General features: G+C 40.0%; 2 protein-coding genes and 1 long non-coding RNA gene across 4 annotated transcripts in view; 1 reads left to right on the top strand and 2 right to left on the bottom strand.

Moving 5' to 3' along the window:
• Positions 1-3242: 3242 nt before the first annotated feature.
• Positions 3243-42327, bottom strand: LOC308700923 (uncharacterized protein). Of its 2 annotated transcripts, XM_081382832.1 has the most exons (8): positions 42227-42327; positions 41815-41924; positions 41181-41332; positions 22148-22218; positions 7833-7980; positions 7487-7735; positions 4196-4460; positions 3243-3867 (listed from the first exon to the last, which is right to left on the bottom strand). In XM_081382832.1, exons 5-8 carry the CDS (start codon positions 7865-7867, stop codon positions 3664-3666), a joined length of 753 nt encoding a protein of 250 aa, XP_081238958.1. In that variant the 5' UTR covers positions 7868-7980; positions 22148-22218; positions 41181-41332; positions 41815-41924; positions 42227-42327; the 3' UTR covers positions 3243-3663. The 2 variants fall into 2 exon arrangements, with proteins under 2 accessions (XP_081238958.1, XP_081238959.1); XM_081382833.1 differs by lacking the exon at positions 22148-22218 and having other exon boundaries at positions 3526-3867.
• A 454-nt stretch (positions 42328-42781) lies between these two features.
• LOC308700361 lies at positions 42782-45408 on the top strand. The gene is made up of 3 exons (XR_014031300.1): positions 42782-42943; positions 44562-44723; positions 44884-45408. It is a non-coding gene; the product is annotated as an uncharacterized lncRNA (long non-coding RNA).
• Positions 45409-71547: 26139 nt separating this feature from the next.
• The window catches only part of commd5 (COMM domain containing 5), an 11425-nt gene continuing 10883 nt past the window's right edge, over positions 71548-72089 (bottom strand). Inside the window, exon 7 of the mRNA XM_081381931.1 lies at positions 71548-71974. Coding sequence (XP_081238057.1) covers positions 71873-71974 — 102 coding nt within the window. The 3' untranslated portion in view covers positions 71548-71872. The remainder of the gene's footprint in view (positions 71975-72089) is intronic.

Below are 72089 nucleotides of genomic sequence, written 5' to 3' on the forward strand. Positions count from 1 at the left end.
TCCAGAGGATCAACACGTTCCAAAAAATTAGAGTCAATACCCTGTCCAGATGATGGGTATTCCCCTGAGTACCTCTTAAGTGAGTCTGTCATGGTTGGGCAGGCTCTCATATATATCCGGCCACTCCAGAAAGATATAGATCTGCAGGTAGGTAGGAAAAGGTTAAAATCTCTGGTTAGTAATAATACTGTGGTTGTTTAGACAGTTTAAACCACTAAAATTAAGTAATACACTAGTTTTAAATAAAGTGATTTAGGAAATTCCTAAATTAATATTTCTTTGTATAAGCTAACCCTACTATCTATCTGCTAATGTGACTTTTTATGTTCTTACAATGATTCAGACTCTTGAGAGTGACCAGCCTACATCCTCTGGACCACTGACAGAATGCTTGTACTGCAACGAGAAGTATAGCCTGTCAGAAATACAAGACCATGTCGCCAAAATTCTCGGCATTTGTACATTATTTGCACCAGGGAGCCACTGTTTATTTTTTTTGGGAGACTTCCGCAACTTCTGTGAGAGGTGGGGTATCTGTGTGGGACTCTAAATCTCTTCATACAGATTTAACATTTTTTGCTTGACCTTTTTTTCATAAATTGCGGTGACGCCTGTCTGCAATAATTCATTAATTTACATGTTTCGTAACTTAAGTCAGGTACAAAACATTTGATGGTACTGTGGGAGGGTTTAATACAGCTGCAAAGAGAGTGATGTTGAATTTGATATCTTTCACTAATCTAGCTGCTGTACTGTCGTTATGGTTATATCAGGTTTCATGAGTCAGGCGAAGTGATATCAGATAGAACTGGCAATACAAGACAGGAAGAAATGGCAGCAACCATGTCAGAGGATTATGCTGAAAGGGAGGAAAGGGCCTCAACATCACTCAATACTGTTTTCTCAGCCAGTGCCAGCACATCTGCAGAGCCTGCCCCTGAAGGTGTCCCTATCATATTGACCATACCACTCAGCACACCTTTCTCTGTATTACCTTTTTTTAGCATACAAATAATTTTTCTCATACTACAAAACAACAGGACATCAATCAGGGATGTTAATTATCAGTTAATCATATTTTTTATATCAAGAATTGTTATCAGTAATCTGTGTTTTCATAGAGTGGAAGATTGAACCGGATCTTGAATCAGCTGCCCGGATGTATCGAAGACAGATCTTAAAGAATGCAGATGACAAACCAGACCTAGTTGTTACACTAGATCTGCACAGCTGTGAAAAGGATCGTGAACGAGAAATGTTAGCTTTTTATAAACGTCCAAATGTTGATTGGACAAGTCCATTAACGGTAAAACTTAAAGGTATGTATTTATTAGTGCAAAGTAGCTCTGCTTGTTTGCATTAGTACTTAGAGATTACATACAATTTAATAATCCTCAATTAAACAGGTGATGCTGCATTAGGGGACGGAGTTAAACGGCACTTTTTCACATTGATAATGGAAAAGCTCCACCATGGATTTGAACTTGACATTGGTGAGTTATAATTGTTAACATTTTGAAATGTTGTGCAGACTTTCCTTCGCCTCCACTTTTAGTCACTATTAGAAATACAGACATACTGGATATAATACATTTAAACTTTTTTTTTGTAGATTTAATAGTTATGTGCATATTATAGGAAGAGATGATTAAGTATGTTCATCTGAGTGCATTATACCTGTTATACATTTTTCAGATAACTCTGGCAAAACACTGTTCTTCAATGGCGAAGATGATCACAAGGTTCCTTCAACATCTAGAGCACTCTTGGATGGTGATCTGTTCAGAGTTGTGGGACGAATGATAGGACATACATTTATTAATGAAGGTCCACTCTACTCAGGACTTAGTCCAGCTTTCTTCCCCCTTTTAAGTGGCGTTAAGGATGGTACTCCAGTTTTGGAATTGAAGGACTGTCCTGATATGGATGTGATTGAAGTTGTGTCCCTTGTATGTATATATTTATTTTATATATATATATATGAGTATACATTTAAAGTATTACCTTTTTCACACTTTGTGTAAATCTTAGCTGGAAAGCCAGAATGAACTGAATCAGAATGAAATAGACAATATGAACAACCTGGCCATCAACTGGGACTTGCCAGCAATGAACAACAGCAACAGGTGGTGGTTGGCAGAAACCATTCTCCACCACGGGGTATGTATGTTTTATCATATAAAGGTGAAAGTATGTTAATTGCAGTTGGGTATGTAGTTTATCTTTTTAGTTTAACTCTACATAAGCCTCTTTACATAACCATTAAGTTAGGATAAAAGCTTAGATCTTTCGTCAAGGCTTGCATACCACTGGTTGCACAGACATGGCTTAACCCTAGTACTAGACTAAATGTAAATCTGAGCTGTTTCAACTGAAAGAAACTTGCACTGACTGACCTTTAAACATGTCAGTGCCTTTGTTTTGTCTTAAGATGCACACAAGTAATGTTTTTTTTTTTCTAAGGCAAGTTTATAAAAATTACTTAAGTGTCCTTTTTAAACCATGTCTATGAAACTGGGCCATAGTGTTTATAATTTTTTATGGTTTGTGGATAATTTCTAGGTTAGGATCTCTCAGCTGCGGAGAGGACTCAAAGATACGGGTGTTTTGAGAATGATAAAAGAACGACCCAGTTTAACTGCAGTACTGTTTCCTAGATCTTCAACACTGCTGATGGAACCAGAAGTAATTGGTCTATTTTACTTAGAAGAACAGACTGTATGGAAGCCGTTGCACTAAATCAATTATTAAATTTTCTGTACCTAATCATACAGTGGGTTGTTTCTAATAAAACACTAAGTCAGTGGATGAAATACATTGTTGCAACTCCATATTAAGGCTTGTATTCAGTGCTGCTATCTTTGTATTAGATGATACTTAGGAGAGTCATCTGGCCAGAACCTGACAGTGATGAAGATGAAGCCCCTTCGAACCTGGAGCAATCTTGTGTTGTTACAGCTTTCTTGCGTGAATATATTCAAACAGGTAAAATGTGCTATTGTAAATGTTAGATTTTAAAAACATAAAATTTATGTGCATTTGAAATTTAGTTGCAGATGTAGGAATTATGCTATAAAATATTATTTTACCCAAACTGATGCAGGATCACCTGCTGAACGGTGCGAGTTGCTGAAATTTTGGACTGGCTGGGCTGTTCTCCCTCAACACCTGTATGTCGAAGTATCACCTGACCTATCACTCCCAGTGGCTTCAACCTGCCTCACAACACTGAAACTTCCTTTAAGATGCAAAACCTTTATTGCATTTACACAAGCAATGAGAGCAGCGGTTTCATCCACAAGATTTGGCTTTGGCCTTATCTGAGTTGTAATATTTAAGTGTTCATGTGGAGAACTGCATTTTCAAGAAAAAATTTAAATGACATGTTCATTGTCTTTAGTATTTTTCGCATTTCTTGCTTAAAAAAAAAGCATGTTCTTGACAGGAAGTTTTAAAGAGCTCTTATTGCAGTGATGGAAAGTTAACCTTATGAGTTAAGTGAAAAACAAATTAATTACAAATGTTAAAACTACTTGTTTCACTCACTTTTTTTTATTTTGTTTATCGTCATACATTGTCATGCATGTTCTTAAGAAATTTTGTAGTTCAGGTATTTGTTAAAATAAAATAAAAGGAAAGGCTGCTTGTGGTGTCCATGCATGTTCAATGTCTAAAAATCTCTGTCAATTGGGCTACTGTGCTCATGTAGGCATCGATTGCCTCGTTTAGTGGCATTTCCCGGTTCGGAAGACCTGCCAACTCCTCTGCAGTGAGATCTCGTGGTAACTCTACATCTGGGACTGAAATGCTGTCTGCGTCCTCCACGGCATGTGGTCCATCCCAGTCAACACCATAGTCATCATCAACCTTGCAAAATACAATGACAGATGCTTTTAAATTATCTACCAAAACACCCAGTAAATATTACAAGCATTTGTCGCATATACTTTTTGTTCTGATGTAGGTATGAGTGAGGATATTTTATAACTTTTGTTAACAATTCTTTAAAATATCCTGAACAGTTCTGGGGCACCACTGACTTCCATAATGTTTGTTTCCATTACGTCAGTGGTGCCCCAGAGCTTTTTGATCACACACATTCTTTAACGTATCTTCCTTTTGAGTTCAGTAGAACAAAGAAATAACTTGAGAGTGAGTAAATGATGAAAGAATCATTTAAAATGTGCAAACATACAACTTCCAGATCATCAGCAGCCTCTCTGTTTTGCAGCCAGAGTTGGTATGGAGAGCAACCATTCTCCGTTCTCAGCCTGTGCAAGTTCCATGCTTCTTTAAAAGTGTTAAGCTGACGTTGTAACTGGGGCAAAAATGCCCAATGCAGAGCAAAGAGGTGGATCTCATCATCAGGATTCAACAGTCCAGTCACTTCCAAATGGAAAAACAACATGTGGAACAAATCGAGAACTTGTGTGTAAACATCTCGCCAGAGACGTTCAATTCTAAAAAAACAAATAGAACAGAACAAGTATCAACATCAAATATTAAGGCTAAAAATAATAAAAAATAAAAAGGTGAGAATGAAGGGTGGGCGATATGACTATATATATATATATATATCACATTATAGTTATTTTAACTTTAAAGGTGCAGTGTGTGATTTTTAGCGGCATCTAGTGGTGAGATTTGCGAATTGCAATCGGTCAATAATTCGCGGCCTTTCCTTGAAATTTCAAACTCGAATGAGAGGCTACGGTGGCCGACGTAGGAAGCCGCGTCTTTTTCTGCTGCTTCTCATTCAAGTTAGTGATGAAACGCGTCTGTCTGTTCGCTGTCGGCTATGGTAGAAACATGACGTCACGATATGGCGACCTTCATAGAAGGGGTGGCCGCGGTTATGTACATATAAATGACTCATTCTAAGGTAATAAAAACATAATGGTTCATTAACCCTCAGAGGTCGGAGATCACGCCGGCGTGATCTGCTCGCTTTTTTCCTTATGAGTTGAATTGAGACCCAAAATACTCTTTTGACTTTGATTTTACAAAACAAGTTTCATACATCAATCGATTCTGTTAAATGTGTATTATTTTTGTGTATACTCACAATAAAAACAAAGTGTTGTGCTTTTTGCCAAATAAAGAAAAATAAACGTGATGCGAGTTCTGCCTTCTATCTGCCAGTGTCGTCCATTCTGAAACGCGTCCGAAAATGAACAATAACTCAGCGAATTCTCAGTCAAACAGGCAAACAGACATACAGGCATGAAGCTTGAATTCTCTTCTCTTAAATGAAGTAATTTATATAAAAAACAAATATTCTCATGTTGTGAAATCTGTATTAAAAGAGAGCGATTCCAGTCGACCTCATTAGAGCTAATTCAAATGTAATGTGACTCCGCCTACGGAGAGCGCGCACTATTCAAACGCAAATGAATGAGGCAATCCAAGCAAACCTGTGAACGCCCACATATCAGTTTATTCAGATCATTACTTTAACACCGTCTCAGCAGCGCTGTGAGCAATAACAATAATGAAAAAAGTACCTCAAGTGCGGGTATATCAGGGAGCGAGCTGAGGAATACTGTAAGTTTTTTTTTCTTCTCACGTGAATCGGGTTTCTGTTTTTGATGAATGAACGGCAGAGATGCGCGCTGTTTACCACAGCTCGCAAAAAGACAGTTTAAATTTAAATCGCGTGTGTGAATGAATGAGGATGTTTTAGCAAACTGTATTACTATGAGTAAAAATCGACTGAAATATGTTGAAATAAAATGTAGGCTATTTGTACGTAGCAATACGTATTAAGCTGCAATTTTATATGCCCTAATATTTCATAAAAACAACGTTACAGTCAGGCGAAATATGAAAGACAACATTTTGTTGACTAGATTTGAGTACAGTTTTTACTGTAGAATATACTGCCACATAAGCTTTGATGAAAAAAGTACCTCAGAAGTGCGGGTATATCGAGGAGCGAGCTGAGGGATACTGTAAGTTTTTTTTTCTTCTCACGTGAATCGGGTTTCTGTTTTTGATGAATGAACGGCAGAGATGCGCGCTGTTTACCACAGCTCGCAAAAAGACAGTTTAAATTTAAATCGCGTGTGTGAATGAATGAGGATGTTTTAGCAAACTGTATTACTATGAGTAAAAATCGACTGAAATATGTTGAAATAAAATGTAGGCTATTTGTATAAGCAATACGTATTAAACTGCAAATTAACATTTATATGCCCTAATATTTCATAAAAACAACGTTACAGTCAGGCGAAATATGAAAGACAACATTTTGTTGACTAGATTTGAGTACAGTTTTTACTGTAGAATATACTGAATATATATATCAAATAAGCTTTTGTTTAGCAATTTTTATATATATATATATATAAAATAAAGTCATCAACTAAGATGTTAGCTGTTCCAATTTTGGCTATATTCAAACTAATGAATACATAGATAGGCCTAAAATGTAGGCCTATAATCTTTTTTTTTTTTACAAAGAAAGAGTACACTTCAAATATTGTTGAAATTTTAATTATTGTTGTAATTGTAACCTTTTTAATAAAATAGCAAAACCTATTTACAAGATAGATGTAAGCAAAATCTTAAATGGTCAATATAAGTCTTCTTCTAATTTTTTGTCCTTGCATTGTGGCTCAGTCAGTCAGAGTCACACCTGAATGAATGGCTAATTATGCAGAGTCATTATGCATAATGGGTGGGACATTTTGTATTCCAAGGTGTAAACCACTCCTCGTTCACGCCCACTCGCATAATGGCTTTCCAAGCAAAACCTGTTTTACATCAATTTAAATCAATGTATTGTTTTATCTGAACGACAAAGCAAGACTATTTTCACATAATTTTGAAGCCAGAACTCGAAGGAAGAACATCCATTTCTCAAAAGTCTTATTCATGCATATTTATTATGAGTTTTGAGGTCTTCTTTCAGCAACTTTTCATTTTTAATTTTTTCAATAACCACGCATAAGCATTATTCTCTTAAAAATAAAAAAATATACATGCATGGTGATCACATATTTTGGTAGCCCTGTTTGTGCTATATAGAGTGAATTTACACCTTTGCCATTAACATGTTTATAAATAACTGAAAAAAGCACAGATGTCAGAGCATGTCAGAACACCTCCAGTGCCCAGAAAACACCTCAGACTCCAGAGGGTTAAGTAAGGTCTTTATACACCACTGAAAACATAGTTATGGATCTTATATTGCATTTCTGTCAATAGATCCTCAGAAATATCACACATTGCACCTTTAAGTAAGGTTTTTGTAATAGCAAAATTTTAATGCCATAGAAATTCCAGAGTTCTTGTCACAAATTTATCTATATTTATACTTTTCTTCAGATTCTAGTTCTTATTTAATGGATACTAGTAATTATTAGATACCACTGAGCTGCATTGACATGGGTCATTCATCATATCTCAGCAAACATGTCAAGTCACCATAAATATAGAAATGCATGAGTATTATTTCAAACCATAAAAGTAATTTTTCATTTACCTCTGATTATGCACGCTTCTTCCAGTGATGTGAGAGTTGTGGTTTTCTCCACGGTGCTGTATCATAACATGGGCCACCTCAATGTTTTCTCCACCTTTATCTGAACGAACACGAGAGGGCAAGCCAAACTGGCTAACAGCACGAAGGAAGGCATCAAGCACAGTGGTCGCATTATTGTTAGTAGCAGCATTCAGATACACTATAAGACGACTAAATCCATCAATACCTCCATGAATCACAAATCGCCAGCTAGTTTGAAAAAAAAATTACAAGAAAGGTACATCAGAGTTTGACCACATTTTGACTAGCAAACTTCCATGCCTTTATCCCCCCCCATCAACATTACCGTATTAATTTATGATTTCCATCAATATGCCACATGCAGTTCGGAGCAGGAACTGAGTACTGTCTGCGATGAAGTGTCCGGTTAGCCAGCGCTCGGAGTCGAGTTCCCTCTGGATCCACTCTTTGTAGTGAATCACGAACCCTAACAACTTCAGATAATGAGATGCTATTACACTTCTTGTAATGTTACATTACGTTAACATTAATGCAACATTACATTACATTCTCTAAGATCATTATTCATGTCGGCACTAATGATGTTCGACTCTGCCAGTCGGAGATCACCAAAATTAATATTAAAGAGGTGTGTGAACTTGCAAGTACGATGTTAAGGACTGTAATTTGCTCTGGCCCCCTTCCTGTTCGCAGGAGTGATGAGATAGTTAGTAGATTGTGTTCACTTAACGGTTGGCTGTCTCGGTGGTGTCCGCTTAATAATATAGAATTCATAGACAATTGGAAAAGTTTTTGGGGCAAACCTGACCTGTTGAAAAGAGATGGTATTCATCCCTCCTGGGATGGTGCTGCTCTTCTCTCTAGTAATATAGTTCATAGTCTTAGAGCTCAAACATGACAATCTGGGGCTCAGGTCAGGAAGCAGACAGACTGGCTTAACCGACTGTCTGCTAGCGACCTCGCGTCACCAAGGTCAGATAAATCCTATCACATAGAGCCTCTTTCACCTAGCTATCATCAAATAGAGACTGTGTCTGTTCCCCGAATTTGGAAACCCAAAAAAAAACGTTTAAACCCAACTAAGGTTAAAAATTTAATTGATGTTCAACAAATAAAAAACAGCTATAACACAGATGAGCAAATGCTAAAGCTTGGGTTGCTGAATATTCGATCGCTTACTTCAAAAGCACTCATTGTTAACGATATGATTTCAGATAATAACCTAGATGTGCTGTGTTTGACAGAAACCTGGCTAAAACCAAACGATTACATTACTTTAAATGAATCAACCCCGCAAGATTACTGTTATAAACATGAGCCTCGTCTGAAACACAAAGGGGGAGGTGTTGCTGTAATCTATAGTAATAGTTTCAAAACCACTAAGAAATCAAGTTTTAAATATAATTCTTTTGAAGCATTGGTGCTTAATGTAAAAATATATAGTATAAATGATAAATCACGTTTGAGATTTGTGCTGGCTACTGTATACAGGCCACCAGGGCACCATACAGACTTTATCAAAGAATTTGCGGACTTTCTATCAGAATTAATATTGACTGCAGATAAAGTACTAATTGTTGGTGATTTTAATATACTCATCGATAATGAAAAAGATGCATTGGGATTGGCATTTAAAGACATTGTAAACTCTATTGGAGTTAGACAACACGTGTCAGGACCTACTCATCGTCGTAATCATACTCTAGATCTAATATTATCACACGGAATAGATGTGGATGCCGTTGAAATTCTGCAGCAGAGCGATGACATCTCAGATCATTATCTGGTCTCGTGTAATTTGCATTTAGCCAAGGCTGCAAAGCCGACTCCGTGTTTCAAATATGTGAGACCTATCACTTCTGCTACTAAAGATTGCTTTATTAATAATCTTCCTGATCAGTTTCATCATCTCAGCATCTCAGATAGCTTAGAAGAACTAGATATTACAACAGAAACGTTTAACTCTCTCTTTTCCAGCACTTTAGACACAGTTGCTCCGTTGCGCTTAAAGAAGATTAAAGAAAATAGTCCAACGCCGTGGTACAACGAGCACACTCGGGCCCTTAAGAGAGCAGCCAGAAAAATGGAGCGCAACTGGAAGAAAACAAAACTAGAGGTATTTCGCATTTCATGGAAAGAGAGCTCAATTACTTACAGAGAGGCTTTAAAAGCTGCTAGATCTGCTTATTTTTCAACCCTATTAGAAGAAAATAAACATAATCCTAGGTATTTATTTGAAACGGTGGCTAAACTAACGAAAAATAAAGCTTCAAGCACCGAAGTTTCCAAGCAACACAGCAGTAATGACTTTATGAACTTCTTCACTTATAAGATTGATAATATCAGGGACAAAATTATAACTATGCAACCGTCCACTACAGTATCGCATCAGACAAATTTGATTCATTCGTTGCTATAGGAGAGGAAGAATTTACTAAACTCGTTAAATCATCTAAATCTACAACATGTATGTTAGACCCTATACCGACTAAGCTACTGAAAGAAATACTTCCAGAGATCATAGATCCTCTTCTTAATATCATTAATTCATCTTTGTCTCTAGGATACGTACCAAAAACCTTTAAGCTGGCTATGATTAAACCGCTTGTTAAAAAAGCGCAACTTGATCCTTCAAAATTAGTCAATTACAGGCCGATCTCGAATCTACCTTTTCTGTCAAAGATATTAGAAAAGGCAGTATCCTCACAACTGTGTTCCTTTCTTGAAAGAAATGATATCTGTGAGGATTTTCAGTCCGGATTTAGACCGTACCATAGTACCGAAACAGCTCTCGTTAGAGTCACAAATGATTTGCTCTTATCATCCGATCGTGGTTGTATCTCTCTATTAGTGTTACTCGATCTTAGTGCTGCATTTGACACTATTGACCACAACATTCTTTTAAATAGATTAGAACATTATGTTGGCATTACGGGAAATGCACTAGCATGGTTTAAATCATACTTATCTGACCGTTATCAGTTTGTAGCAGTAAATGATGAGATGTCTCATCGATCACAAGTTCAGTATGGTGTACCACAAGGCTCAGTACTAGGACCGCTGCTGTTCACTCTGTACATGCTACCCTTAGGAGATATCATTAGGAAACATGGCATTAGCTTTCACTGTTATGCCGATGATACTCAGCTCTATATTTCTTCAAAACCTAACGAAACTTATCAATTCACAAAATTAACGGAATGCATAGCGGATATAAAAAATTGGATGACTTGTAATTTCCTACTTCTAAATTCTGAAAAAACAGAGTTTCTAATTATTGGACAAAAAACTTCCTCACGTAATAACCTAGAATACTGTCTAACACTTGATGGCTGCTCTGTTAAGTCTTCGTCGTCGGTTATGAACCTGGGTGTGCTCTTTGATACCAATCTTTCATTTGAAAGTCACGTGTCTAGTATCTGTAAAACCGCATTTTTCCATCTTAAAAATATATCTAAATTACGCCATATGCTCTCATTGACAAATGCGGAACAGTTAGTTCATGCGTTCATGACCTCAAGGCTAGATTATTGTAATGCTCTACTGGGTGGTTGCCCTGCACGCTTAATAAACAAACTACAGCTGGTCCAAAACGCAGCAGCTCGAGTTCTTACCAGAACCAGGAAGTATGACCATATTAACCCAGTTCTGTCAAAACTGCATTGGCTCCCTATTAAACATCGCATCAATTTTAAAATATTGCTGATTACTTACAAAGCACTGAATGGTTTAGCTCCGCAGTGCTTGAGCGAGCTCTTAACGCAATATAGTCCGTCACGTCTATTGCGATCTCAAAATTCCGGCCAGTTGATAATACCTAGAATATCAAAATCCACTGCTGGCGGTAGATCCTTTTCCTATTTAGCACCAAAACTCTGGAACGGTCTTCCTACCATTGTCCGGGAAGCAGACACACTCTGTCAGTTCAAAGCCAGATTAAAGACACATCTCTTTGACCTAGCTTTCACATAATACATTATAGACTTCTATAATTTAATGTTATGCTGCATAGATTAGGTCAGCCGGAACCGGGAACACTTCCCATAAATCCTGATGTACTCGTTACATCATGAGAAGAATGGCATCTACGCTAATTTTAGTGTCTGTGTTTATCCCGAGGTTTTTCCTGCAGCCTGCCGGATCCAGGCCGTATCCAGATCTGACGAAGGACCTTCACCTGGACCGATGACAACGCAGTGCTGAAGTGCCAACTAGTCTCTCCCTATGGAGGATCCCACTACCACTCTACAGATAAGGCGATTGCTTTGGGGTAATTTGTTACCCCAAAGCAACAAATAAAATAAAGTTCCTTATCAAAATTTATAAGGAAAGACAAGTATTTTGTTTAGGCTTGGCTTGTAGGGAATTCCAAACCTGCGTATATTCTAACGCACATAACTATAGAACCCATTCTAAATGCGCATGTGACCGCCATCAGCGTTTCTCACAGGTTCGCGTTGAAAGTCTGTGTAGAGAGAATGGTGTCGTCTTTGCGGCCCCTAATTTAATAACAAATGATCATTGCGACAGAAGCAAATCAATTAAAACTAACTTTAGATGGAAATAACTTAACTCTGCTTAAAGCCGAAACAATCTCTGTTACCTTAAATTATACGCTTATCTCTGTAAAGCTGCTTTGAGACAATCTACATTGTTAAAAGCGCTATATAAATGAAGATGACTTGACTTGACACCCCCTGCTGGTGAGGTTCACTAACAGCAGATGGAGAGTTTGCTCGGTAATCTATTGCTTTTCCTGCAGTTCTGTTAAATTTTGAACTAGATGTGAACCACTGTGCGAATTTGAACCACTGAATTTGAGGAAGCGAATTTGAAAAGCGAAATAAAATGGACCGAAAATTGCCTGTTGAATATTATAGGTTGTATTTTTAAACAGTTTGAATATTTTGGAAGAGAAATATGAAAGGTGAATATGGATTATTGAATTTTTAATAATGAAAATGTGTTTGAAATGTTTTTAATTGAAATATTCACAGCTTAAATATTCAACCATGTTGAATTTCAGCCCATAAAAAATGCAAGCCCTAAAAATACAATGCATTAAAATGCAAGCATGGTTAATGCAGTGCCTATTGTTTTTCAAGTAGTGCAATTCAACAGGCTTTTTGTTTCAAAAACATTTGACATTATTTTACTTCCATAGAGAAGTCTCACATAATACAGTTTACTTATTAAAAGCATTTCCCTGTTGTGAAGTAATAACTTCTTCAGATCAATATCTCCTCTGAATATCTGATGTGAGACGCAGCCGTATTGTTTCCTGAAGAGTTTCAAGAGTCTGAATGTTAAATGTAAAACTCAGATCTGATAAACTCCATCAGCTGCTCATTTAATCATCTCTGATTTATTAACACTGATTTCCATCAGCAGAACATTAGTGACTTTAACAGACGAACTGAAGCTGTTCAGAACAACAACAGATCAACACTTACTCAATACTCAATATCTACTGTTCACAAACACATCATAGTCCTACATTAAAGCAGAAGTTGCTAGAAGTTCAGTCATTCACACAACATGTAAAATCACATTATTATTTGTGAGTTGATAATGAATGACATTCAGTGAATTAAACTGAGAGAATGTCACTTGTTTAAAATAGAAATGAAGGCATTGTAAATAAATGTGTATGAGTGTGTGTTTTCTATTCCTCCTAACACACAGAATATCATCTGCAGTTTTCATCTTTGTCCACTAGATGTCAGAAGTAGATTTGAGGTGAAACTCAAAGGCCTTTAGTTTCAGGATCAGAGACAGTGAAGAGAAATCAGAGAATCTGATCTGAAGCTCAAGGAGGATCATCATGTGTCTCATATGAAGCAGAAAGAGACTCTCATCTGATCAGATTATATTACAGGATCATCATGTGTCCAGTGCTGGAGAGAGAACTGAGAAATATACTCGAGGAAAAGTACCATTACACTCCAGAAAATGTGAGTGTGAGTGAGTAAAAAGTACTTGTCCACAACACTACTTGAGAAAGAGTAAAAAGTAGCTTATTTTTAAGTACTCATGAGTAGTGAGCTGCGGATCCTTATAATAAACACTGTACACTACAATTAAAAAACAATTAGAAAACATTGTACACTGTAATTTACATGAGCAATAGTTGTTTGTCAGAAAGATTGAAGAATACAGTATCTATCATTCATCTTTTTTAAAATGCATTAAAACAACAGTGAAGGACAGTCCAGAGATGGGAAGATGAAAGAGTTATTCTCGGTACACTCATCACCAATTAAAGCTTATTGTTTGAATAAAAAAAAATCTATATTCAGAACAGTGCAAATAATTAAAAAACCTTTAGAAACTCATGCGATAGTTCAGCATCACTCACACCATGAGATGGAGAGATTAAAAAGAGACATTTTCTCTCCAAAACGGTTCAGTTTTAGAGTTTTGATAAAGAAATGAGAATCACTAATATTATCAGATTACCTCACCTAATGCACTGGAAAGGTTAAGATAGTGAGCTAACACTAATTACACTGTAATTCCATGCCATTAAATATGTTAACATTTAAAAGGTAAACATTGTTCTACACATTTACTTATAAGAACATTTTGTTTTTTGGGATTTACGTAAATGTGAGTGATCTATATTGAAAAAGGTGTTTACTGCTGAATATTTCTGCATCTGCTCTGAGAAATAAAAAAATCACATACAGCAAAACGAGATCAGACTGAAAGTGAAATGGATTTTGTTTCAAGGATTAATCATTGTTATAGAAAGAGCACTATATGCTATCTAGAGGAACATCTATCTAATGCCTTTAGGAATGAGGACCAATGCAACTAAGATCAGCACAGAGGAGCTGAAACTGAAGCTCAATACAGCTAAACATCAATACAGGGAATCCATAGAAAAGGACTTTTGTGTGAATAATACTATAAAACTCTGGGCCACCATGAAATCCAGTACAAATATGACTTCCACCAGGAAACCACTGCACACAATAGACGAAAAAACTATGGCAAATGATTTGAATAACTTTTTCATTATTGATTTAGATGATTTCTCCTGGAATTAACACCATAACCATTGATGATGGTGTTCCACAGATAGACGTTAGTCCCAGGGAAGTGTCAAGACTTTTTAAAGGAACAAACACTAATAAAGCAACAGGCCCTGATGGGTCTCGGCTTTCCTTCTGAAGACGTGCAGAGGGACTTACACCAGCCGGGGTTCCTGTTTTTCAAAGGTCTGCTGATTCACATACAGTTCTCTCTGGAAAACGCCAATCATTTCTCCTGTTTCTCAAGAAAATAATGAATAGAGACCAGTAGCCTTGACTTCTATTACAGTTTTTCTCGATTGTTTACACACATTTTCTGGTACTTGAGACACAATAACCACAACATGTAACTCATTCACCAACCCCCTGAGCCAATTCTGCTAAACTACAAGCACAATTCCTGCTTTACACTCAAACTGCAGATCTAAAACACACTTTTTTCAAAACACTACACACAATTCTCTGCTTTTGGCACAATTTTCATGCAGAAAATCTCTTGTTTTCACAAGGAACACACTGCCATTCAAATATGCACACTGACTCTTCACATGGGCAAACACCCGTCACACAGTTTTACAATTAGCAATCAGAGCTTTAGCATAAAAGGTCCACAGGTGAGCTCTTCAACAGGTGAGCTCTTCAACAGGTGAGCTCTTCAACAGGTGAGCTCTTCGACAGGTGAGCTCTTCAACAGGTGAGCTCTTCAACAGGTCAGCTCTTCAACAGGTGAGCTCTTCAACAGGTGAGCTCTTCGACAGGTGAGCTCTTCAACAGGTGAGCTCTTCAACAGGTCAGCTCTTCAACAGGTGAGCTCTTCGACAGGTGAGCTCTTCAACAGGTCAGCTCTTCAACAGGTGAGCTCTTCAACAGGTGAACTCTTCAACAGGTGAACTCTTCAACAGGTGAGCTCTTCAACAGGTGAGCTCTTCAACAGGTCAGCTCTTCGACAGGTGAGCTCTTCGACAGGTGAGCTCTTCAACAGGTCAGCTCTTCAACAGGTGAGCTCTTCAACAGGTGAGCTCTTCGACAGGTGAGCTCTTCAACAGGTGAGCTCTTCAACAGGTCAGCTCTTCAACAGGTGAGCTCTTCGACAGGTGAGCTCTTCAACAGGTCAGCTCTTCAACAGGTGAGCTCTTCAACAGGTGAACTCTTCAACAGGTGAGCTCTTCAACAGGTCAGCTCTTCAACAGGTCAGCTCTTCAACAGGTCAGCTCTTCAACAGGTCAGCTCTTCGACAGGTCAGCTCTTCGACAGGTGAGCTCTTCAACAGGTCAGCTCTTCAACAGGTGAGCTCTTCAACAGGTGAACTCTTCAACAGGTGAACTCTTCAACAGGTGAGCTCTTCAACAGGTGAGCTCTTCAACAGGTCAGCTCTTCGACAGGTGAGCTCTTCGACAGGTGAGCTCTTCAACAGGTCAGCTCTTCAACAGGTGAGCTCTTCAACAGGTGAACTCTTCAACAGGTCAGCTCTTCAACAGGTCAGCTCTTCAACAGGTGAGCTCTTCAACAGGTGAGCTCTTCAACAGGTGAGCTCTTCAACAGGTGAGCTCTTCAACAGGGCAGCTCTTCAACAGGTCAGCTCTTTAACCTGTTAAGCTTCACCAGTGCGTCGGCGCACTGAAGCGTTTTTTATTTATTTAATTCAAAATTACTATCAGATTTAATGTTATACCTTGACAAACTATACATCATTAAAAAGATATAAGACTCAAGTTTCAGTATTTGACCACTATTGTATTCTGAGAAACTCATAGTGACAGTTATGTCTTAATTTGTGTCAGGAGTTATGAAATGAAAAAATGAGTCGATACCTTTAATATGAATTATGCGCGTCAGCCGCTCCCATTCATAAAAAACTCTGTGCTGTCGTCATGACAGCGATACACAAAACAACGTCCCTCAGGGCTTTAGCTCAAAAATGTGCAGATTTGGAGAAATATTGATAGATTCTTTTAGATTCACATCATATTTCTATAGACAGGAATAATATTTATTGAATTTATACCCAAATGCGTCAATGTAATCTTTATGAGCGTTTGGTATTCTAATTCACAGTGTTTTCAATTCATACCAATAGGCTGAGGGCGCTATATGCACAGTAATATAGTCCATATATGGCACATGAAGAAGAGCCATGATCATGTGACATTCCAGGAAGCCTCGAACACACACACAGCTAACAGAGATCGGCTGTAATCATGCAGATAAAAGATGTTTTGAAGACAATAAACATGATTGCAATGATATCTGATTTGCCTGTGTTCTTCAAGCCATGCCAGGTATTTTTATAATAATAGGTTATATTTATAATGTAATGCTAATCTATATAGACTTCATCATTGTGCATAATACTATCAAATAATATATTTTCTGTCTGATTTTTTTATCTGAAGCTAAATTAGATCACAGAAGATTATTTAAAACATTCGGCTTGAGTTATAAAGTACGTTTTGAACATAAATATGGTTTTAATCTCATATATTGTCGTGTATTGATGGTGTGCTAAGCTAACATGCTAGCTAGCCCTAACTGTTAGTCACATGACATGGTCTTGAAAAACATTTAACTAAATACAGAGTTTTGGGCTTATTATCTTCAGATTTTAAACATAAAATGTTTAGACATGTGGCTTTAGCTGTAGTGCATTTCTAGATTGCTCCAGTGCCAATTTCAATTTTATTTTCATGAGGATGTTTCATAAAAAATAATTTCTAATAACTTTACAAAACTTTGAAGCTATTTATAACAATTTTTGTCATTACGACAATAATTAATTCTACATTTACAATAAACTGCCAGGTGTCAGCTTTCAAACGAGATCATACTTGTGCTTTTAGTACAAAGGGTTCATGAACTGTATCTGTTTTAGTTTGGGTATGTCATTTCTGGGGATTTTTCAAAAGTGGCGTTGCAGCTTAACAGGTTAACAGGTGAGCTCTTCAACAGGTGAGCTCTTCAACAGGTGACTCTTCAACAGGTCAGTCCTTCAAAGTCGCTCTTCAACAGGGTCAGCTCTTCAACAGGTCCAGCCCTCCCATTCAACAGGTCAGCTCTTCAACAGGTCAGCTCTTCAACAGGTCAGCTCTTCAACAGGTCAGCTCTTCAACAGGTAGCTCTTCAACAGGTCAGCTCTTCAACAGGTCAGCTCTTCAACAGGTCAGCTCTTCAACAGGTCAGCTCTTCAACAGGTGAGCTCTTCAACAGGTCAGCTCTTCAACAGGTCAGCTCTTCAACAGGTGAGCTCTTCAACAGGTGAGCTCTTCAACAGGTCAGCTCTTCAACAGGTGAGCTCTTCAACAGGTCAGCTCTTCAACAGGTCAGCTCTTCAACAGGTGAGCTCTTCAACAGGGCAGCTCTTCAACAGGTCAGCTTTCACAGGTCAGCTCTTCACAGGTTACAGCTCTTCAACAGGTCAGCTCTTCAACAGGTGCAGCTCTTCAACAGTTCATTCTGAGCTCTTCAACAGGTCAGCTCTTCAACAGGTCAGCTCTTCAACAGGTCAGCAAACAGGTGCAACTCTTCAACAGGTCAGCTCTTCAACAGGTCAGCTCTTCAACAGGTCAGCTCTTCAACAGGTCAGCTCTTCAACAGGTCAGCTCTTCAACAGGTGAGCTCTTCAACAGGTCAGCTCTTCAACAGGTCAGCTCTTCAACAGGTCAGCTCTTCAACAGGTGAGCTCTTCAACAGGTCAGCTCTTCAACAGGTGAGCTCTTCAACAGGTGAGCTCTTCAACAGGTCAGCTCTTCAACAGGTGAGCTCTTCAACAGGTGAGCTCTTCAACAGGCGAGCTCTTCAACAGGTCAGCTCTTCAACAGGTCAGCTCTTCAACAGGTCAGCTCTTCAACAGGTGAGCTCTTCAACAGGTCAGCTCTTCAACAGGTCAGCTCTTCAACAGGTCAGCTCTTCAACAGGTGCAGCTCTTCAACAGGTGAGCTCTTCAACAGGTGAGCTCTTCAACAGGTGAGCTCTTCAACAGGTCAGCTCTTCAACAGGTCAGCTCTTCGACAGGTCAGCTCTTCGACAGGGTCTTCGACAGGTGAGCTCTTCGACAGGTCAGCTCTTCGACAGGTGAGCTCTTCAACAGGTCAGCTCTTCAACAGGTCAGCTCTTCAACAGGTCAGCTCTTCAACAGGTCAGCTCTTCGACAGGTCAGCTCTTCGACAGGTGAGCTCTTCAACAGGTCAGCTCTTCAACAGGTCAGCTCTTCAACAGGTCAGCTCTTCAACAGGTGAGCTCTTCAACAGGTGAGCTCTTCAACAGGTCAGCTCTTCAACAGGTCAGCTCTTCAACAGGTCAGCTCTTCAACAGGTGAGCTCTTCAACAGGTCAGCTCTTCAACAGGTGAGCTCTTCAACAGGTGAACTCTTCAACAGGTGAGCTCTTCAACAGGTCAGCTCTTCAACAGGTGAGCTCTTCAACAGGTGAGCTCTTCAACAGGTCAGCTCTTCAACAGGTGAGCTCTTCAACAGGGCAGCTCTTCAACAGGTCAGCTCTTCAACAGGTGAGCTCTTCAACAGGTGAGCTCTTCAACAGGTCAGCTCTTCAACAGGTCAGCTCTTCAACAGGTCAGCAACAGGTGAACTCTTCAACAGGTGAGCTCTTCAACAGGTCAGCTCTTCAACAGGTCAGCTCTTCAACAGGTCAGCTCTTCAACAGGTGAGCTCTTCAACAGGTCAGCTCTTCAACAGGTCAGCTCTTCAACAGGTCAGCTCTTCAACAGGTCAGCTCTTCAACAGGTGAGCTCTTCAACAGGTCAGCTCTTCAACAGGTGAGCTCTTCAACAGGTCAGCTCTTCAACAGGTCAGCCCTTTAACAGGTCAGCTCTTCAACAGGTGAGCTCTTCAACAGGTGAGCTCTTCAACAGGTGAGCTCTTCAACAGGTGAGCTCTTCAACAGGTCAGCTCTTCAACAGGTGAGCTCTTCAACAGGTGAGCTCTTCAACAGGTGAGCTCTTCAACAGGTCAGCTCTTCAACAGGTGAGCTCTTCAACAGGTCAGCTCTTCAACAGGTGAGCTCTTCAACAGGTGAGCTCTTCAACAGGTCAGCTCTTCAACAGGTCAGCTCTTCAACAGGTGAGCTCTTCAACAGGTCAGCTCTTCAACAGGTCAGCTCTTCAACAGGTCAGCTCTTCAACAGGTGAGCTCTTCAATGGAGCAATGGATGCCAACATTGGATTTTATTTTTTATTACTGTAACTGTATACAGTCAATTCTTCTGTTGTTTTGTATGTAGACCACTGTATGTCCAACTTTGTGTTGGTTGGGATGTACACTGTGTACATTGTTTTTGTGGGAAAAATAAAATATATTCGTTACCGTGTATTTGTGTGTTCTGAGTATAAAAACAATATTCTCAAATATTTTACAACACACTTCTGTATGTACTGTCTGTAGAAAGTGTAACACTGAACAAAAAAAGGCCTAAGTCATTATGATGAATGGAGAAGAAGTGTTTTCCATTCATCATAGTGTTTTACACTGAGCACATCAGTGTTCATCTGGTTCTTATGAATGTCTATTCATGTGATGGTTTGTGTGTGTCATTTGAAAACAAAATACCATTTTGAGAAGAAATAACGTTGTTTTGAATGTAAAGTTTCATTTTGCAGGAGAATTGAGGGGTTTTGCCCATTGTGTGTGTGTTTTTGGATTTGTGTGTAGAGTTCTGATAATATGAGGCATGCTTTCAGAAAATGTGTGTAAACAATTGAGAAAAACTGTATAATGAAGTGTCTGGAAAAGCTAATGGTGGGGAAGCTGAAGTCAAGCATAAAGGGACAGCTAGGATGTGCAGAATCTTAACAGCAGAACTGAAATCTACTAATAGTAGTCTGGCGTATGCCTTGGGGTTTTCAAGATGTCGCAAAACAGAGTCTAGTATAGTTAGTATAGCATCATCAGAGCCACGGTTGTCTTTATAAGGAGACTGATATGGATAAACTCAGACAGATATGGATTAACCTCTACATCCTCAGGTGGCATCACTCATGTTTGTCCATCAGGACTCAGCAGGTCCGAGTGAACCAGACATTGTCTGAGTTGAAGGTCATCATCCACGTTTTAGCATGGGGCAGATTATGACTAATTTGTGATTATTATGATGTAATTTATTCCCTCCTCTTTATTCATGAAACAAAAAACTAAGGGCTTGATTTATTTACTATTGCATTATATTTATTATAAGTGTAGATGACCACTAGCAGTGTTTTATTATGATTATCCTGCTTTATACTTTTATCTCATGTTGCACACTCGTCTGAATTAAAGTACACCCGTATGGAAACACTCCCAAGCCTGTTTATTCCAAGTTGAAGGGCTGCTACAATAAGTGTTATATTTTGTGAAGTTTTATCTGTCATAGTTTGTATTAAATGCTGAACTTTCATCTGTTAACTCTTTCCAGTATTCTGATGAGTTCTAATGATGAGTGTTTTAAGTTCAGCTCGACACAAGCAGATGTTTTTAGGATTTCTGTAACAGCATCGTTTCTCCTCTGTCATCCAGACACTGGACAGTTTTTATTAATCAAGCTTTTACATTTCTCTTCCCTGAAAACTGAATTAAATATGGCAATAAATGTGCATCCTGGAAACACTGGAAATCAAATCAAATGTATTGAATTATCAGATGTTTCTTTGTGTTCGATGTTACACTTTAAACAGTAGATTCAGCAACTCAAAGATCAAGAGCTGCTTTGATTAAAAATGTCTGCCAACCGCTTACAGTAATTAATACAGTAATTATTGTGGAGTTAAACTCGTGTCAGGATACTGTTGGTCAAACTGAAGGCCATGAATGAAGAAAGCGTGAGGCTCTTCATCTGGACCTTTGATTTCTGACCATCACTGACGAAGATGTGTGTGTGTGTGTGTGTGTGTGTGTGTGCGCGTGTGTGTGTGTGTGTGTGTGTGTGTGTGTGTGTGTGCGTGTGTGTGCGTGAGTGTGTTTGTGTGAGTTAGTGTGTGTGTGTGCGTGTGTGTGTGTGTGTGTGTGTGTGTGTGTGTGTGTGTGTGTGTGTGTGTGTCTCCATCTACATGCCATCATCAGAATCACAGTGAAATAGAGAAGTGATACTGAAATCAAACTCAAGGATGTCAAACTCAAGGATGTCGAATGTAAAAGTCAAACGGCTCATTATATCAGATCAGTCCTGCTGTTTCTGTGTTATATTGAAGCTTTCAGTCATTTCATCACAATCCAGATCTGTTGTTCCAGTGAATTCTGTGTTTAGAGCTTCATTTAAAGCAGTGGTTCTCAATTCCAGTCCTCATGACCCACTACTCTGCACATTTTGTATGTCTCTCTTATCTGACACACTCAGTTCAGTTCATGGAGTCTCTCCTAATGAGCTGATGATCTGGTTCAGGTGTGTTAAATAAGGGAGACATACAAAATGTGCAGAGCAGTGGGTCACGAGGACTGAAATTGAGAACCACTGATTTAAAGCCTCTGGTCAGTGTTCAATATCTGAATTAATTGACAGAATCATGTTTATTCTCAGGTTGATCATATGATTTATCTGCCATTTCACTAAACCACACAGATCATCTCTTTCTCACTTAGAAACAGGAGACAGTAAATGAAGTGCAGAATTAATGTTCTTACCCGAGATATTTCTGGATTCATGTGATGATGATGATTATGATGATGATGATGTTTCATATGAAGCAAATCTCCTAATTGAACAATATTCATAAAATCATGGATCAGCCATTAATGCATTACAAGTCTCACATAACGCGTTTTACTTCTTACATTAAAATTTGAGGAATCATAGAATTACTGTCAATGAATGTGTTATTGAAAAGCTCAGTATATATAAACCAAATCCAGTTTAATGTACATTAAGGACTTCAAACATTTCTAAAATACACAAATGAAAACAATAAATATACAGAAGATGTTGCATAACTTTATTACTCAAATGTTTTGGAATGCCAACAATCGTGTAATGTAATAATGTTTTCAGATTTCATGTAAACAGTGAAGAGAATTAATATCAGTGACGATGATGATTTCACCTTTAGTGTTCTGAGACGCACACTAAATGATTTTCCTCATTACACTGATCTTCATCTCTCTATTAATAACAGGATCCAGGGCACATTAATGTCTCCATTATTTAACACACTTAATATATAAACATTACTCTGGAAGCTTGTTTATGCCACTGAATAAAAAAAAGGGAATAGTGACTTTTCTTTTCACAATTGTGACTGTATAATTAGCGTCATTCTTTTTTAGGAGGAATTAAGTATTTTGATTTATTTAAGGAATCAGGAACCATTTCTGAACAAATGTTCTTCAAAGTGCCATAGGAAGTCTAACTTTAAAACACAAAATAGCTGAATGGTTGAAATAGCTAACTTAATTTCTCCATTTCTTATGAGGGAAAAGTGGAAGTAGCACCACAGATAACATGACATTCACAAACAGTGCTGACTCACCGAACATTTCTTAAACTTGAACTGAACTGAAACTATAGACTTACAGTATGTTGAACTCTATTCTTGTACAAACATACGGTGTATTTAGCAGTACATAAAGTATGAAATGGAAAGTATTTTCATGGAAATATGACTAATTGCATGTTTTTGTGGTTTTCACTAAACTCTCAGGTGTACAAGCTGACGCTGTAGTATATAGGCTATATTGATTCATAAAAGTAGGGGAATACATAGCAAAACTACTCGATTTAGTGTGGCCCCTGTAATTGTCTCCACCCCTCGCACTAGTTTTGTCACTAAACTCCAGTATAAACAGTCAGCACACGAGTTAAACCACAGACTGTAAAACTGAACTCTCTCCAGCGGCGACTGACTCTAGGATTCTCACTTCTTTATTTCAGCATGACTGTATCTTTATATCTTCAGTGTGATTTTACAAACACTCTGGATTGTTCTACACCTCTCTTCTTCTCACAGGTGAGATACAGGTTTCTAAATACATCATTTCTCATGTTATGTCTGCGTCGTATTGTGTTTGTGTTCTCTTTGTCCCCTTTCTCGACTATCACAATTCTTAGGTTTCACAATTGGTATGCCAAAACGGACAAAAATGGAAAAAAACTTGAATAGGCTACATAGGCTATGTTACACACCCTATTACCTCTAGACATTTTAAAGGTTCAGTATATAACTTTTTCACTCGACTAAAGCGTAAAAATACCATAATATGTTTGCATATATTGAGGAAACATGCTAAGATCTCTGAAAAACACTTCTACAGCAGTTATTTTACTCTGAAATGTGCGTTTCCAGACTGGAATGTTTGTTGTTTTGGTCAGTGATTTTGCATATTTTCAGTTTTCATTGTCCACTGCGCTCGTTCCTGTTGCGTGTCTCAGACTGGCGACCCGTGTGAGTGCATTCCTGGGCTGGATTGGGCTAAGAATCTTTAGCTAAAGCTGTTATTGGTCATGTGAATCACAGTACTGATTGCCTACACCAAACACTGATCCCTAAACCTACCCGTCATTTTGACCATAACCAATGAAATTACTGCAGGGCGGATTTACGCTTAACTGGTTTGCGCCCAGTGGGATTTTTATTTTTATTTTTTATTCAGATTCAGATTCATTTTTATTTAAACAGGGACAATGTACAAAATAACATTAACCTTGTATCAAAACAAGGAGAGATGCATTGTGCCAGGTTATAGCACAAGTGCTATTTTCCGCCCGTAGTCCCTTGACAGATCAATAAGACAAAATTTCATAAAAGTAAAATACAAAATACAATTTTACAACTACAGTCACACTTGATTTTCAATTAAAACTATCATATGCTCAATTGTTCCCCCTTCCTTAAACCAAAACACACACACACACACACACACACACACACACACACACACACACACACACACTTCATAAATGTGTACAATTTTGTTGTGAAAGTAACCATGCCTTTGTCAAACTCGAAAAGGTTAGAGGATCTGTACATGTAATAAGGTGTGTGCGGAGAGTATTCCACTGAGTTATGGCCACAAAAGAAAAAGTTGATTTGCCAAAAGATGTTTTGCGATTGGGAATATTGCACTCTCCTCTAGTGGCTGACCGAGTAGCTCTTTTTTTCTGAGTTGAGCGTAATACATTTTTTTAGAGGAGGAGCGACAGCATTATTAATGATTTTGAAAAGTAAGCAAACATTTGAATGCATTATCAAATTTCCAAAATTTAAAATATTGTACTTAGTAATTATTTTGCAGTGGTGATATTGACGTGTTTTTTTTTATCATGGATCTTAAGTGCTGTTTTATATAATGATTCAAATGGTCTTAAGACTGTCTTACCCGCTTGTAACCAACTTGTCATGCAATACAAAAAATGTGGAACAATCATTGCACTTAAGTAAGTATTTGATGCCTCAATGGTAAGAGAGTTTCTTATATATCTGTAATTTATAGCATAAAATTTTAGTGTACTAAACAATCTTTTAACATGTTTTTTAAAACTAAGAGTTGGGTCCAGGGTAACACCCAAATATTTGAATTCATCCACATTTTTAATTGCATGCCCATTTACTAAAACCTCAGGACATTCCTTAAGTTTACATCTATTTTTAAAAAAACATGGTTACCGTCTTTTCGGTATTCAAAGTGAGACATGAATTATGTAACCATTCAACAACCTTATGCATTAAATTTGTTCATTTTAAAGCAACCTCTGTAGCATTCTTCCCATGAGTGTACATGGGTGTACATTATAGAAAGTGTACATTATAGAAAGATGAAATATACGGGAAGATATGTAAACGGGATGATAGCGGGATAGCAAGGTAAAATACGTGAAAAATGTGAGGGTTGACAGGTATGTGAGTGTCGAGTCTGAGGAGGCGGGAGAAACGATGATCTATGATATTTTGAATTGGACTGCAGTACTTATTTCAACCACTAGTTGTCATTCTTACAGACTGCACCTTTAAATAAAAATAACACTCATTATAGCTTATACTCTACAGAGGATTATTTGTTCATGTGGATGACTGGATTATTTGCTACTTTAATCAGAAATGTTTTAATTGCTGCAGCTTGTAAATTAATTTGTCTGTATATTCATTGTTTCATTGTGTATAGATGGAGATAGATAGTCAAGGGACTGTATTTTAGTTATGACGATAACCAGTTGTTGTTTTCTGTTGATCCAGCCGGAGCTGTAAAGTGTCGTTCTGATGAATCAAATATGATCAAACATGAGGTGAGAAGAGAAAGATGTTTATGATCAGGACTCACACATAAACTCACATTTCTATATTTGTCATTTGTCATCATCATTGATTATTGTGAATATTGTAGAGTTAATCTGAGATGCTGTAATAACACTGAGCTCATGCAGATGTTGATCAGGAGTTGATCTGATGTCTCGTGATATGATGTTATATCGCTTTAATGAAACTCTGTCTGTGTGATTGAACAGATTCAAATGAAGAGGAGAAAAAAATCAGCAGAAATCACAGATCAGCAGAAAACAAGAAGACTGAGAGAAAAATGGAGGACAGAAATGAGACACAAACCAGTGAATCACCAGAGGAAAGAGGACAGAGACTTCATAGATGTCAGAGTATGGAGAAACTAATTCCAAGCTGTGAGTGTTTGATCATTATTGAACTTTAAGGAACATACAGTATTATGATGTACTATTCAGATTCATCAGATTGAGTTTCTGCACTTACAGACTATTGAAGCTTTTCACAGATGTGTGATTATGTAATTGACAAGGTGATTTTGATTGAGAACAACATCTCATAAACTCAATATATTTGTGATTTCTAGTGTCCTGTGATCCAGTCGAGCCTGTAAAGTTTGATTCTGATGTCAAAACTGAGGAGAGATTCTCAAACCCTTCATCATTGACGTCCAGCCAACAGTGTTTCCGGAGTCGCAGTTTTCCTGCACAATTGGACTATTTGGAAAATACGTTCATAGGAAATATTACAGAGCCGCAGGTCGTGTTTTTTTGGGCAACTTTTAAAATGTACCACAGCTGCAAAAAAGTTTCATCTGTAGACAAGGACAAATGAAACCGGATCCTGTATACCATCCCTGGTCTGGAGTGCATGTTTGATGTCACTTCACAAATAGAGATTACATGCGTTTCGCTCATACCGGGAATTTTAAGCTAGTTTAAAGGTACAATATGTTTTGTTTTTTTTTGCTTTAAAAATAGCAAAAATCACTATATCTATGTTATATATATTTTTTTGTTGTGTACTTACATTATCCCGACTGTTTCCAACAACTTTCAAACCAGGAGAAATTTTAATTTAATTCGAAGACACGTCCCGTTTCTTTATTTCCGTTTTGTCGCCGCCAATGGCGTCATATCCGCGTTGTCCCTGGTTTCCGCTCGTGCTGCCATGGCAACCAGAGCCCTCTGATAGTAACCAAAGCGACAGTGGACCACTGTGTAGTTCGCAATGTCTATCTGCACGCTGTTGTTGTTTCGTTCAAACATTACGGACCATGGCAAGCAGACTTTGGATAAAAAAGGAGAACTAAAACGAGAATCAATATCAGCGCGGTGTTTTCGAGATGCCGAGAGCTCCCATAGACAGTTTATAAACGAGAGCTCCACGTCCGAGACTTCGTCCGCTCCTACATGTACTTATTAAACAGGTGAGCACATTTACATAAAACTAATCAATGTTTTATAGTTCAACAATGATAAAATGTTAGAATATGATCTGTATGTTATTCTAATGTTGATCTAGTTTACTGCTAGTCTCATACAGACAAACTAACACATACTTTTCAACACATTCAAATGCAGTTTAGTGTGCTAATGTAACGTTAGACCAAGTGAAACAGCGCTGCGTTACCTCACAAGTTTAATTTGTCTAATAAACTGACCTGTGAGTAGTAATTCTGCGTGTAGTTCGGTAGAATGAAATGTCCGTATTCCTTTTATATCCGCGGGACTCGCGTCGCGTGTGGAGCTGATAGCTGTCTCTTAGCAATCCCGAACTGCTTCATATCACAGTCATGATAAAAGCATCGATGTATTTACTCATCCATAAACATTATTAGATCGGTCGGCTTAACGTTGACGACAAGATCCATAGTTCTTAGCAAATGTTGCTTCAGTCTAACTACGCTTTTGTTATTGTAAGAGGTTAGCGACCCCTAGTGGAGAAAAAAAAATACATATTGTACGTTTAATTGAGTTAAGCACTGTAGATTAATTACACATTGATGCTTGAGTCTAAACAAAACAAGAGTGAATGTGGACAGTAGAGTGAATGAAGAGAAAAGAGTGAATGAAGAGAAAAGAGTATATGCAGGCTATTAATAAATCTTGACTATTCATGGCTTAAAATTGTTCCAACTAACAACGTGTGTACATCGCGACAAAGCAAATCCATTTGTTCCTCATATCAGAAGAGAATTTATATAAGTATATATATGTAATATGTTGTATTTTATGATACTAAATAATATTTGTGCAATAATTATGATCCATTTATGATTATTTGAAATATTGTTTTCTAATATTTGTATTATTTAAATTGAAATTAGTTTAGTATTTAAGGGTAAACTAGACTATGTATTTAAATTCCAATACAAATTAGAAGCATTTAGTGGCTGGAAAAATAATATTCATATGTAATGTCATGGTTTAACCAGAAGCCTGTTTGGCTCTTAAATAAATAGACGTATATACAGGGCTCTATATAGTCAATTGCTTATTTGTTTAGGTGTTGCATTTGGATATATATTTAGAAATTATTAAACACTAGGGTTTTAGAAGTTTAGATATTTTTAAAACGTTGAGTCTTGCTGGTAAACTCTTTTGTGTGTGTGTGTGTGTGTGTGTGTGTGTGTGTGTGTGTGTGTGTGTGTGTGTGTGTGTGTGTGACACTGGATGATTTAAAACCCCTTCATTGTTGTGTTTTTTTCTGCATTGTGGCTGTTTTGTACATTGTGCACATAGTTCAAAAGGCACCAAGTTTTGTACCATTACAAAGTGAAAAAAAAAAGTTTTAAAAAATCAAAACGTAAAGGTTTTAAAGAGCATCACCTGAAGGTTCATTTTTTGGGGAAAGAGGGATTGCTCCCATAACGTAGAGTACATTGCCTGCATGAATATATTTTCTCATGTTTCTATGGTCATAATTACTTGCATGTTATTTTATGATAGGAAAAGTGAATATTAAACAAGGCAAATTTGCATTCAACAGAAAATGTTATTATATAACAGGGAGCCATAGGATTCATCATAAGATCTTAGATTCACACCGTATTCTTAGCAACTGTTAAAAATATGACAACTGGCATCTTATCATAGTAGCTACTAGCTATTGAGGTCTTGCTCATGTTATAGAACTGCAATATAGAGTCTAACTATCTATTATCTAATGAGAGACATGTCCCAGTACTGGCTAGATTTCTGAGAGGTCAACTACTGAAGTAAAATGTCAGTAATTTAATGGGCTTAACCCGCGAGTGAGCTCGAGAAACACTGAAATGAATGGGGTTCAACTATTCAGAGTTTGAAACGACTGGCCCATGACACACATTACTTCCACATTCCTCAATTTCTATGAGTGTTTTTCAGTGACTCTTCAATTACTCTTCCAAGTACAAACAGACTTTTATTTGAGAAAATGTTTTTCATTTTGCACTGCCTCATCCATTTCATTTCATGCATCTTCATTTTCTATATGTTTTTGTATTCCTATATGTTGTGATAATATATTTTATAGATTATATCCACCGTTAAATTGAATGTGTCAGGCATTCGCTTCCAGTTACTTTTGGCTGTTCAAAAACAGCCTATTTTGCTGCTTGATATTGCAAACTGATATTTCTTACCATGTTATTTTAATATTGTAAACACTGGTTTGTAGCACAAATAGTCCGACCATTTACATGCACTTTATTCTTCTAATTATTTACTATAGCGGCTAAAGAATCTGAAGTCTCGCACATTCACAGAAAAACGATGTTTTGCATCACTCCATACCATTTATTTTATATGCATTTATTCCTCATCTTTTCACCCTATTGTAAATGCAACAGCCACTGGAGGACAGTGATTTCAGCATATATTTAATCTCTGACATATTTGCAAAACTGAAAGAAAGGCTGTTACTCTTCCTGATTCACACTGATGCACGTTTTTTATTGAATGTGACGTTGCTGTTGATAATTGATTATATCATTTTTATGTAAAGCACTTTAAACATTTAAATGCATTTTTTGCCTGAAAATTGTTACATAAATAAAGTTTATTATTATACTAAGCGGGACCGAGATTGTCTGAGTCTCTCCAGTGTTATTCTCCTCCCAATATTCCAGTGTGAATCAGATTTGACTTATTTTCACGTTCTCTTGTGTAAACTCCAGATCGAGCTGATATCAGTCACTTCAGATATGTGTCTGGATCAGTGTTGGCATGTCTGTTCTTCCTTAATGTGGAGAAGTGTGTCAAATTAATGAAATATAAATCCTTTAGCTTTAACATGCTCATGTGAATAACCTTTAAATACAGTAGTTCTGTTTGGATGTTGTCTTTAATGCATATTCTGATGCTGGACTGATTTGAGCCAATCATCTGAGCTGGAAATGTCAACATCATGTCATGTCGTCACTGATTGGCCGATCACAAGAACCGTCTCAAAACTTCATTAGACAACAGACAGGACATTATTATTATTATTCATTACATTTATATAGCGCTTTTCTCGACACTCAAAGCGCTTTACATAGAAGGGGGGAATCTCCTCAACCACCACCAATGTGCAGCATCCACCTGGATGATGCGACGGCAGCCATTTTGCGCCAGAAGGCCCACCACACATCAGCTTACTGGTGGAGAGGAGACAGTGATGAAGCCAATCAGTATATGGGGAGGATTAGGAGGCCATGATGGACAGAGGCCACTGGGCAAATTTGGCCAGGATGCCGGGGTTATACCCCTACTCTTTCGAAAGACATCCTGGGATTTTTAATGACCACAGAGAGTCAGGACCTCGGTTTAGCGTCTCATCCGAAGGACGATGCTCTTTTGGCAGTATAGTTTCCCCGTCTCTACACTGGGGCATTAGGACCCAGACAGACCACAGGGTGAGCACCCCCTACTGGCCTCACTAACACCTCTTCCAGCAGCAACCTGATTTTCTCAGGAGGTCTCCCATCCAGGCACTGACCAGGCTCAGCCCTGCTTAGCTTCAGTGGGCAACCAGTCTTGGGCTACAGGGTGATATGGCTGCTGGCATAGTGATTGCTCCCATAACGTAGAGTACATTGCATGCATGAATATATTTTCTCATGTTTCTATGGTCATAATTACTTGCATGTTATTTTATGATAGGAAAAGTGAATATTAAACAAGGCAACCATTGTTTAACTCTTAACATCCTTGATGTGTCATTACAAGTGCACAGGTCATGTGAGTGATTCCTTCAGAGTGAACACGGGTGAAGCTGACTGCAGTAGATGTAAAAGATATGTATAAAAATGATGTTATTTCAGCAGCGCAAATACCTGTGTTTACATCCTGTTTTCGGTTGAAGTCCAAAGTAATCAATTGTCGAGTTCACGCACATAGGTTTAGTTACCTATGATCACGCGCGTGAACTTTTTTTTACAATTTATGTTATAGGAAGTATATTAACTCGTTTAAATAAATAATGCCTGCTCGATAATCTTTCCCTTTAATGCATCAGGTGGAGTTGCGAAGCTAGCATTCAACACAAGCATCCATACAGTGTGTGATACAAAAGTGCTTTGAAAACTGTGTCGGAGCGTCGGTATCAAGCGTTCATCACTGCAGATAATAAAACAGGTGTTGTGCCGAATTTCGACCCCCTGCCAAATTATTACCACCCTCATTGAAGTCAGTATCTGATTGCCTAATCTTAACCCCACCCCTAATCCTAACCCCTCCCCCACAGCTAATCCTAAACCTACCAATACTAGGGGGTTAATAATTTGGCGGGGGTCGAAATTCGGCACAACACCGGCATCAGGCTCTAATAGGGGGTGTAACAAAGACAATGTTGATGGTGTGTGTGGCTTGGAAAAGACATACCTGTGTGAAACTGAGAAGATGAAGTTTTTTTGTTTTGAGCTGAAGAGATTTAACCTGAACCCCTTCTGTTTGATTATTAAACACACCTGCATATTGAAGAGACTTTTGAAACGGTGTTTACTGGGAAATTGCACAAACTAAAGATCCTGAACCTCTCATGCGGTCACATATTGTGGAGAACGACTGCTGATGTTCCAGAGTGACGTGGAGAACCTCACAAGCCTGTTTTCTAACACAATAGATTGATTGTAAAATGGAGGAGTTACTGAAAAAAATGACAGAGAGAGTAATAAAATCAGCAGCAAATCCAGACTGCCTTACTGGAGGAACACAAGCTAAAGGTTCCATGTCGCTTCAAGAAAGAACAGCCACACACACACACACACACACACACAGATGTACGAGTTCATGCATGAACTGCATAAAGTGCACCCTAACCCTAACCCTAAAGCATAGACTGTAAAAAATGGACGACACCCCTTCGCTCTCTTCCATTGGTGAGAACTGAAGCCGCCAGTGTCCCGGGCTGCGTTCCAGTCCAAAATTATCATGCCCTTCACTCGCTAACTTCCCTCCGTCTCGTTCACTCGGATGTACGTCATTGCTTACGTTGCACGAGTGCCCACTACTGACGGAAACTGCAATGGGCTGAACTGGGACGCCCTAAGACCTTGATCACTTGGAATCAGCTGTGGAGTTGATTTATTATTTACTTTTTTTTTCCTTTAAGAATTTGTTTAATGCAGCATCCAAATGTTTATATGTGTGTTTGGGTTGTTTTAAATAAAAAAAATATATATAATTAATATATCATATAGTTGTCTGTTGTGGTGGTGATTAGACGAGATCTGTGTTGACGTCACAATCGTAAACTTATTTTAAAAACAAAAACTTGAATTTACATCAGCGTGATAAAAACTGCAGTAAATGACAGAAACCACCTTTGGAAAAAAGATATTTGAAGTGTAATTAAATTGTTTGGTTGGTCTCAAGTCCCGTTGAATAACACGGGGAGGCGGGACTTATGACCTATACTAGGACCAGTCACCGGGGGGCCGATCGAGATGTTTTGTCTTGTGCGGCATGCTTGATCTAAAGCCTGGAACACACCAAGCCGACGGTCGGCCGTCGGGCAGTTTCCGTGCATCGGCCGACTCAATGTTCTCAGTGTTTGGTCCTCGTCGGCTTTGTAACGGCCGATTCGACATGTTGAATCAAAGTCGGGGCTTGTCAGTCAGTCGGGCCATCTGATCATTCTGATTGGCTGTTCAGCCAGCGAATCAGTGCACGAGGTGACGAAGCAAGTAAACAACGAAGTCAAGAGGGAACATACTTGCTTTTCTCATTTGTTGGCATTTCAAATACACACGTTCAAATACGCATTTTCAAATACGTTCCCAGGCCAGCCGGGAGACATAGTCTCTCCAGCGTGTCCTAGGTCTTCCCCGGGGTCTCCACCCGGTGGGACATGCCCGGAACACCTTCCAGGGAAGGCGTCCAGGAGGCATCCGGAAAAGATGCCCGAGCCACCTCAACTGACCCCTCTTGATGTGGAGGAGCAGCGGCTCTACTCTGAGCTCCTCCCGAGTGACTGAGCTTCTCACCCTATCTCTAAGGGGTCGCCCAGCCACCCTGCGGAGAAAGCTCATTTCGGCCGCTTGTATCCGGGATCTTGTCCTTTCAGTCATGACCCAAAGCTCATGACCATAGGTGAGAGTAGGAACGCAGATTGACTGGTAAATCGAGAGCTTCGCCTTGCGGCTCAGCTCCTTCTTCACCACGACAGACCGGTACAGGGACCGCATTACTGCAGAAGCTGCACCGATCCGCCTGTCAATCTCCCGTTCCATCCTTCCCTCACTCGTGAACAAGACCCCAAGATACTTGAACTCCTCCACTTGAGGCAGGAACTCTCCACCAACCTGAAGCGGGCAAACCACCCTTTTCCGACTGAGAACCATGGCCTCGGATTTGGAGGTGCTGATTCTCATCCCAGCCGCTTCACACTCGGCTGCAAACCGTCCCAGTGCATGCTGGAGGTCCTGGTTTGATGAGGCCAACACGACCACATCATCCGCAAAGAGCAGAGATGAAATCGTGTGGTCCCCAAACCTGACCCCCTCCGAAACTGGCTGCGCCTAGAAATTCTGTCCATAAAAATTATGAACAGAACCGGTGACAAAGGGCAGCCCTGCCGGAGTCCAACACGCACCGGGAACAAGTCTGACTTACTGCTGGCAATACGAACCACGCTCCTTTACTCCCTCAGCAAAGGGCCCCGGACCCCATACTCCCGGAGCACCCTCCACAGGCCGTCGCGAGGAACACAGTCGAATGCCTTCTCCAAATCCACAAAGCACATGTGGATTGGTTGGGCAAACTCCCATGAACCCTCCAGCACCCTGTAGAGGGTATAGAGCTGATCCAGTGTTCCACGACCGGGACGAAAACCACACTGTTCCTCCTGAATCCGAGGTTCTACCATCGGCCGGATTCTCCTCTCCAGTACCCTGGCATAGACTTTCCCAGGGAGGCTGAGAAGTGTGATCCCCCTATAGTTGGAGCACACCCTCCGATCCCCCTTCTTGAAAAGAGGGACCACCACCCTGGTCTGCCAGTCCAAAGGTACTGTCCCTGACCGCCACGCGATGTTGCAGAGGCGTGTCAGCCAAGACAGCCCTACAACATCCAGAGACTTGAGGTACTCAGGGCGGATCTCATCCACCCCCGGTGCCTTGCCACCGAGGAGTTTCTTGACTACCTCGGTGACTTCAGCTTGGGTGACGGACGAGTCCGCCTCCGAGCCCTCAACCTCTGCTTCCTCAATGGAAGATGTGACGGCGGGATTGAGGAGATCCTCGAAGTATTCCTTCCACCGTCCGGTGATATCCCCAGTCGAGGTCAACAGCTGCCCACCTCCACTGTAAACAGCGTTGGTAGGGCACTGCTTCCCCCTCCTGAGGTGCCGGACGGTTTGCCAGAATCTCTTCGAGGCCGACCGATAGTCCTTCTCCATGGCCTCACCGAACTCCTCCCTGGCCCGAGTTTTTGCCTCCACAACCACCCGGGCTGCAGTCCGCTTGGCCCTTCGGTACCCATCAGCTGCCTCAGGAGTCCCACAAGCCAACCAGGCCCGATAGGACTCCTTCTTCAGCTTGACGGCATCCCTTACTTCCGGTGTCCACCACCGGGTTCGGGGATTGCCGCCTCGACAGGCACCGGAGACCTTACGGCCACAGCTCCGCGTGGCCGCGTTGACAATGGAGGTGGAGAACATGGTCCACTCGGACTCAATATCTCCAGACTCCCTCGGGATCTGGTCGAAGCTCTGCCGGAGGTGGGAGTTGAAGATCTCTCTGACAGGAGATTCGGCCAAACGTTCCCAACAGACCCTCACAATACGTTTGGGTCTGCCGAGTCTGTCCAGCTTCCTCCCCCGCCATCGGATCCAACTCACCACCAGGTGGTGATCAGTTGACAGCTCCGCCCCTCTCTTCACCCGAGTGTCCAAGACATACGGCCGGAGGTCGGATGAAGCGACCACAAAGTCGATCATCGACCTCCGGCCTAGGGTGTCCTGGTGCCATGTGCACTGATGGACACCCTTATGCTTGAACATGGTGTTCGTTATGGACAAGCTGTAACTAGCACAGAAGTCCAATAACAGAACACCACTCGGGTTCAGATCAGGGGGGCCGTTCCGCCCAATCACGCCCCTCCAGGTGTCACTGTCGCTGCCCACGTGGGCGTTGAAGTCCCCCAGTAGAACGACGGAGTCTCCAGTCGGAGCACTTTCCAGCACCCCTCCCAGAGACTTCAAGAAGGCCGGGTACTCTGCACTGCCGTTCGGCCCGTAAGCACAAACGACAGTGAGAGACCTATCCCCGACCCGAAGGCGTAGGGAAGCGACCCTCTCGTTCACCGGGGTGAACTCCAACACATGGCGGCTGAGCTGGGGGTCTATAAGCAAACCCACACCAGCCCGCCGCCTCTCACCATGGGCAACTCCAGAGTGGTGAAGAGTCCATCCTCTCTCGAGGAGTGTGGTTCCAGAGCCCAAGCCGTGCGTAGAGGTGATCCCAACTATCTCTAGTCGGAATCTCTGAACCTCACGCACAACCTCAGGCTCCTTCCCCGCCAGAGAGGTGACATATGAGTTATTTGTTTTACCTTATTCACATGGGCCGTCTTGAGTATTTAATGACTGTAAATAATGATAAACTGATATATATCAGATGACATTTGGCCATTTAGAGAATATTAATATCAGCCGATAACTGATGCTTGTCCGGCTAAAAAAAGGTGTCATTATTTTTTGTCAGTTGAAATTGACCAAATTATACAAATTCACAAAAAAAATATATATATATATATTTATATATTATATAAACTACTACCTATAATAACTCACAACCACTTCATGACATTAGAGCTTCTCACATTTGACTCCTAAACTCTGTCTGTTCACTGTTTGCTTCTCAGAAACACTCGCTCTGTTTAAATCTACATTAAAGTCAAATGTCTTTAGCCAAACATTAAACCATCAAGATGTTCAGTGAGGATTTATTGGGTGTTGTCATACAACAATCCACAACAATCCACAACATCAAGATATTGAACATGTTAAACAAGATATTTGTTGTACCCATACAGTTTGTCACTAGTGTTTACTAGTTATTGCTTCCTGAAAGTTTAAATAGTAACGGTGGAAGATGGTTTTGCTCAACATTATTGTATCTCTTGTGCAAAAGGGGCTATTACTCATCTTAGATCTACTTTGTTTCAGCACAATGACTAAAGCAGAACTGAAGATAACTTGCATAATCATGTTTGCTGAAAGAGTTGTATAACAGAAGTGAAAGCTGATGGGACGGCCGTCGTTAACCACACAACCCAAGCAAATGCGTAAGGCCAGAGACAACAGCATATGATCTGTTCCTGTTGGAGACTTGACCCAGACTGAAATCACAGTGAGAGTTTTATAGTGCTTGATGACGAGGTTGCTGATGGTGAACAGGTGCGGGTGATCAATGAACTGGAGAGTGAATGCAGGTGTGCCAAAAGAGGATTCTGGGAATTGTAGTATTAGACAGAAACAGACGGTGAACGTGACAGTACCTCCCCCTCCTCAAAGGCGCGTCCTCGCGCCATATAACATCCAAAGGGGTGGGAGGGTGGGCATCCTAGACTCCAGGACGGTCAAGGCGGAGCAGGCTGGTCAGGAGACCAGGGCGGAACAGGCTGTGGGCGTGGCCAGGGCGGAGCTGTCGGACCCTCTGGCATCCAGGGCGGTGGTGACCCTTCGGGTGGCCAAGGCGGTGGTGACCCTTTGGGTGGCCATGGTGGTGAGGACCCTTCGGGTGGCCAAGGCGGTGAGGACCCTTCGGGTGGCCATGGTGGAGATGACCTTTCGGGTGGCCATGGTGGAGATGACCCTTCAGGCGGCCATGGTGGAGATGACCCTTCAGGCGGCCATGGTGGAGATGACCCTTCAGGCGGCCATGGTGGAGATGACCCTCCAGTCGGCCATGGTGGAGATGACCCTTCGGGCGGCCATGGTGGAGATGACCCTTCAGGCGGCCATGGTGGAGATGACCCTTCGGGCGGCCATGGCGGAGATGTTTTTTCTGGTAGCCATGGTGACACTGGAAACCTCGTCGGAGAGACCTCCGCGGTCCCCCTAGCAGGTATACTGCGCCCCCCAAAATTTTAATGGGGAAATTGACAGGAAAGTGGGGGACTGGCTCTTGCTCGAAGACGGGCTCTGGCTCTTGCTCGAAGACTGGCTCTGGCTCTTGCTCGAAGACTGGCTCTGGCTCTTGCTCGAAGACTGGCTCTGGCTCTTGCTCGAAGACTGGCTCTTGCTCGAAGACTGGCTCTGGCTCTTGCTCGAAGACTGGCTCTGGCTCTTGCTCGAAGACTGGACTCGGAACTGGACTCGGAACTGGACTCGGAACTGGACTCGGCTCATCTGTGCCGATCATTGGCTCTGGGTTTATGACGCTCTCAGTCGCAGGCTCGGCGAGCATGACGCTCTCAGTCGCAGACTCGGCGAGCATGGCACTCTCGGTCTCAGGCTCGGCGTGCATGACGCTCTCTGTCTCAGGCTCGGCTGGACTGGCGTGAAGTGCAGGCTCGGCTGGACTGGCGTGAAGTGCAGGCTCGGCTGGACTGGCGTGAAGTGCAGGCTCGGCTGGACTGGCGAGGACTTTGGGTACGTCCTCCGGAGTCTGGCATGCCTGGCGGGTCCTTTTCCTTTTACGTCGGCGAAGGGGCGTTGTAGGAAGTGGTGGCTCCGCTAGGCAGACGATGTGCTCAGATTTGGCTGGGCAGATAACAGGCTCTGGCTCGTCTGGACTGATGAGAGGAGGGAGATCAGAGAAGTCATCATCCCTGGAGATTGGTTCAATTGAACTAATGAGATGAGGATAGGACTGGATATGAAGATCTGGTTGAACACGTAGATGTTGGCTCTGGAGAAAGTGTCCGGCCCCATATCGCCCACATCCTCCTCTGTGACCTCCACGGATCCCCCTGAACACAGCTTGGCGGGTTCCCACAAAAGCCTGCTTATCCTTCTGGTTGAACATAGTGTATTTCATGGGGTTCACGGAAGCACGGTCTGCGGGCTGTGTTGGATCCATTGCAGTATGGTCAAGTCTTCTGTCAGGATACAGACCAGGAGACAGAGGTAAGTGAAACCAAACACAGCTTTATTTAAAGTGCAAGGTGAGTATTATTTAAATTTAAGTGCAGATTCCGTGATGAGTCGAAGTGGGGCGGAAAGCAGGTAAGCACTTTCACTTCAGAAGTTGATGTCAAGTAATCACAGTTCAGTAACTTTGTCTCTTCTCTTTCAGACGCGGTTGGCAGTAATCAGGTTTGGATGAAACACTGGACACTCAAAGGAACATAGGATTTCAGACAGCATGGAATCGGACAGGAATTCTGAAGACGGCACAACCAGATATAGAGGTTAGTGTTTCAGGTAAGTATACATACTTCTTGGAGTCTTGATGCATCAGCGGTAACAGAGACAACAGCATATGATCTGTTCCTGTTGGAGACTTGACCCAGACTGAAATCACAGTGAGAGTTTTATAGTGCTTGATGACGAGGTTGCTGATGGTGAACAGGTGCGGGTGATCAATGAACTGGAGAGTGAATGCAGGTGTGCCAAAAGAGGATTCTGGGAATTGTAGTATTAGACAGAAATAGACGGTGAACGTGACAGTGTCCTGAAGATGCACGAGAGTCACTTGGGTATTGAACGACATATGGTTGAATAAATGATAGCATTCATCTAACCATCAGCGAGCCAGAAACGGACGCGCTTGTGCATGTCATATATATATACAGGCTTGGGAGGGTTACTTTAAAAATGTATCCCGTTACAGTTACAAATTACTTCATAAAAAAAGTATTCAGTAACGTAATCCAAGTACTATAATATGAAAGTAATGTAACTGATTACTTTTGGATTACTTCAAGGTCACGTATATAAATAAAGTCAAGCAAGAAGAAATATTATAAAAAAAATAATAATAATAAAATATATATATATATATTTATTAAGAATTTGGTCCAGTGTACAATATTTGCAAAATATACACACAGGCCTGAATATATATTTATGTAAAGGGCTATACAGACATCTAGTGGCTAATGTATGGTATTACAGATTATTTTGTTTTATTTTTAACTAATTTTTAACTTAAAAATGAAAACACAACATTTAAAATTTTTACACAATCTCCATATCAGTTTATTTTAAAATAGGCCTACATGTTGACTAAAGCCGTGATCTTTCTTAATTTGCCTGACTGAACTTGGGGCGTTGGCAGTGGGAGTTCCCCTACGTTACCTAGGCAGCGAACATCCCGTTACGTGAGAAAAGATTAAGAAAGGACATTTTGGGTACTAAAAAGGCTACTCTCCTAGTTTCTACAAAATAGCAGCGGAATTTCCATGAATTAAAAGCGATTTTACCCGCAGGCAGCATCGTTTCTACTAGCAGCAGTGATTCAATCTGCATCTGAGGAGATTGTAGACAGCTGTTATTTGCGCATGCACCAGCGCGTGGCACATGTGAGTCATTACTGGCAACAGAACCAGGAACTACTGTATAATCAAGCAGCGCTTAATATAGTGTTATTATGCCAAAATACTTATTTATTTAGTTTTAAATGAAACCATTGTAATCCTGAAAGTATTCCCCCTTTTTTCAAAATGTAACTAATCTGATTACTACATTTTTTGACGTAACTGTAACGGATTACAGTTACTGGATTTTTGTATCCTGATTACATAACGCCGTTACATGTATTCCGTTACTCCCCAACCCTGTATATATATATGGGTGAATTAAGGGTGATTGGGACAGTTTTTGAATTTCCACCTTGTGCAAAGTTCCTTGCATAAATTAAAAACATCAGCCCAACACATGATACATTTCTGTAATACTGAAGATAACCTTTTGAACTGGAAAAAAGTTTGGAAAAAAGCTTATATTATAATGAAAGGATGTGCGACATCCTCTTTTATGTAAACTGAGCCATACCCATTTTTTTTTTGGGGTAACATTTGGGTGATTGGGACACAACGTTTGGGACAACTTTTCATTCATTTAGGGAAGTGTAAGCATATTTACTGTATTGCACAAGTTAGTTCATACTTTGATATAGTTTTATATGCAATTTTGCTTTTCCTGTTCATTATTTAGAGTCATGTTTATTTCTGTTTAACTTTATTTCTCAATGTTTATAAATCCACCCACAATTCATACTGTACAATAGAGTCATAACCTGTCCCCCTCATCTGTGAACTGAACACTATATATTATACAGTACTTTGGCCTACTGAATACTGCACTGTATACACTTGGCTTAAGAAAGAGCATGCAAAACAATACAAACAATATTTTTTACATTTCATTCTAGACTGAACATTACACATTTTGACATTTATACACAAAATTTGTGCACAACAACTGTTTGTGAGTGTGAGTTGTAAAGTGGATATGCCTGAATAAGCATTAATGAAATATTGTTCTGTGAAGTTGCTGACACACTGAGAGCAGAAACTTGTGTAGCAAATGTAAAAATAAAATGCTATAGAAACAAACAGAGGATTGTGTGACATTATTTCCTCATAATAAACAGGACTCAGGTTGTTCTTATTCTGCATCTTGTCTGAAAACATCCAATCAGAACAATCAACAGAAAACTTCCTAAAGATCAATAATGATGGTTGGAGCTGTAGACATACAGTAAAACACAGATGAAAAACTACACACACACTAAAGTGAACAACTGAAAGAACATGTACAAAACTGATTTTTGAATATTAATGAAATACTAAAAATCAAAATAAGAAAATACTACAAACGAGAAGCAGTAGATGATTTTAGTGTATAGGCTATATATAGTGTATATATAGCAGAGATTGGACTCTTTCTTGTTACAGTACAGGAATACACCACATAGCACAACAAAAGAAGCACCTGCTATGTTATTCTTGCATCGCAGATTGAGGACATGGCTGGATCTACTGAAACCAAGTGTGAAACTGACTGTGGAGCAAGCACAAAAAGTACAATGTTCTCACCGTGCCCTTCATGCCAAACACAGAGACTTCAATGTGGGTGACTCAGTGCTGGTCAGAGATTATCGACGGGGAGAGGAAAAGTGGAAAACTGGTACTGTTTCTTCTCAGTCAGGACCAGTGTCGTACACAGTTCAGGTGGACAGTTCACAAAGCTGGAAAAGACATGCAGATCAAATGTTAGACTGTCATCCAGAAATTACACAAAGCACGGAACAATTGTCAGCCGAAAATAGTACATCACCAACACTGGATGTTAAGGGGCAAGAGTTGTCTTTAACAGCTAATGATACTGAACCAAATGTTCCAGATCAACATGTAACCAAGCTTGTTGAGCCAGTTACTGTTTCTTCCCCAACTGTGAGAAGATTTCCCGTTAGAACCCGTAAACCACCTAACAGACTTGATCTGTAAAATGTGTAAATGTTCTATACACAGTTGTATATGTTAAAAGTGTTACATACTTTTGAGTAAGTAGCGAAGTGAACATTGCAAATAATAGTGTTTGAGGGTGGGCTACTAATTGTTGGGTCCTAACTGTGATTTCTTAGAAATAGCAGTTCTTATGTTGAAAAGAAATACGCGGTAGACTGAAATAAGGAGGGAGAGATGTAATGTATTTGAGTTGTTACACTACCTGATGGCCACTAGAGGGCACCCCCGTGCTGTTGGTTGTTGTTGTTGCAGTGTGCCGAATAAACCAGTTGAAACAGTGCAGTCAGATCTCCGGTTTCCCTCGTGTGTATTCTGAAACACAAATAGTATAATATATGTTATTATAGCATATTGATGCATACATAACATAAATACATAACATAACATACACATATATATAGTGTAAATAGTAACTGCATATGAAACAAATAATGAAATTTGGCCATTCACAGTGTCAGTATGTACTTCTCTAGGGGACAATGAACATTTTTGTGAGGGAAAAAAAGTATAGATAAAAGCATTGTGCAAACCACAGGCAGCGGTCTGTCTAAACTCAAACGCAACATTGCAATATCTAACTCAAACGCAACATTGTGCAAGAAACTCAAACTCACATTGTGCATTGCCTAGTCTCGCATAGCCAGACCTTCAGACTGACGGCTGAAGGTCTGGAATTCATAGCAGCTTTCTTTGGCCAAGGCCCGCCCACAAGGCCGTTTGACCGACATGTCAAGCAACCAATTACAGTTCGTTTCGTTCAGCGTCACGTTTCGGGGGGTGGAAATGTCCCCACAACAACAGACCGGCGTGCAACAAGTCAGTCAGTATAGAAAATCAAAGAAGGAGAAGAAAACAAGCAGTAAGTCATTGATCTGTTCGTGCACGTATACTACGTTTAGCTGATCTTGATAAATGCTCATTGTCACTCATGTAAACACAACAGTTTTTCTTCCGCAATCACACGTCTGCGCTTTGTTTCCCGGCTGACCGAAAATAAACGCGACACTCGCGCCCCCCGGAAATCCGATCAAATTCAACCAATCAGATGACGACTTCGACATTCCTGAAGTGTTTCCAGTTAAGTGTACCATATGCATCAGACGTTTAGCCAACGTTCCGTGGGCGTGACGTCTGAGGCTGAAACTAGCATTGCCTAACACAACCTCAGTGCCAAAAGAGGCGTGAGCTTCTGCACATGTTTTTGTTTTTGTTTCAGAGGTTATGAATATAAAGCATGTCAAATTCAGCATAGCAGAAGTGTGGACTATGATGTTATGCTGAGATTATAATCATCTCAACTTCAAGAGTCACAGATTCAAGCTCATCTCAAGGTAATTAAACACTTCTATCTTTTTCGTAAAGACCTTTTTTTATTTTTTATTTTGAGCAGTGCATGTTAGAGTACAGTATTAAGTATTGTGATACTGATCTGTATCATACAATAATAGCCACTAACAGGGCTTGACATTAAAATGTTCTGTTTTACTTCAGAAATCACTGGCACAATTTACCCCCAATGTATTCCCCCAAAGGCACAACTTCCCCCGCACCAGGGGCAAGTTGTGCCATGAGACCACTTTTTTTCCAAGAGCTATATTTCTGAAACAATTTATTTCAGATCCAAAGTTATTGTTCTCAGGGATGCACCACATCCTGAAATATATGTACATCCTTAAGTTGAAGGCATTACTGCCATGGCCTCACTTTAAAGTCACTTTGAGTAAAAACTGGCACAACTCACCCCACTCTCCCCTAATGATTTTTATATTGTACAAACTGTACTCTCTATTTCCTAACCCAAATCAGACCTCTAAACACACACACACACACACACACACACACACACACACACACACACACACACACACACACACACACACACACACACACACTCTGGTTCGCTGTCTTTGTGGGGACTCTCCATAGACTTAATGGTCTTTATACTGTACAAACTGTATATTCTATCTCCTTACACTAACCCTACCCCTAAACCTACCCATCACATGGGAAACATTCTGCATTTTTACATTTCCAAAAAAATATAATTTACTATGGTTATTAACCCTTTTCCCTCGTGGGGACCGCTGGCTGGTTTCAGGTTTTACTATCCTTGTGGGGACATTTGGTTCCCACAATGTAATATAAACCAAACGCACACACACACACACACACACACACACACACACACACACACACACACACACACACCCTACCCCTAAACCTGCCCATCACACACAACTTTCTGCATTTTTACATTTTCAAAATGTAATAAAATTATTTTTATTTACAAACGATAAACAATAATAACTAACACAACTACTAAATGAATATGAGTGCATAAGATGCATCAAATAAAAGCGATTGAGTTGAGTGTGGTGATGGAAGAGTTATGTTATCTCAAGGAAAGATAAACTGTTGTTTCTCTGAGACTAATAAGGTGAATAACCTAATGATGCATCAAACAAATAAATGAAGGATTATTTGTTATTAGCTAGTAGCATCAGCTATATTACATATAAGGCAAATTAGAAAATCATATACTGATAATATACAACAATGCCAAGGTCTGGAAAGGTCTGATATTTATACGGTCCTCATGGTTTAGTGAGCATCTGATGGCGGTGACGTCTTCCACTGGTTGTGCCGGCCTATGATATGCACAATACTGTATATCATCAGAACAGCCACTGTATTTAAATTATGATGATAACGAGGGTGACAAGAGAGATGTGTTTATAATCAGGACTCACACATAAAATCACATCTATATATTTATCATTTATCATCATCAAATACTTCACCTGCTTTATTAAGAAAGAATATTGTAGAGTTAATCTGAGATGCTGTAATAACACTGAGCTCATGCAGATGTTGATCAGGAGTTGATCTGATGTCTCGTGATATGATGTTATATCGCTTTAATGAAACTCTGTCTGTGTGATTGAACAGATTCAAATGAAGAGGAGAAAGAAATCAGCAGAAATCACAGATCAGCAGAAAAAGACTGAGAGAAAATGGAGGCCAGAAATGAGACACGAACCAGAGAATCACCAGAGGAAAGAGGACAGACACGTGACAAATGTGACAGTATGGAGAGAATAAAGCCAACGCGTGAGTGTGAACTTTTACAGTTGTTTTCTAAAGACTTCTGTCATAAAGTGTCAGATTCAGACAGATTAATTAAACTGACTTTTCTGCAGTCAAAAATGAAGTTTTGCAATTGTTGATATACAGAGATGATGATAGTCTGATATATATTTGTGATTTCTAGTCTAATGATCCAGACGAGCCTGTAAAGTTTGATTCTGATGTCAAAACTGAGGAGAGATTCTCATCAAACCCTTCATCATGTTCTCAAGATCATCATCATCATCATCTTCATCTGTTCACTCGTGTCTTCTGGAATCTTCTACACACTCTTCTGAACACAAACACACTCATCAAGATCTTCTTTCTCAGTCTGAACTCTCATTGTTCTCCATCAAATCTATAGTATTGATCTACTGTAAATATCTCACACACACTGTTTCTGTTCCTCTGATGGCAGTGCCTGATGAAGCTTACACACACACACACACACACACACGTTCATATATGTTATTAATTTATACTATATTTTAATTTTATATTGTACATTTTTGTAAATAATAGCTACAAGTAATATTCACCTCATATTAAAGGCAACATTATATTTTGGATGTTGTCTTTAATGTATATTGTAAAGAGTTCTGCTGTTCACAAAAAAACAACAACAACAACAACACAAAAATAAAAACTTTTTTGTTCTGAAGATGAACGAAGGTCTTACAGGTTTGGAACGACATGAGGGAGAGAAATTAATAACAGAAACTTCATTTTTGGGTGAACAAACCCTGTTAACGCCTGTCAGTCATCACTATAGCGCCACCTTCAGGCTGAATAACTCAAGAACTCAGAAGTGTGTGTGTGTGTGTTCAGTCTTAGTAACTAGAGATCACACAGTTTGAGTTATGAAGACTTCATATGATCATAACTCTGAATCAACACATCATCATCTATATACTGTAATCTGAACAATACTGTAAGATCATATACTGTAATCATCTTTAATGTGTTCATTGTTTCTGCCCAAATGAATATGTGCCGTTAGCCACTGTAACTCATGATTGTATTATCTGTATATTTCTGACATATTGACATTACTTTGAGTCACGTCTGATAACAGATCGATCGTAATTTTAATGTAGAAATTCATTTTCCATTAAGTCGCTTTGAATCAATATGTATTGTGAAAAGCACTATACAAATAAACGTAAAAGTGAAAATAAAACTAAACCTGTGAACTAAAGCGGCTCCAGATTGCCCTTTGCCCCTGTCCTGCAGTCTCGTGTCTCCCTCTACAGGAGATCATCAGAATCACAGCAGAGTTAAAGAAGCTACAGATGAACATGTGTTTTACAGCAACAAATGAAAACACTTACAGATTTCAGTTCATCAGGGAATATGAAAATCAACAAGTTGTAATTTGAAGGGAATCATTATTGAAGTCAAACACAAAGATGTCAAATGTGCGTCACTATAAAATATGACTTCTGCTGTTTTGATATTATTCTGAAGGTTTGAATGGTTTGATCAGAATCAAGATCTCTTTAGTTCCAGTGAATTCTGTGACGCTTCCAGCTTTAATATCATAAAGCAGCCTGTGATTATGATGATGAGTTTATGACAGAATCACTTTTATTCTCCGCTTTCTCCATCATGTGCTTCATCTGTCGTTTCACACAGAAGATCTCTCTGTTTCTCTTTCTGATAGAGTTAGAAACAGGGAATAATGGATGTTCTTCCCAGAGACTGTGTTTCTGGATTCTTCTGTTAGCAGAAGCTGATGATGATGTTTCATATCAGGCAAATCTCCATCAGCTCCTGATTCAACAATATGACAAACTCAGATCACTCATACATGCATTACAATCATGAGTCTCAGTATAATGTGTTTTCCTCATTTAAAAGCCACTGAAAGATGTCATTTCTGTAGAAGATGAAAATAAATCCACACACTCATTCACACAGAACATACCTTAGTACTTCTTCAGATCAATATCTCCTCTGAATATCTGATGTGAGACGCAGCCGTATTGTTTCCTGAAGAGTTTCAAGAGTCTGAATGTTAAATGTAAAACTCAGATCTGATAAACTCCATCAGCTGCTCATTTAATCATCTCTGATTTATTAACACTGATTTCCATCAGCAGAACATTAGTGACTTTAACAGACGAACTGAAGCTGTTCAGAACAACAACAGATCAACACTTACTCAATACTCAATATCTACTGTTCACAAACACATCATAGTATACATTAAAGCAGAAGTTGCTAGAAGTTCAGTCATTCACACAACATGTAAAATCACATTATTATTTGTGAGTTGATAATGAATGACATTCAGTGAATTAAACTGAGAGAATGTCACTTGTTTAAAATAGAAATGAAGGCATTGTAAATAAATGTGTATGAGTGTGTGTTTTCTATTCCTCCTAACACACAGAATATCATCTGCAGTTTTCATCTTTGTCCACTAGATGTCAGAAGTAGATTTGAGGTGAAACTCAAAGGCCTTTAGTTTCAGGATCAGAGACAGTGAAGAGAAATCAGAGAATCTGATCTGAAGCTCAAGGAGGATCATCATGTGTCTCATATGAAGCAGAAAGAGACTCTCATCTGATCAGATTATATTACAGGATCATCATGTGTCTCATACACTGAACAAAATTATAAATGAAACACTTTTGTTTTTGCCCCGATCTTTCATGAGCTGAACTCAAATATCTAAGACTTTTTCTATGTACACAAAATGCCTATTTCTCTCAAATATTGTGAACAAATCTGTCTAAATCTTTGTTAGTGAGCACTTCTCCTAGTGATGGGAAGTCCGGTTCTTTCGGACAGTTTGTTTTAATGAACCGACTCACCAGTTATTTTATGTCCTCACGTAATGACGCCAATTCTATCGTCCCGGCGGATAAAAATACATTCAAATAAAAGCATTTGTAATCATAACTTCAGTTGAATAATAGTAATCATCATCGTCATAATCATCTTGGATAAGTTTCTTACATTTACATTTTGCAAATGAACCCTACAGGCGATGAGCAAACGCAGATGTTTCACATATCTTAAAGATATAAAGTGAATAAACTGGTGTTCAATTTTATTTTATTTGTTAAAATCTCGCTGTTTTTTTTATAGCAGCTGGCAAAATTTGTTTTGATGACCACAGGGGTTCAACATTTAATGGCAAGGTTTAACCCATATTTTGTTCTGGTCATTATGCCAATCGAAATCTACAGAAATAAGAAAAGAAGAGGAAAAAGAAAAATTAAAGCTGCAAGCAGCATTTATCGAGGTTCAAGCATTTAAGGCCTTTAAGGCCTTTAAGCTCACAAGCATCAAAAGACATTGCGTTTTATTTAGCAAGCATTTAACAACTGTCATCATAGATGAAAAAGTCAATTTACAGCCAATACAGGCAGTTTACCATAGGAAATATATGGTTTTAAAGCGTTTTTACAGTTATAGCACCTTTTTGCCTGAGTCTTCTTACAGTCTTGCCTGATCTCCACCACTTTTATTAGTAGTACTCAAAGTGTGCCCATATATATGTGTCAAATTTGTTGTAAATATGTCATTTTGATAAGGAGTTTAGACAATTATATTCAGTGGCGTAACCAGTCAACACTGGGCCCTTAAGTATGATGACACAATTAATGATATTGATGACGCAATGTCTGCAAGTAGGCTACCATGAATAGGGCAGGATATGATCATACACAGCATATAAGAGATGAGATGACTAACAAAATCAGGAGTAGCCTCAACAAAAAAAAAAAACAAAAAAAAAAAAACATGGTGTCAGCGCACGATAACACATTGTTAGGCCTAGGTCCAAATACATAAAAAAGATGCTCTCTTACATTATAGTGGGATTTTCCGGGCTTTCCTATGTGCAACTGCAAAGTTGTCGATTAGATCAGGATTGGGCATTCTCAATTGACCCTTCGCATGGAGTTTGAATGACATGCGATCTGACTAATCATAATCCGCCATTTTGTCCAACAAAGCAGTCAGGAGAGTTAGTAGATTAACATTGGAGGATTTCAATTTGAAAAACAAAGCGTACTGACGTCATAGCACTTATAAATGAACATATAAGGAATGTTGTTTTAGTTTATTTTAATGCTATAAATTAACTAGAAGGAAGAGATGATCGGTTCACGAGCAGCTTTAACTGAGCCTCGAGTCTACAGCGATCTGTCAGAAACACATTAAAGAGTCACAAAACGGTATTTATTGTTTAAATGTCTCTAAAAAATGACTACATTTGAAAGGTGAGACTTTGTTTCATATCAAAAGTACTTGTCTGTCAGCGCGCAGTCTCCTCTCTGATCCGCAATGTATTTTTCACTGCGTGAGAACTTGGTGTGGTGTGAGAGTGGCGTCGCTTGTCAGACATAGCAACAGTAACTAAAGTGGGCGGGTCTTTGCAAGCGGTCATTGACAGTATAGAGCTGGTAAGTCCCGCCCCTTCCGCTAACCCCACTGGACCTCTAGGTTGAAAATCGTCAATGCAAGTGAATGTGAGAAAATAATTATTTTCTGGTCTCGTTTGAATTTTGCCATGAATGTGAACATATGTTGTCTGTGAATTTTTAATATAATTTTTCGTGTGAAGAATGCCACAATTTAGCGGGTAGAAGTTTGATACGGTTAGACTTTGTGTGAGAGCACTTTGTGGACTACAACTAGTTTTTACATCAGACGGGAATCTGAAGAAAGAACAGCCCATTTGGTTTGAATGGTGACATTTGGGTACAAAACACACAGGCATCTCGATCTGTCTCCATAGATTATCGCAGCATTAGCGCTGTGATTTGACAAGTGGAGGGAAATGTGTTATGGGGTGACGCCACATAGGCGACATGTAGTCTTTCTCGTTATGTCTTTTCCACAACTGCTAGCCAAAGAATCATACAATATACTGTCAAACTCGTAACATGAAAAATTATATAAAAAATTCACAGACAACGTATGTTCACATTCATGGCACAATTCAAACTGGACCGGAAAAGAATTATTTTCTCCCATTCACTTGCATTGACGATTTTTCAGCCTAGAGGTCCAGTTGGGGTTTTACAGATGGGCGGGACTTACTAGCTCTACGGACAGGGATTCGCCAGTCCCAATTCAAAACAAATTTTATCACAATGAAATGTGCGAGAATGTAGTTATTTAAAGCTCAAATCTGTGGTTTATTTAAAGATCTATGAAAATTTTATCCAGTTGTGAGATCCAGCGATGATGACCGGGCGCTCGGCGCATGTACCCTGCCTGGAGCAGCTTTTCCTGGGCTAGTCGTTCGCCGCTGACCCTGGGGTCTCTGTAGTGGTTAAACATGAGATATAATTCGTCTTGTCTATATCCAACGGGTGATTTTTGGTTTTGTGAAACTATAATTTGTTCCCTGGCCAATCGTTTTTGCTGAGGGGAAGTTTCATAACTTTATAAACTATTTAACTTTACTGTTGTATTGTTAGACTAGATCGAGCGCTGACTTTGTGTGTTTGACTGAATTGTTTGCTTTATTTGTATAGCTTCTTATACCTTTTACTTATACTTTTATAATGGCTAATATTGACACAACTGAAATTTAACAAAAAGAGACTGGGTTGAGTTTTGTCATTTTAAATTTTAACACAACGAAGATGATCTGTAATGTTGTTTACTGCAACATCTGTTGTTTAGTACAAATGCACATATTGCCTGGACCATATTAAAATGTTTAATGTTTTTATATTATATTTAAAACGAAAAGAGGCAGGTTTGTGTTTTATATTTTGTTTTTTTAATAAATATGCAAACTATGTGCAGTGAATATAATCAATACGCGTTGCATGAACCACATTTGTGTGGCTATAATGTTTAAGATTTCTTTAAATGAAAACGAAAAGAGTTAGTATGGTGTTTTATAACATATTTCGTTGCCTAAAATATACACAGAGATAACCGGAGTAGCAGAGCGAGCGAGTGACGCGCGCTGCGTCAGAAGGTGGGCGGGGTTAGGATTTCCCAAGATTTTCCAAGATGGCGCCGCCCATACCCCCCATAAACGGCTTCAAAACCTTTTCAGAAAGTCTATGGGTGACGTCACAGACGCTTTGTCCACATTTTTTACAGTCTATGGGCGAAACCTGTCATGTTTGGTATTGTTGGACTCGGCAAGGATTCAGGAGTCTTAGGAGGTCACTCCTGTGAAAAAACACTGGCTTGAAACTTCTAAGGCTCCTTCAAGGCATTGTGCCAATGACGTATACTGAGTTTTTTGAGATACACCAATGTTCTCATAGACTATCATGGCACCCTGGACAAAGACACTGCGTGCCAATTTTCAGTAGACTAACAGTTGGGTGCGCTTATAGCAATTGTTATGATTTTTTTCACTGTTATAGCGCCACCAAGTGGCCAATTGTCACGATTTTTTTCATGTCAACTCAGATTGAGCTTATGAACATGTGTCCCAAGTTTAGCGAAAATATCTCTTTCTGCTCACAAGTTATAACCATTTTATAGTGCCACCAAGTGGCCAATTGTCATGATTTTTTTCACGTGATCTCAGGTTGAGCTCAGGAAGATGTATCCCAAGTTTAGCAAAAAAATCTCTTTCTGTTCACAATTTATAACCATTTTAGTAAAAGTGGCCCTGGTGCCATCAAATATTTTGGTTCCCCTTATCGACCGTTAATTGAAATTTTGAATTTTTTGGATGATTACTGATAGTCAGAATTCCATGCAAAGGTCACCTTTACCATAAATTAAAAAATGAATAAAATAAATTACCAAATGAACCGTACCCTTTTAAGTTGTCCAGTTAGATGTGTATTATTCACGGAGTGGCTGGTATTAAATTCATTTACTGAGAATTTATATTTAAAATAACTGGATCTAAAATAAATTTAGCCTACTAATCACGGTTAAAATTTGACATTGTGAATGTGTTAAAATAACAAGAGTCCGAGTCCAACAGCATATCAAGTAGTAAAAACCTTACCTTTGTGATTGAAATCCAACGTTGAAATGTTGTCAAACTTTTGTGAAACTGGATCTCTTAGCGGTGTAGCAGTCTATGGTGTGTACACCTTTATCGTCCATTCAATGACCGTCGTCCAATCAGTATAGGCTACGGAAATACGTCATTCATTATGCAAGATTTGAAATTTGCTGTGCATTGTTCGATCTCAGCTAAATGCTATAGGCTAGGCTATTTGAATATGGCATTTACCCAGTTACTTTGAAACTGCTTTTAAAAACCAGTGAATGACAACATTATCTGCATATGGCCATTGGATTGGAACAATTTTACAAACAAATTTTAAAAGAACTGTACTGTTTGTAATGAGCACATCTGCTATCACTTAGGCAAATTAGGTGGTAGGAGGATTTCTATGCAAGTAATTGCGCTAGCAGCTGTATGTGGTTAACTATGCAGTCTCTCGCGTGCTGTTAACTTCCCTTTCAGAGCGTCTGCTAACGTTACATAAAATACTAGAAAATAAAAGCGCATCGATGCTTACCCATTTTTTCTTAGATGATCCCATTTTCGTATGTCTTGCTAAATAATCCATTGGGGTTTTTTTTCCGTCCAAACTGCAAAAACATTGTGATCACCACAGGTACAATGAGACTCCACCCACTGCTGTGCGAGGGATGATGATGTCACCTGAGCGCGCATACGTTTAAAATAGTAGGCTACATGTAAATAATGATCTGCATGCTTCATTACAAAAAAAATAAAAATAATTTTGCTATGGTTATATAAATATTAAATAATGCTGTGCAAAACGACACTATATTATTAGTTGGCCTATAGTTTAACTTTTACCGCAGATATTTTGTTTTGGACAAGTAGCCTACACAACATTCAACGAGTAGATAGCACATTATCAAATACGTTCAGGAATTTGTCAATTTTAAAATAATTTTTATGTTAATTATTGCTTCATTAAAACCATTGATTGAACTTAAGCCGAGTCATTTCCAGAAGTGGCCCGGATCTATACAGCCAGATACGGCGAGCATGAATCGGCCCAGTGCTGTAGGCTACAGCCGTAACAAAAATGCACGTGCAAGAGTGAGCTGCGGGCCACACTCGTGCCGGTTAACAAACGCCGATGCCGAGTCTGAGCCGCAGGCGCCGCGGGGTAGCCGAGCTCGGGCCGATTACTACATGCTATCTGGGTATTAGCTTACCTTGACCATAATGTTTGGTTTCTTTTTAGCCTTTGAAAAGGTCCTCCTCTCAGCCTCTTTAACTTCCCTGAACCTCATGAATTGAGCTGCTCTTCTTTGGATACTTGTCTCGTTCACTAACACACACACACACACACACACACACACACACACACACACACACTGATTCATTATAGCTATGATTTGTGATTGGTTGATAAATTGTCGCCGTTCTGACAGCTAAAACCACGGGACAATTCAATGCAGCACAGTGGAATAGGAGCACAGTAAGGGGATGTTACCTGTAGGCCCGCGGCCCACGCTTGATGACGTGGATGGACGCTCCGTAAGGGACCCCACGTTCAGACCACACGACGGGCAAAACTTGGGAGCGTCCCCCAGTTGCACAAAACGGACAGAACATTTCAATCTGAAAAATAAATAAATAGTTCAGATATCAGGACAACAATGTACAAACGCCAGTAATGCATCTATTTAGTGACCAGAAGCGAGCTAGCCAGCTAGTTTCCAGCTAACAACGTTGGCAGTGGGCTAATACGTTATGGGGATAATAAGTTGAAAACACGGTATCAGAGCACATCGACAAGTCTGTCATAATAAAAGAGAAACACTTACCTCTTGTAGCCATAAACAACAAAAGCGCACATTCAGATAGCGCGAAGACATCCGGATGGATGCGGGTCCGTCACTGATTATGGCCCCCTGTTGTGACCCTTCTTGGCCACCGTACAAACGTCTGCAATAATAATAATAATCTAAAACAAGAGTGGCTTGAATTATTAATAATTGAAATCAGACAGAACTTCTGCCTTAGCTATAATGGCATTTTACAATGGATATTCAAATGTGAAATCATACAATGAATATTAAATATACCAATATATTAAAACATATTTTAATAATATTACACAGAATAAGAGCTATATTCTCGCCAAAATGTTGGATAGATTTGGAGTGCTATTATCTATTCAGTTAATCAGTTTCCTGCAAGTTGCCCTTCCGTCAGTGTCGTTGGCTGATGATGGCGGATGAGGTTAGCCCAGCGTATGCTCGGGTCACTCTATCATAATTCACATAAAAGAAAGGTGTTGTGTCACGTTGACACGGCCTGTCGTAACTGTTTGTCATCATTCTCATGACTATTAATGTGGTGATGCTTCGTTGTATTGTGCTTATTCATGAGATTGTGAACGAGCGTCACCTGGCATCTTTGGGTGCGCCCGTGATGCCGAAATACAGAGACGGGAATCCATAGTCCAAATCATTCTTTCCAAGTTATAGGACACTTATTGTGTCGTGTCACAAACTGTGAAAACAAACCGCACAAAACATAGCCTACTTTCGGTTTTAATAAGCACTGTTAAACATATTACGGTGGGTTGATGCCTATACGTTGAAAAGAGTTATTTATTTGTTGCTTCGCGATTAGCGCGACAGCCTGCCATATGCAATGAATCAAAATACCGTTGCAGTTGGAATCAGTAAGAGTTGATGTTGTTTCAGAGTTATGAATTATCTTCGACTTACATATTTGGTCATTCCCTGTAATATGTCTGTTAACAGCGAGTTATAATGTTACATTTGGCTAAGTGAATGTCATATGTCTTAACCCATTTAATCTCATTTTATCCCCCAGAGATGACATTTGTATGGTATTTACAAGATAATTAAACAATCGATATCAATTATGTAAAAAAAATAATTAAAGTCCTTAAAAGAAAAAAATGGGGTTTATTGGTAGCAGAACACTGAGTTTATGGTGTTAATGCCTTTACAAACTGACACGCCTCCAGCAATTATAGACTGGGTTAAATAAACATTGTCTGGCTCAGTTTCAAAGAGGATCAAATGCAGCTGATGGCCCAACAATAATCACATACAATGATGAGAAAATGAAATGTTATTATAAACTTAATTATAAACTGAATATGAATAACACAATTAATAACTAAAGATAAATAGATAGATAGATAGATAGATAGATAGATAGATAGATAGATAGATAGATAGATAGATAGATAGATAGATAGATAGATAGATAGATAGATAGATAGATAGATAGATAGATAGATAGATAGATAGATAGATGACAGACAGCCCCAGAATATAACACAGTTTTATTTTAGTACTATAGTATATTTACTATAGCAAAACTGTAGTTAACCATGACTGTAGGCTATAACTGTGGGGTTTTTTAAACAAAAAACACAGTTTTACTACAGTTATATTGTAGTCATACAGTAAAACCATAGTAACCATGACTGTAGTAATGGTTTTACTAGTATCTTTAGCTGACTGGTTACATTTCTGCAAGCATCAAACATCAGCCGAAGCAGCGCTGTGTCTGTGATGGAGAAGCTTGTTGAGGCTGTCGGCCAGTATTGTTAGTGAGGTATTCTAGTAGGGCCAGTTCATCAAGGGTTTCAGCCAGTAAACAGGATGGTGAATCGGTCAGGACACAGGAATAAAGACGAGGAGATGTAATTTCTTCTTTTAACTGTATTGAGCTCCAGCAGTTACTCATCAGAACATTCCAATATCCATTATAGTCTGATAAAAAACAAATAAATCACCATTAGGTACTGTCATTTAAACAGTTACAGCACTTAAATTACTATGCAGCGTAAATAATAAATCCACACACATAATATAAATCAGGATCAAACATAAATATCTCAATAAACATTGCTATGCCCCTTTAAACATAATCTACAATTACATAAACGAGGATATTACACTTTGGAGAAATATAAGAGCTTCACCTATCTCACTGACCAGTTCACATGAAACTGTTTTAAAGGGGTTTACAGAAGGAGCAATGGCGACATCCTCTGGCCAGACAAGGCTCCTACACAACAGCGTCCGCACATGTTCTCCTGAGCACGATATCAACTCTTCTTAACTCAATGTTCGTAACTTAGACGTCAGAAGGCTCACACCAGTTAAATTATTATTTCCTACAGTGTTTTACAGCATAAACATTGTTCTATCGCTATAAATCTCACTCATCACATGTTAATGCATGGTAATTCTACAATTTAGAAACACTAACACAACAAAGGGACAGTCACTTACTTTTCGTCATTAACTCAACACATGAATATTGGAAGCTGGATCATTCAGAAGGGACTAAAGAAGCTACACAACACAGGCACGTAGGCTAAACTATGCTGTTGAACTTGAACACGTTTCCGTACCCACTATAACCAACACACTGGCTGAGTCACAATTCGCATACTATCCGTCCTAAATAGTATGCGAAACTAGAATTAGTACGTCCCAAATCGTAGTATGTTGAAATGAGTATTCCAAAGATACCCGGATGGTCTACTATTTCCGGTTAGAACTCGAAGTGCAGATCAATGCACACTCTAACGCTAATATTACCCACAACCAGTGTTGCCAGATGTACGATAATTATCGTATTTGTACGATAATTTTGACCTCTGTACGATGTACCATCAATAATGAAAAAAATCCCATAATGTACGATAATTTCAGAGTTTTCAGTCGTTCGTCCTCCAAACACACATCCTAACGCTTCTCTCTCTGACCCCGAATCATTTCGCAGGCTCGCCTGCCTGCATGCAAGCATGTATACACACACACACACACACACACACACACACACACACAGGCACCATATGGTGTCGACTGCACGTTGGACTGCACGACCAACACTACACTACTACAGTTTTGCCGAAGAAGACAGTTCAGTTCGGCATCCAATCTGTACCGTAAAAGGATTCCCCAACCAACAAAATCTGCCAACATAGCACAAGTGGATGTGGTCGATGATGACAGCGACTTAAGAGATCGAATTAGAATCTTTCTAGTGTTAATTGTGCACTTTTTTCTCTCTGTATCATAGTTTAATTTAGATCTAGTTCAAAATATGGACTGTCGGCATATCTTTTGCACTTTGGCAAAAAAAAGTTAAGTAGCCAGACTTCCTCCAGTTAGTGTGAGCGTATCAGTTTGTTTAAATTGGCTGTAAAATGATTTGAAAAATAAAATTGTTGGAAAATAGCTATATTTTATGCGTTTGGTTCGTGTACGATAATTTTTCTCAAAAAACGATAATTTTGAGGTTTTGGTACGATACTTCGACATTTCTAATCTGGCAACACTGCCCACAACCCACTGCGTGCGGGAGGGAGGAGCTGTGTGGTGATGGTGGTGATGTACACATGGCAGCCGGATGCAGCAACGGAGATGCGCCCTCAGCTTTTAAAGGGGTCATATAATGCCATTTTTGTACAAGCTAATATGATTCTTTAGGGTCTAAATTAAAAGTTTGTAATGTACTTTAATTAAAAATTCTCATTAGTATTGTAAGAAAACACTAATTTTACCTGGTCAAAAACAGCTCTGTTTTCAGCACGCCGTTTCAGTGCATGTGTCTTTAAATGATAATGAGCTTTGCTCACCCCGCCCCTCTGTTCTGTGAGTACACCGTATTAGACATTCTCTGACCGTATCTAACACAATAACCACGCGTTGTTCATTATAAACGTGGGATTATGAATTATATTGAGAACGTCGTACATAGAAAACATGCCGTAATGTACCCGGAGTGTAAACCTTAGATGCATTCATCGTCAAGCCTGCAGCAAGGTTTGCAAATTTCGCAAAGATTAATGTAAATACTAATATAAAGGTTAATAAAACATTACACTCACATCTTCTGGAGGTTCAGCAGGAACACGTTGGTACCGATCCGTTTTTTCTCGTTTGTAAAGCTGTCTGGTGTGAAATGATTCGCGCAAACATGAAAGCGCAGATGATCGTGGGGAATCCCCGTGAGGGAATCCCCGTGTCAATCCTTTGGGCATATCGCTTCAAAAACAAAACTCAGCCACTGCATCTTCAACGGCTCGGATTTAGGAACATCCAAATGACTGCTGTGTTCCTTATTACATCTAAGAACAGAACACCACAATCGCTTAGACGCCATTCTACTCCAGCATATCCACAATGGCGGACTACTATGACGACTGTCACAGCTCACTCAGGGCGGGTCTTGTGTTGAAACACAGCTGTCAATCACAATAGCGGGAGGAGCGTACGATCTTATGACGTCACAATATCGAACGGCTTGATTTCAGAGAGGGTCAAACATATAAGGAGATTAAAACAAAACCACTGGATGGATTTTTATCATGATAGGATGGTTGTGTACAGGCACTGCCAACAGTGTGATGGAAATTTTACATTTAGATGTGTTCTTTTACTTTTAGGTGTGTGCAACTTGTGTTAACGTTGAATATTTATTTTTACTCATAAGCATTTAAGGAAATATGATCATATAAGTTTGCAGACAACAAAATGTCAAAGTGACCTACTGTATACTTTTAAGTGTGAAAAGTATGTGTGCAGCTTTGATGAAAATAGAGATAGGCAAAAGGTGCGAATGAGATCAGCAGCTAATAACAGGAAACTTTTGCAGACATGGTATTGCTTTGTCTAGATAGAATGTATGTTAGAAGAGATCTCGAACAGAGACATGTTGCCTTTTAAGGTAAACCAAGGCGATCTTTTGAGACAGACCAGGATGTGTTAAGGGTATATAGCTGAGCAAAAAGGAGAAGTCAGGGCCCTTCCATATCAGACTCTGACTGATGTGTGAACTGCCTTTCTTGCAAGAAATAAAGATCTTTATAACTTTTGAAATCTCCAGCTGTCTTCCAATTATTATTTAAAGTGGAGAAAGAATTTCCACGACAAATGGCGACGAGGATGGGATCCGCAAAGCTGATGACCTCCGTGGACGAAGCAATTGATTGAACATCCCAAAGACAAGAAGTCTCTGGCTCCGATACCCCAACGCTAAAAATGCAAGGGACGGGAGAATTGTAGACACCACGGCAGGCCTAGGTGGACGCGATCCCGAATAAAGAACCAAGCTGCAAAAGCACGGTGAGAGAAAATTATTTACGTGGTAAATAAGAAAATTATTTGCGTATTGAATATTTTTCCTAAAAGGGTCAGGATTTTTGGAATAAGCCTGAAAGTAATTTCCAAAAGGATTTGAGAATAAGCCTGAAAGTAATAGTCTCAAATGCATGTGTTAATTGCTTTCCCAAAAGGGCCAGAGTTTGAGAATAAGTAGAATAAGCTGGATAGTAAGTCCTCAAACGTCCAGACAAGGTGCTGTTTTGAAATAAGCCTGATAGTAAATTTTCGAACATTTAAGAAGGCACTTGTCTGGGAAAAAGACCTAGCATCGACGGATGTAGGCATTTTTGAAAGTCCTAGATCGACGGATTTAGGCAGGCGTGGTGGCCACGCAGTGGGGGAAGAATTAACACAGTGAATAATGTACGTGGTGACCACGTGAAGGGAAAGGATTTAAATACGCAAATATAAATACTGTTGAGTAAAATTTGTGCAAAAATGGGTAATGTTAATGATAAAGAGTTGGAGACAGTGGATTTCTCAAAAGGGAATTATTGTTCCATGACCAAGGAAAAAATGGAACGGGGTGGCATCATAGGATACCACAGTTAATTAAATTGTATAGATATAATGTGTGTTTAATGTCTAAGTGTAAGCCATCTGCAAAAGACAAAGGAAAATTGGACAAAAAGCAAGTCCAAAAAAAATATACAGAAAAATATAATTATGACTTTTATAGATGTATGGTTAAATGAGGCAATTACCAGACAAAGAAGACAGATAAACACAGAATTAGCACCATTGGAGAGTGCAAATAGTAGAGAGACAAAGGCAGAGGAAGCCAGAAAAACTTTACTAAACTCTGTTTCTAATTCTTCCGAGGAAATGAGATGCATGAAAACCCGCCTGGCTGAGGACGACCGCTGTCCGGCTCCCTACTCCCCCTACCAACCACCACCAGCAGTGGCCCTCCACGAACCACAAAGACAACCAGGAGCAATGGGAGGTCAAGATCCTGAGGAAGACAAAGAAGAAGAGGGAACGAGTCTGCAAGCAAGCCCACCAAAACACCCATATCGAAGCTTGCTAGGTTCGATCACCCTGCCCTCTGCTCCTCCAGACTACACTCCTCTATCCGCAAAATTCGTAAATGTTCACCAACCCAAAGAGAAGCACAGGCCAGACAATCAAAGATAAGTACGTATGAAGAACATCTGAAAACTGTTTTTCTGGATGGTCTGGACCCATGAAATATGGAAAAAGGTCAAAACGTCTTGTGTGGGGTACCACCAAGCGCGGCTGGAAGAAATCCAACGACACGCAACGCATCAACAAAAGCTGCTGAGAGACCAAGCCAAGAACAAACAGAAAAAGACTGACAAAGACACTCAACTGGCTCTGCTGAAGATGGGGTGGAAGAGGACGTGGAATGGGTGACCAACCCGCAATGGACCCTGAAGCTTGTTGTAATTGTGGGCGAAAAGAACACTGGAGAAATGACTGTCCGGATCCTCCAAAGAAGAAAGGATTCCAACAGCCACCAGAGCCACAAGGAGATTGAAAGTGGAGGGGGAGGGGAGCGACGGTGAAGGGTCTGACTCCCAGGTGGTAAATATGTCTAATCTTATCTCTTTTTCTGCTCTATGCAATGAAGAAAATGTGCTTGCTGTTTCTTGCAATGAAGAAAATTTGCTTGCTGACACTGAACGAATGTATAAAGCATTTGCAAAATTACCAATGATTGACATTAGTGTCGAGGGAAAGAAAATTAAGTTCTAAACTGACAGTGGAGTGACGAACTCAGTAATTAAAAATGAACAATTGCCTGATTTAACTGTATTATCTGGAAAATGGGCAACCTCCAGAAGTGCCACAGGGCATCTGGTAAAGGAACCATAAACAGCAGATTTGTCTTGTCAGATTGGTGATCGCTAATTTTCTCATGCTTTTCTTGTAACTACTACCTGTCCTTGTAATCTTCTGAGAAGAGATTTGATGTGTAAACTGAAGCTGAACTTGTATTGTGATGACAGTGGCCTCACTGCTGATATGAGTATGGTGCGAATGCCAACTGAAACATTATATGTTTTTGAATGGAGCACTCCTCAGTGTGGTCTGCAAAACAAAGCCACAAATAGGATGCCTCCTGACCATGATTTCATGGAAGAAAGTGATTTGCATTGCACATGTCATGTTAGCAATGAGCCAGATGAAATTTTTGCTGAAAAATGGTCTGAACTAGAGATTGAGGAACTGAAAACCTCAGAGTTCATTTGGTCAGATAAATGGTGTGCTGTGAAGGTTGAATTGACTGATAGCCAAGCATCACTGTATGATGTTGAGGGGGAAGTCCCTCACATCTCTTTAGCTAAACCACTGACTGCAGAGTGGAGAGAATTGGGGCTTTTTGTGAAACAATGTGACTCCAACCACTGACAAAATGTGTGGCCATCTGAGAGCACAGGGTTTTACAAACAGTCACTAAGGAAAAAATATTAAGGGAATCAGAACTCTTAAAATGACGAATAAATAGTACTATATGAATTGCACGTGTTTTAAATATTATACTTTCTATATGAAGGCGTCTAGAATTTGAATCCCGTTATCCCTGGGAGACAGTGAGGAAAAATGGTTTTGATCTATGAGATTCTTAGAGTCAATGGTTTACTGTATGTTTAACTAAGACAATTTTTGTGCATTGTGCATATGAGAATGAGATTGGGTGACCAACTTTAAATATAAATTGTGATTTGACAAAAATATTGGTCACTCCATTTCATTTAAAAAGGTAATTTTCTAGATTCAATAGAAACAATGTTTTCTAATTATAAACATTTGAAATCACATGCTGTCATTATCAGCGAGATAGAAATGTTTTTTTATTTTTGTCCATGGATCAAAGATTGTGTGAAGATTTCTAAATATTCTTTTAAATAGCTTATGAGCAACAGCAAAAAGTGGAAAATTGAAATTGTGCAAAGAATGACAAATTGCATTTGAGAAATTAAAACGGATTCTCTCAACTGCAATTGTAGGTCTATACGATTTCTATTTAAAGTGTTTAATCTATTTGATTTTGAAAAGTTAGGTTTACGTTCACGGTGTTAAACTCAAACACATGACGACTGCATCGGACAACTGAGAATTGATATCGTAACGTTCAGACACTGTCGCAAGGGGAATGCCACAGTGTGTCTACGTTCAGTAGTTTCTGTCGTCGTCGAACTTTGTTACCGTTCATATTTGGTGGTATTCCACTCCTAATATATGTTCCCCATTCAGTTCATAAACTGCTAAGGCAGACAAGAATGAATGAATGAATGAATGAATCTCTGGCCAGAGAGGGGTGTGTGGAGTGTGTGAAAGTGAGTGTGTGAATTATGGTGTTCTGAGAGACACTGAGATAAATGATGTCAATCAAAACAGCTGTATCTAAACAGATAAAATATGACCCAACAGGGAAGAAAATATTCCCAATAAAATAACAACCATGGATGAATTTGTCTAACTACTGTGGTATGGGTTATTGTTGTGGCAGAAATAAACAATGCCACACCTGCGCAGCGTATAACTTTGGGAAGGCAGAGAGCAAGCAAGCTTGCCCTGTCCACCCCATATTTAACTTTTTCCTTTTACAGGATGTCATGATGGATCTCATCGAACAGAACTGATTCTGTTCCAAATGTATAAAATATTGTCTTGTCACTGTTTAACATGAAATTTCACAGGTCTCATCAAAAAAGGATGACCGGCCAGACAAGCAGATGAGTCTGGCGACATGATACATGATGTTGTCACTAACAAAATACTTAAGGTCTCCATTCACAGGTTGTTCTTATGGTTCACTCCACAAACAAGGTCCAGTGGACTGCGGTTGTGTTCTGAGGAAAAATCTTGCAACTATCAGCAAGGTTGCAGTGAGTGACACCTCCGTCCAAGCATATCGACTTAAACTACTCAAACCAGCCTCAACAACCCCAAACGCCGACACCAACGACAACGCACAGCGTAAAGTGAGGGACAAAGGGAGTGCTAGTAACTTATCCTCCCTTGCCAACGTGGGAAAAAATCCATGGCAACGGTTCGCAAAGAATCACCCTGGTGAAGACGGACCGTCCATGGGGCAACGAGATGATCAACACATCTGGAGGATGTGAACCAACTAATGGTTTAGGCTTAGAATACTGTAATAATTAATTTTGTGTGATGTTTATTGATGTTGTATTTGTTTCAATCAAACTGTAGGACTGTATGATTTAGATCTCATGATTTGAACAATTACTAATTAATTTTAATATTTCAGGTTCACGTAAATTAAGAAGAGGAAGATTTCTTAATTCTGTAGAGTATAGGGACTCTAAATAGGTACATTACTGTAAAGATAATAAATAATCTAAGGACTATTTTTGAAGAAACTTGAGGGTTTAGAACCCTAATTAAGATATCATAGATGCTAAAAAAATTAATTAATAGGGGTAATAATTGTTCTCTAATAAGAGAGGATAAGTTACTCTGCTGGACTAGGTCCGAATAGATAATAGGGTAAACTTCTATAGCGATTAATTAATGACTACATTAAATATTTTTTAGGTGTTTCCATTTGTTAAAATAGCAAAAGAAAAAACTTTCAGAAGGTGATTGATTATGGGAAACATATTAAATTTCTGAATTATTATTAACCCGGCTTCCAGAAATGAAACATGAACTTGTTTTGTTGAGAAAGGTCTTCAACGTATTAGAAAAAATATGAGCACAAAGGTAAAACCAAGACCAAGAACAATGTAACTCAAACATGTCAAATTTAAAGACTAAAATGAATCTAAGACATTTCAGTGAAATAGAATATTTGCTCAAAGCAAAATTCTAAAAAAGCTCTCTTAATTCAGAATGAAGTTACGGATTTAATGATCTGGATCAATGGATCCATAATGAATTATTCCGCATTGCCAACAAATAGAGGCAGGACATGTTATGTCCATCAGTTAATTCTGGAAAATAGGATTTTAAGATAGGTAATTAAAGATAAAATGGCAAGAGCTGGTTTGAGCTGAGTTAATTTAATTTAAAAATTAATGACATTGTTTGAAACAAAATAATACAATTATTGATATTTGTGTTAAGGATAAAAATGAAAAGATTTTAGAACTTTTTTGGTTAGATTTTATTACACAGATCCTTAAATAGATCTTACTAAGTAAAACAATAGTCTAAAAGCTAGCAAAATATGGTTAAGAAAAATGGTTAATCAGCAGGTATCAGCCTGTTAAAGGCCTAATAGATCAATGTGATTCGAAATTTAGCAAAGGATAATGAAACTTGATTCAAAGTTAAAAGGCAATGTACTATGGTATGTAACATTGGAAACAGGTGGTATTTTAATTACAACTTAGAATGCTAATTAAAGGAATATTTGACAGGTATTCTAAAGTAAAAGATGGAACATGGTATGATTAGAGATATTAGGTGGTATTAAAGTCACTAACTTATAATTGTTATAGGAAAGGCCAAACCAGGAAACTATGATTATGGAGAAGTAAATGTCAAAATTTGTGTGTATGTTCTTTGAATGAACATGGGGTGGATTGTGATGGAAATTTTACATTTAGATGTGTTCTTTTACTTTTAGGTGTGTGCAACTTGTGTTAACGTTGAATATTTATTTTTACTCATAAGCATTTAAGGAAATATGATCATATAAGTTTGCAGACAACAAAATGTCAAAGTGACCTACTGTATACTTTTAAGTGTGAAAAGTATGTGTGCAGCTTTGATGAAAATAGAGATAGGCAAAAGGTGCGAATGAGATCAGCAGCTAATAACAGGAAACTTTTGCAGACATGGTATTGCTTTGTCTAGATAGAATGTATGTTAGAAGAGATCTCGAACAGAGACATGTTGCCTTTTAAGGTAAACCAAGGCGATCTTTTGAGACAGACCAGGATGTGTTAAGGGTATATAGCTGAGCAAAAAGGAGAAGTCAGGGCCCTTCCATATCAGACTCTGACTGATGTGTGAACTGCCTTTCTTGCAAGAAATAAAGATCTTTATAACTTTTGAAATCTCCAGCTGTCTTCCAATTATTATTTAAAGTGGAGAAAGAATTTCCACGACAACAGACATTTCAGTGCAATCAACTTGTAAAAGTGCATGTACCATTATATGACCCCTTTAAGTGTAAGAATTCAAATGTTTAACCCTAATTAAAGTTATATTTTATTGTCTCGTAATATTAATGGGTTTATGTTGTGCCAAAAAAGTACTGTGTTTATCTTGTAGGGTCTGATGAAGATACTGAGCGCCTCATTAACTGGCACATTGCCAATGACGCCCTTTTCACTGGGAAAAGAAACACGGCAATCAAAGGTTTTGAGTAAGTAGCGGTCATTGATATTTGTAAGCTTTTGTAGATGCTGTAGTAATTGGTATTTTACTTTATTTGTTATGTGTCATAGGCTTATGTATTTGCTGTTATATTGTGTAAAATGTTATCGGAGGATGTAGGAAAAGTCTGTCCAATGTCTGTCCCTCTGATTTGTTATAGAAATATTATAGAGTAATTAAATATACATCCACTGTACAACTCCTGTAAAATGTTCCACTGGGTTTTTTAGTCCAAAGGTGTGCTCAGTAGGAGAAATGATATGGACATGTGTTTACTTCAATAGCTTTAGAAAGGAGTAAGTTAGTGTGAGAATTACTGGCATTTAATGTCTGTTTTATTACTATTTTACGGTCTACGAGTGATACTCATAGGGTTTAACTTAGTAACACATGTTCTGTGTTTGCTTTATAAATTCAAAAACTTCCAATGATATTGTTGTGAATAACTTATATGTGCTTGCTGTGTTCTCTTCTGGGTCTATAAGAGCCTTCGTTCATCTAAGCGACCCGCTGGGAAAGGCTTAATGGGCATGGGTGAAGAAAAAGTGGGAAAATCTTAAGCAAAAGTACAAAGTACGTAAATGTGATGTTGTATGTTGCATTCTATTTTTCCATAAATATAAATAATTAGTTAAATAAAATGTAAGTAATTGTGAGTCTTTTCCCCACAAATGTTCTAGGATCTGTCAGTGTCCACAGTCAGGGGTCAGCACAGCGGGAGGGGAACTGGAAGTGGGATGGGGTGACGGATGCTGCATTAGGCTCAAAGCCACCCACCCATCATCCCACCAGTGTTAATGCAGTCTGGTGACCAGGATGAGGCGGTGGGTTCCTCTCCCTCTGTTCCTGGCCCTTCTGACACTGGAGGCACACAAGGGAAGAGAGGGTCAGGAGAGAGTGAGCTTCTTTCCTATTTGAGAGAGCCGGAGGAAAGGGAGGCTAAGAGAGAGGAAGAGGCACAGCTGCGGGAGGAAAGAAGAGAAAGAGTCTGAGGAGAGGGAGAGAAGAAAAGAGGAAGAGAGAAGAAGAAGAATTGAGAGTGAGAATGGAGATGAGGGATGAGGAGATGAGGAGAGAGGTAGCAGCTACTGTAGGGAAGAGAGGCTCCTTAATCTGATGGAGGTCCTGACAAAATCTTTAATTAATAAATAATTGCAATTAATTAATCAGTTTGTATAATGAATTAATCAATTATTATAATGAATTAATAAATTAATCAGATTGTTAATTAAGACCATCTCTGGTATGATTTTTCATTCTGTTTGAGTGATTATGGTATTAATTCGTTCTGGCTTAAATTATATTCCAGGAACAAAAATATGACCATTCTTTATTTCTACAGTAAATGTAAAATCCATTGATATAATATACATTTTATATATACTAGTGCAAAATCATTTTGTGTGTGTGTGTTTTTTTAGTAATTGTTGGTTTGGTGTGTTTGAGAGCTCATTGTTACAATTACACAGCAAAAGTTCTGTGACATTTTTATTTGTGCATGATAGAACGCAAATACTGATCCTGACATAATGACATACAATAAATGTGGAAAATTGAGTAAAATATAATAATAATAAAATATAATATAATATAATATTCATAAGTAAACAGTATAGCTGACTTAATGTTCAGCTGACAGAGTCTTTATGTCAGAATGTTTATTTTTAAACCACAACCCTCTAAAAATTATATATCTAACGATATAATTTGCATTTCTCATCCAAACAACGCCATCTCAAACTTGGCACTGCACTTACTCGTGCACGTAGCAGACACCTGTCAAGTCTGAAATCCCTCAGACTAAAGGTACAAACAGACGTTTCTGTAATATATATATATATATATTTATTATGACATATATTTAGTTATACCCGCTGTCACAGTCCACCATAGTTAATATCACTTAATTATGTCCATTGGAATGAATGCAGAATCTGAAAGGGTTAATATATAAATTAATTGCCACTGTATTCAGTTGTTGACAATTGACTGAGTTTATGAAAATCAGTATAGCATTTATGAACAAATTTGATTGACACACTACACAGAGTCTTGTTTTTCACAAATAGTAAACATCTGAAATCAAGGGTTGAGTCGTGGTTGGAGAAGCAGCCAGGACAGGAGGAGGTAGTGATTATTTCATTAATAATCATGTGAGTCATTTTCAAAATTCTCCCAATTCCATAGGATTACATGTTTCTTCCTGGCTACAATTCTGCAGACGATTTTAGAGCTATACACAGATGTTAACCTGTGTTACTGTAATATAATGAAAACCCATGGCACATTGTATGTTAATTGAAATATTTTTTAATATTAACAATACAAAAGTGCTTATTACTACTATCATGAATTAATTGTTTAACTGAGAATGTTGTTTAATGAAATATAACTTCTATAGAACTTTAAAACAATACAATATAAACTTTATAACAAAGGAGAGTAAAGATGGATGACTCTAAACATAGTCATGTTCCATTAGTGCAGGACCGTGGACGTCGGGTGCGGAAACTGCTGCTGCCAGACGGCTCCTCATGAAATCACCGCACACAACTTCTCTGTTGGTGTCAGCGTTGTCCTCGTTGTTGACATCATCATCATCATCATCGCCCACATCTGCTTCCATGATGTCACCGGTGGCAAAGCACATGTTGTGTAAAATGACACCGCATGTAACAATGATGGGGGTGAAGTCTGGGCTCACCTCAAGGGCTTTAAAAAAGATGGCCCTCCAGCGGGTCTTCAGCATGCCAGAGGCCCTCTCGATCACGCACCGGCCCTGGAATGATGCCTGTTGTAGCGGGCCTCAACTGGAGAGGCAACAGGCTCACGGTAGGGGGTCGTGATGGTGATGGGTGATGTCAGGCAGGGGTACCCTCCATCTCCCAGGATGCACCAGCCTTCGGGTGGGTATAACTGTCTGCTGTAAATGGCACTGTTCTTTAGGGTCCTTGCATCATGGACAGATCCAGGAAAGCCGACACAGATGTCTAGGAACTTTCCTCTGTGGTCACACACAGCCTGGAGCTGGACTGAATGGAGTAATTTCCTGTTAAAATAACAGGCTGCATTGACCACTGGGGGCTTTATACGGACGTGGCAACCGTCAATAGCTCCAACTACCATCCGAAAAGCAGGAGAGCCTGCAAACCCTGCACCAGCCTCCTCCAACTCTTCACCCTGAGGGAGACGCACCATCATTTTTGGTAGGCCAAGGATAGCCCTGCTGACCTTGTGCACAACCCTGTGCAGTCGATTTAGGAATGCTGAGGACACAACCTTATAGGACGCAGCATGGGCCAGCCAGTACAAGAACATCACCACCTCTATGTCTTTTGACCATCCATGGTCAACCTGATAAGGCAGTGCCTCTATGAGGTTGTTTATTGATTGTCTGGTCAAGCGCAGATAGGGGCGGAGGTCAGGCGCAGATAGGGGCGGAGGTCAGGGGCAGATAGGGGCGGAGGTCAGGGGCAGATAGGGGCGGAGGTCAGGGGCAGATAGGGGTGGAGGTCAGGCGCAGATAGGGGCGGAGGTCAGGGGCAGATAGGGGCGGAGGTCAGGCGCAGATAGGGGCGGAGGTCAGGGGCAGATAGGGGCGGAGGTCAGGCGCAGATAGGGGCGGAGGTCAGGGGCAGATAGGGGCGGAGGTCAGGGGCAGATAGGGGCGGAGGTCAGGGGCAGATAGGGGCGGAGGTCAGGCGCAGATAGGGGCGGAGGTCAGGGGCAGATGGGGCGGAGGTCAGGGGCAGATAGGGGCGGAGGTCAGGGGCAGATAGGGGCGGAGGTCAGGGGCAGATAGGGGCGGAGGTCAGGCACAGATAGGGGCGGAGGTCAGGGGCAGATAGGGGCGGAGGTCAGGGGCAGATAGGGGCGGAGGTCAGGGGCAGATAGGGGCGGAGGTCAGGCACAGATAGGGGCGGAGGTCAAAATAAACACCTTTTACTACACTAACCATAGATGGGGCGGAGGTCAAGCGCAGATGGGGCGGAGGTCAGGGGCGGAGGTCAGGCGCAGATAGGGGCGGAGGTCAGGGGCGGAGGTCAGGCGCAGATAGGGGTGGAGGTCAGGCGCAGATAGGGGCGGAGGTCAGGGGCATGGGGCGGAGGTCGGGGGAATGGGGCGGAGGTCAGGCGCAGATAGGGGCGGAGGTCAGGCGCAGATAGGGGCGGAGGTCAGGCGCAGATAGGGGCGGAGGTCAGGGGCAGATAGGGGCTGAGGTCAGGGGCAGATAGGGGCGGAGGTCAGGGGCTGAGGTCAGGGGCAGATAGGGGCGGAGGTCAGGCGCAGATAGGGCCGGAGGTCAGGCGCAGATAGGGCCGGAGGTCAGACGCAGATAGGGGCGGAGGTCAAGCGCAGATAGGGGTGGAGGTCAGGAGCAGATAGGGGCGGAGGTCAAGCGCAGATGGGGCGGAGGTCAGGGGCTGAGGTCAGGGGCTGAGGTCAGGGGCAGATAGGGGCGGAGGTCAGGCGCAGATAGGGGCGGAGGTCAGGGGCAGAGGTCAGGCGCAGATAGGGCCGGAGGTCAGGCGCAGATAGGGGCGGAGGTCAGACGCAGATAGGGGCGGAGGTCAAGCGCAGATGGGGCGGAGGTCAAGCGCAGATGGGGCGGAGGTCAGGGGCATGGGGCGGAGGTCAGGGGCATGGGGCGGAGGTCAGGGGCATGGGGCGGAGGTCAGGGGCATGGGGCGGAGGTCAGGGGCATGGGGCGGAGGTCAGGCGCAGATGGGGCGGAGATCAGGCGCAGATAGGGGCGGAGGTCAGGCGCAGATAGGGGCGGAGGTCAGGCGCAGATAGGGGCGGAGGTCAGGCGCAGATAGGGGCGGAGGTCAAGCGCAGATGGGGCGGAGGTCAGGCGCAGATGGGGCGGAGGTCAGGCGCAGATAGGGGCGGAGGTCAGGCGCAGATAGGGGCGGAGGTCAGGCGCAGATAGGGGCGGAGGTCAGGGGCATGGGGCGGAGGTCAGGGGCAGATAGGGGCGGAGGTCAGGGGCATGGGGCGGAGGTCAGGGGCAGATAGGGGCGGAGGTCAGGGGCATGGGGCGGAGGTCAGGGGCATGGGGCGGAGGTCAGGGGCAGATAGGGGCGGAGGTCAAAATAAACACCTTTTACTACACTAACCATAGTTTAACCACACTGACTTATTTGTAGTAATACTGTGGCTGTACAAATGTTAACTTTATCAGTCCAACCAAAGAAACATGGTTACTACACTTTTACTATAGTAAAAGCATGGTTCATTTTCATCAGTATTATACATAAGTATAACATTAAGTATAAAATACGTTAAACAATAGTTAAATATTTTAACTCAGAAAATAAGTAGCTTTTAACACATCGCACATGAACGTCAGAACCAGCCGCCTCATAAACGATCTGCGTTTGGTTGATCTACGACGCCCTGCTTCACTCCTCAGTTTGGTAGAACACATTGTAAATGTATTGTGGAAAAAACGATGAGGAAAAGAAGATGGGAATAGTAAATAAAATTATATTGGACATATAAGAATGAATGAAATGTAAAATGTTTTGTTAACAGTCGCGGTGTGCGTAACTAGGCAACCACGTTCTCTTCATGTTGCATGACGTCATCGAAGTATGTCCCAGAACGTGCATACTCTTGCTACACACTCAAAAGTATGGATCGTAGTATAAGTAGGCGAATTGGGACTCAGCCACTAGCTACGCACTTCCTCTACCATAACCACAGTAGAAGAGTCTTAAAGTGGCAGGCACCCAGAAATGTCAGAGCCTTTTATACAAGTATGGTGTGCCATCAAGAGTCCGCTGAGACCAAGGTGGACAGAACAATGCCGCCTGTCTCTTCATGGAGGTGTTTCGAGGTTCTGACAGGGGGAAGGAGGATGGAGTAGTAGACTGCAACAGTGAGAGGCATCTTTGTGCACTCCATTACATCTACCTTCCTCGAATAAACCGGGACTTGCATCTTTATGTTAATCAGTGGAACCATCACCGCCTGAGAATGTGTTTACACGACAGATTCTCACGATTTGGCCCTTTTGGCCTACCATAGTTATCTGTTGTGCTTGTCAGTCTCGTCGCCGAATGGAACATTGAGCGCCATAGAGGCCAAGTAGAGGCAAACTCCTTCCTCAGCTCCGCCGCCGCACACTTTTAGCGCAGCTCCAACCCATGACCGTGACGTCTAGCGGCTCATATCTTATGCCTGATTACTATGGGATTTTGGCCAGACGGCTGGCGAGCGTATACACGCTAGTTCACCTCTCAGTTTGCTTAGAGATCACCAAAAGGTGCACAAATCACACTTCGTAGACACACACACGCTGAACACAGACACACACACACACACTGAACACGGACACACACACATACACACACTGAATCTAACGCAGATCTGGAGACAGAGATGTCTTTATTTTTACAGATCAACAGAATGTGTTAAACTGTGTTTCTTGTCCAAACACTGACAAACAAGAATCAGTTTAACACAATTAAGCTTTGCTGACCAAGTACAAAATAATTCACACAAACAGTTCATAAAAATACAAAATATTACATACATTTTACCAAATATTAGAAAAGACTAGACAGATTCGGACAGATTTACATCAAGTGTTTTTCTCACTGCAGACATTCACCAGTATTATCTTTTACACACGGACACATTAAACAAAACATCTGATCTCGTGTCTACTTTAATTATTTGATCTGAATGATCGATCAGTCTTGTATTTTGAGAATACTTCTCTTCTCTATATCATTCATCTCCTTTAAAATTAGAGAAACGTTGTAGCGTAGTTCCTGGAACTTGGCAACTGGAACCTAGAAAAGAGAGAGAGAAAATCAATCACTCACTCACTCTCTCACTCACACTCTCTCTCACACACTCACACACACACACACACACACAATCATGTTGATCCAGCAAAACACCTAT

This window comes from Scardinius erythrophthalmus (genome assembly GCF_964197995.2).
Source record: "Scardinius erythrophthalmus genome assembly, chromosome: 13".
NCBI lineage: Eukaryota > Metazoa > Chordata > Actinopteri > Cypriniformes > Leuciscidae > Scardinius > Scardinius erythrophthalmus.

What these genes read in the sequence shown, in the direction of transcription:
- LOC308700923 (XM_081382832.1), bottom strand. Translation starts at nt 7,867, where the DNA reads ATGTGGCATATTGATGGAAATCATAAATTAATACG. An exon ending in GGAAATCATAAATTAATACG is followed by an intron (nt 7,736 to 7,832) that starts GTAATGTTGATG and finishes TTTTCAAACTAG; the next exon opens with CTGGCGATTTGTGATTCATG. An exon ending in AGAAGCGTGCATAATCAGAG is followed by an intron (nt 4,461 to 7,486) that starts GTAAATGAAAAA and finishes TTGTTTTTTTAG; the next exon opens with AATTGAACGTCTCTGGCGAG.